The following is a 57,367-nucleotide window of genomic DNA, read 5'->3' as shown; positions in this document are numbered from 1 at the left end:
CTAGAATTATCATACATCGACTACAATCATTTGGGAGACGACTCAAGTTACCCTATACTACTTAGTTAGGGAATTCAGTATAAATTAAGTTGGTGTGCTCATTTTACAATGACAAACTGAGCATACATCAATTTTTGGCGCCGTTGCTGGGGAGTTGATAGAGGTGTTAGGGTATTTCTATATTTTCATTATTTTCTTTTCATTTTTAATAACTTTTATTGCCTTAATTCCTTATTATACTTGAACTTGTCAGTATTGTTTCTACACCTAGTTATCTTGGTTGCTTAATTTCAAGTGAGATAGAAGTGCATGACAAGAACATCTGAGGAACCATTATTTGAATCTGATCCAGAGATTGAGAGGACATTAAGAGTTTTGAGGAATCAAGGGAAAGTTTCAGAAGTTGTTGAAAGTAATTCTAAGTATTCAAGCAGTCCTATGGCAGAAAACAGCAAGACTATGAAGGACCTTGCAATTCTTGATGATGCCTATCAGTATTCCTGCATTGCTTATCCAAAGTTGACTAGAGATGTCGAGCTCCGATCAGGTTTAATTCATCTTCTACCCAAGTTTCAAGGGTTGTCTGGAGAAGATCTAAACCGGCACTTGCATGAGTTTCATATAGTGTGCTCCACCATAAAGCCACAAGGGATTTCTGAAGAGGATATTAAATTGAGAGCATTCCCATTTTCCTTGACCGGAGCAGCTAAGGATTGGTTGTACTATTTACCAACTGGACATGTCACAAGTTGGATTAACATGAAGAAAGCATTTTTAGAGAAATTTTTTTCAGCATCAAGAACAACTATCATTAGGAAAAATATTTGTGGCATTCAACAAGTGGTGGGAGAGGCCCTGTATGATTACTGGGAGCGGTTTAAGAAGCTATGCTCTAGCTGTTCTCAACATCAAATTAGTGAGCAACTTCTTGTTCAATATTTTTATGAGGGATTGTTACCTATGGATAGAAGCATGATAGATGCAGCAGCAGGAGGAGCTTTAGTGAGCAAAACTCCAGAGCAAGCTAGAGAACTCATCTCTAATATAGTCGAAAATTCACAACAATTTGGGAATAGAGCACTTATTACAAGAGGGGTTAGTGAAACTTAGTTAGTGTCTAATGAACAAAAAGAGATTAAGAGCTCCTTGTTGGAATTGACCTCTCTAGTCAAGCAAATAGTTTTGAACAGTGTTAATCAAGGTTCTACCAATGTTCCTACAACAACTTAGCATATGTTTAAATCAAGAACACAATTCAGATCTTTGTCCTAATCTTCAACAAGATGAATCAGTTGCGGCTTTGGCTAGAGCTCAATTTCAACAACGAAATGACCCCTATTCATCCACCTACAACCCAAGTTGGAAAGACCATCCTAACTTGAAGTATGGGAACTCGTTTTACCAACAGCAGCCTTTCCATCAGTCCCAACAGAAAAATAGTCATCATTTCAGAATTCATAATAGTAATATCATGGTTTTCAACCATAAATTCAATATTCTCAGCAACCACAGCAACCATTTCAGAACTTTCAGTAGAGTTTTCAGTCATTACCGAATCAAATTCAGCAACCTACTCAGCAGTTCCAGCAAGGTTCTCAGCAATTTCAGCAAGGATGTCAGCCCTTCCATCATCAAAATCTATCTTCACAGCATTTTCAGAACTAATTTCAGAACCCACAGCAACTCCAAATCCTAAAGGGAATGTTAGCGCAATAACTCTTCGAAGTGGGAAGTCCATTTCAGCTAAATGACAAAATAATTCAGATTTGGAACAAACATTTCCAGCAGCTAAATTTGGTCTAGATTCAAGCTCAGCTACCACTCTAGTTGATCCCATCATTGTAGTTGAAGAATTGGAAGAAAACCACACTTTTGAGGAAATTCCAGCAAATTTCAACAACTCAAATTCAATTTCAATTTCAACTTCAACCCCGAAAATTTCAGAACAGCAAGAGAAAGAGCCAATGATTCCTTTACCTTTCCCCCAACGCAAAGTTCAAGCTAGAAAGTGTTGGGATGTATACCAGAATCCTAACTATCTATGTAAATAAACATTCTGAAATAAGAATCACATTTGGTCAATGTTTGCATTTAGTTTTTATGCAAGTGTACATTTAATCTATATTATAAATAAACATGGTGTGCGGAGTCACACACAGAAGACCATGTTATCAGTTCCTTATAGATTACAAACAGTGTTCACAACCAAGATGAATTGGACAAACTATTGGATTGGTTGTAGTGTAATTTGGTCTTAGTCTGTCTTGACTATAGAATTACACTAGTACACTCAGTGTGTATTGAGCAGGACCATCTGAGGATTGTTCGATTTATACTGACTATATAATCGAACTAAACCTCTGTTGCTATGAATGTACATGCTCTTAATCCCTATATAATAACAAGCACATGTACTTAGTATATACTTCCTTGATTCATCAAAGGGTGAGATTTAGAGCGATAGATCAAAAGGCCCGATGAGTTGGGAAATAGTATTATGTACATGGTGTGTTGTTGATTATAGAAGGAAACTGTGTCCTATAATCTAGGCTGATGATGTCCCCTTGAGGAGCTCATAAAGGATTATCATGTAAACCCTACAGGTGGACTCAGATCCGCATGATAACAAAGGATGAGTGGTACTACTCTTGGAAATAGAAGTTAATTAAATTCGAGTTGTCAGTAACTCATTTAATTAACGGACATACGATATCTTAAACACATGGAGATTAATGTACTTATAGTAAGAAGGAGCCCATACTATAATATGTGATTGGTGCAGTAGTGCAATAATAACTCTTTAGTGAAATGAGTTATTATTGATGGACTTGAAGTTGGGTGTTCAGGGAGAACACAGGAAGTCCAAGTCCATCAGGAGGCCAAAATCAATTTCTCCTCTAGGTCCCTGTTGTAGCCTCTAGATAAAATCTCGTATCCACCTAAGAAAATTATATAAAATTTAGGATAGGAAATTTTAAGAATTTCTGAAATTATTTTTCCAGAGAAAAATTTTGTTAAGAAATTTCGATTAAAATTTTCGTTACGAAATTATTAATTTTCTTCCGCAGAGAAAATTAATTATGATTTTTCTAATCAAATCTGGATGAGATTTGATTTGATCAGAATCAAATCTGGATGAGATTTGATTTGATTAGAATCATAATTTTATCTCTTCCACAGACAAAATTTGGTTATGATTTTTCTAATCAAATCTGAATAAGAAGATTTAATTTGATTATAATCATACCAAATTTTGTGAGATGACATAACTATATAAAGGGAGGTTTAGGGGAGGCAAAAGAAGACAACAACAAAAAGTTTCTCCTCCCCTCTAGGGCCGACCAAGGAGAATCAAAGCAAATTTTTTTTTGCCTTCCGCCGCCCACTCTCCTTCTTCTCTTCTCTTCTTTTGTGGCCAGCAATCCAAGCCCTCCCTTCCTTTAGGGCCGGCGACCAACAACAAGAAGGAGGAGAAGAGAAAACTAGAAGGAAGAAGAGCTTGCTTCATTGCTTGCATTCTTGCCATCGGAGAGAAGAGACTTGGTGGAATCATCTCGAAGGATCATTGTCCACACAACGTTCGAGAAGAGGAGAGGATATACAGCAGAAGATCGAGAGGTCTTCAACTCCTTTTAGACATCCCGTAAAGAAGAGGTATAATTTAATGTTTCCACTATAATTAAATTATTCCTTTTATCTCGGATCCTGTAAACCAAACACAAGAGCCCAATGATCTAAATGCGTTGATCAAACCTTGGTTTGATTAACTATGAGGGCAACTTGAAATCGTTTTCGAAAAATTTTTGTTCTGCAAGAATTTACCGGAACGGTTTTTCAAGACTTTTTCATCAGAAAGAGTGTAGACGAAGAGAAAGCCAAAGAATATCAAGAGCTAGTGAACTTGTTCAATAAAGTAGAGGTAAATGTGTCATTGTTCACCATGATCAAGCAAATTCTAAAATATGCTAAGTTTCTCAAAGACTTATGCATGCACAAAAAGAAGTTGAAGGGTAATGAGTTGGTTAACACGGAGAAGAATATTTCAGCACTTTTTCAGCCCATTCCTCAAAAATGTAAAGACCCAAGAGTATTTACTATGTCTTGTGAAATTGGGAGCAATTTATTTTAAGATACTATGTTAGATTTGGGAGCTTCCATAAATGTGATGCCAATATCAGTTTTTCAAATGTTGGGTATAGGCCCTTTACAACCTACAGAGGTAGTAATTCAACTAGCTGATCGAAGCTAAACTCATCTAGCCGGTATGATTAAAGATGTACTAGTAAAGATGAAGGAGTTGATTTTCCCTACAGATTTTTACATATTGGACATGGAGGGGGATTTCCTAGCAGATAGATCTCCACTCATCCTTGGGAGATCATTTTTGAAGACTGCAAGAATAAAGATTGATGTATATGTAGGGACACTTTCCATAGAGATAGGAGATATAGTAGTCTAGTTCAATATTTTTGATGCTATGAAGCACCCAAGGGAGGATCACTCTATACTGAGTATTGATGTTATTGATGAGTTGATTGGTGTCGAAACAATTGCTGATGGGGACTTTTCTGACATTCGAGTGTGATTTTAGCTCTACAAATGTAGGGGATGTTATGACTGCGGGAGTAGCTGAGTTGGGATCGATTTCAGGACCTTTGTCAGTTGAGGGAGATTATATGGGTGTAGGGGATTGCACTGAGCCACAGGGATCACCCACATCTACAGAGCAGTCACAACCTGATTTGAAGCCTTCACTAGAGCACCTGAAATATGCTTATTTAGGAGAAGATCAGCATCTACCTATCATCATTGCACAGAATCTATAGCCAGAGCAAGAGAAAAAATTGTTATAAGTTCTGAGGCAGCACAAAAAAGCTATAGGGTGGACATTTGCTGATATTCCTTGGATTAATCCTGCTATATACATGCATCAGATTCATTTGGAGGAGAATGTGAAGCCCGTGAGACAACCACAAAGAAAGCTCAACCCATTGATCCTTGATGTAGTTAAGAAAGAGGTGACTAGACTACTACAGGCAGGTATTATTTATCCTATTTCTAACAGCAAATGGGTGAGTCATATTTGTTGGGATGTATACTATAAGCCTTGCATTTTGTATAAACATCTATTTTACAATAATATTGAAATGAGAATCACCTTGGTCAAAATGTTTGCATTTCTTATGTAATGCAATTGTCCACTTAATTTATATTGTAGATAACATGGTGTGGGTGCCACACAGAAGATCATGTTATCGGTTCTTTATAAATTATAAATAGTAGCTCACAACCAAGATGGATAGGGACAAACCATTGAAGTGGTTGTAGTGTAATTGGTATTAGTTTATCTTGACTATTAAATTACACTAGTACACTTTGTGTGTATTGAGCAGGACCGTTTGAGGTCGTTTGATTTATACTAACTATATAATCGAACTAGACCTAAGTTATTATGGATGTGCATGCTCTTAATCCCGCTATAATCACTACAAGAAAATAAGGCTTCAGAAACAGATTTTTAAGACGGAATTAAAATTTGTTTCAGATTTAGATAAATTAGAGACGAATTTGTTACAAAATTATTAATCCATTTCACTTTAATAAAATATAGCATTTGAAAAAAAAAATTGAGACGAAATTTAAAACAAATTTGATACGAAATTATATATAAATTTTTATAAACAAAAATAAATACGAATTATAAATGGAATTTGAGACCGTATGAGTTTTGTCAAAATATCCGTTTAAAATTTAATAAAAATTTAAGACAGAATTAAAATCTATTTCAGATTTAGATAAATTAGAAACGGATTTGCTACAAAATTACTAATCCATTTCACTTTAATAAAATATAACATTTGAAAAAAAAAATTAAGACAGAATTTAAAACAAATTTGATATGAAATTATATATAAATTTTTATAAATAAAAATAAATACAAATTATAAATAGAATTTGAGACCGTATGATTTCTATCCAAACATCCATTTAAAATTTAATAAAAAATTAAGATGAAATTAAAATCTGTTTCAGATTTAGATAAATTAGAGACAGATTTGCTACAAAATCACTAATCCGTTTCACTTTAATAAAATATAACATTTGGAAAAAAATTGAGATGGAATTTAAAATAAATTTAATATGAAATTATATATAATTTTTTATAAATATAAATAAATATGAATTATAAATGAAATTTAAGACCAATTTCTGTCCAGACATCCATTTAAATCCATTTGCATGTGTAATATATCTGTTATTTTTTTAACTTTAACCTGAGTTATCAATACATCAAAAAGAGAGAGATTGTTGGTGTAGTTTGCACTAACGATCAAACTCAGGTATTGATGTATGACTTAGAACCAGACATTAGGCTGAAGTCCAGGGTGGTTGAGCCCTGGCAGGAAGTCCAATTGGGTCTACGGAGCCTGACAACTGACTGAAGACCAAGATGGTTAAGACTTGGCAGAAAAACTAGGGTGGTTGAGCCTTGGTAGGAAGTTCTGATGGGTTAAGAAGTTAAGTAGAGCTGCATGAGGTAAGTGAGGTAAGTCACTGGATGAGCAAACCAGTGAGGATGAGTCTAATTTTGGACTTTAGGCATGGTCCAATTTAGACCCATTTGGGTGATCTAAACTGAGGTCTGGTTAAATCCTGGTCTGGGAGACAGGATCTAATTAACTTTGGATTTTATCTTAGTCCAAATAAATTGTGCTATCTTTGGGTTGTATGATTTACTTTTGGACTAACATAATTTTGCAGGGGTCTTTTTGCAAAATTACTCCTCATTATTCTTTATTTTGCTAAATCTGAAAATTTATTAAATGATAAAATTATTCCTATAATAATATTTAAGAAGGATAAAATTTTCTATAAAAATAATATATATATATATATTATTTGAATTATAATTTAATCTGGATAATATAAAGTACAAGGCGTAGATCAAGTTTTACGTTTTTTTAAACATTTACAGATCTAGATAAACTCAACAATGCCTATATAAAGCTTCGGTCAGTGCATGAAAATATACAACTTTGACCAACGTCCTCCTTCTGCGGCAGCCCGAGCTTCGACACGATCACGTCCAACTTCTGCCGGAAGTTCATTCCCAACATTCGAGTTTGTTCAGATTTTTCTACTGTTGGGTAACGAAGAAATTTACTTTTTTGCACTTATTTTTTTTGGAAGTGTGGGATTGTCACACTTCCTATTCTTTATTTTCGAATCTCTCAATCGGGGGGTTATCGCCGGTCGAGGATTATAGTGGATTGCCCAACGCCAAGGTTCAAGGAACCTGAACCTTCGAGTAGGAGTCGCCGAAGGCTTCGAACGAAGTAAAATCGTTTTGTGTTCTGCATTTCCTGTTTCGTATTTCTTTTATTTTCCGTTGCACACTTTTCAAAGCTCAAATTGTCTAACTCTGATTTTAAACAAACGATTTTTTAAAAAAGCACGTGATTTACCGCCTTCTTATGTGCACTCGATCCTACAGGGCGGCAAGGTTAAGTTAGGGCTTTTTGCGATGAAATAAGTTTCGTCGCAAAATTCGTCGCCAATTTGGCGATGAATCATCTGTTCGCCACCAAATTGACGACGAACACTGGATTTTTCGTCAATTTGACAACGAATTTTGTGACGATTTGTAATAATCCTAGATTCGTCGCCAAATTGATGGCAAATCCAAAGTTCATCGCCAAATTGGCGATGAACAGTGGAATCATCGCCAATTTGGCGATGAATTTACGACGACTTTTAATTTTGTGATGATTTTTGCAACAAAAATTATTACATCACAACTTCCGTAACTAAAATATTTTCATCGCAAATATCATTGTAAATTGGCGACGAATCATTTATTCATCACAAATTTCGTCCCTAATTGGCGACGAAAATATTTCATCATAAAGTTTCATTGCTAATAACTTGTATTTTTGTAGTGGATGATGAGCCAACGAGGTAGTTTTGAGATTTTTTTATTTCAGTAAAGGTATAATCCGTTACTCCAGTGGTTTCATACGATCGGCTCCACGACCATCTATGAGGAAGTAAATCGGGAAGCTGTAATTGATCACGACGAGGAAGACATTGCCTCGGCTTCGTCGAGATTCAACTCTTGTCCATTTGAACAAGTTTGTTCCGTGACAACTAATTCAGTGATGCCTTGGGGGTATGATAAGATACCTCTAGTTGCTGTTTAAATCATCCATATTTCGGATGATCACGCAAACACGTAGATAATTTTTAAAAAGGATAAAATGAAAAATGCATCAACGCGAGATTACACGATTTGAATAATTCTAAAATCAACTATGCCATTTGAAAAAAGTCACATAACTAACTAGATACACAGTTCGAGAACATCCTCATAATTTTGAGCGCCGATAATCCATTTCAGCATTTGCCTCTTTTATAGGTTTTATGCCTCAGCAGAATTTTTTTCCTTCAAATTGTTCAAGTTAATTGATTCATTAATTTATGTTCAACTTTATCTCTGTTAAGATTAAACTCTGTGACTGTAGCTTCCGTAATGATCACTAGCAGTAATCGTACTGGTAGTCAATCAAATTGCTTCACGGTTTCTCCACAAGAGCCAAATGCGAAGCAACGGTAGCACCTCCGCAGTACTCTTCTTTCCATCAATGACACCACAGAGTAATTCGTCCAGTAAAACCTCATAGATTTCACCTGTAATTTCCGTCGGGAAGTTCGGAATAGGCGACTGCAGAATTGCGTACAAAGGCTAATTTCCCGATACAGTTCGCATCAAAGTCCTCCACATGACACCAAGCGAGCGCGGAAGCAGGTGAAGGACATCGATTTTGGACTGGCGTGCGTCTGGGGCCAGGTGAAGGAGCACGCGACGGTGGGGAACTGGGAAGGGGACGCTCGGCTACGCGGCGTGAGGAAGAGGAAGCTGATCCGTTCACGAGGAAAGTCGAGTAAGGCTTCCAGAATTTATGAAGAATAAAATTAAAATTTCAGTGAGCTCTTTGCCGCAATGATCATGTGAGGCCACCAGCCAAAACAAAACAAGAAAAGTTACTTTTTTTTTTTGGTTTTACAGTGGTTAATGTGATTTCCGAGGCTTGGACAGCATTTCGTATGTAGTACATCTTTCTATCTCCACTGTGTTCGACTACTGTCCGTTTCGTTGAAAAGAGCGCAGAGCCGCTGCTGCTCTTCTTTAAAGCCTGTCACTTCGCCACCACCTACCCAATCCTCCCTCACCACTCTCTCTCCTCCCCTCGCCTGGAGCCTTGATCCCCTAGCGGCGGCCTTTCTCCTCTTTTCCCTGTTGTTTGGTTCTAGTAATTTCAATAAATGACGATGCTTTGCGCTTCATCGGCCACCGATGGCAAGGTGGCGCCTTGACATCGGAGGTTCTCGCCTTCCGTCGTGTCGGTGACGAAAGCGAGGACCTTGGTGGGCGCAGTGAGCAAGAAGGAAGTGTTTGCTGAAACTTTGATTTGTTTTGGGTTGGGGTTGGGGGGTTAGATCTGTATGGGAGTTTGTCTTGTGCATCGGGTCTTTCGCATGATGCTTTTTCCGTGACGTTTGTCATACCTCTGTGGTTCTTTGATGTCGTTCCTTGTTCAAAGTTTGACGCTCTCGATCCTTGGTTAGAATCGGCCCTCTTCGTGGATCTTTGGAGGCGATTCGGCGGTTTCTCGAGCTTCGCTGTCGTTTGCCTTTGGGATTCTGTTCTTTTGCTGGAGAACAGACACTTCTGTTAGGAAAAAGCTGTCTCCTTTTGTCTTTGGAATTACTTAGGCGAGCTTGCTTAAGCACCAAAACCATCATAGACGCCAACATCTGAAGCAGTTCGTTCTTTATCAATCTTCATTCGTAAGCCTCGCCCGCACAGTCGTCGCTCTTTTTTCTTTCTGGGAATCTTAGAATCAAAGCAGCGTTGAAAAGAAAAAGGTCGGAAAGAGAAAGAAAAAAAAGAAGGTGACAAGTGGGTTCAATCCCTCTTCGATTTGGCCGTTTTGGATCAGTCTAAGAAGTGATGGCGGCAGCGGTGGCGTTGCGCAGTGGAGGTATGGAGAAACAGTCCATAGATACAGGGAAGTATGTAAGGTACACAACAGAGCAGGTGGAGGCGCTTGAGCGGCTTTACGGAGAGTGCCCAAAGCCGAGCTCTATGCGCCGTCAACAGCTGATTCGCGAGTGCCCTATTCTGGCCAACATTGAGCCGAAGCAGATAAAAGTCTGGTTTCAGAACCGAAGGTAAAAGCTACTGGTGTTTTTTTTTTACAATACCCATATATTTATTTCTCTTCAGATGAATATGCTTTAACACAGCTATGTTTTCACTTTTTTTTTTGTGTTATTGCTTTTCTCAAGAACGAACAGTGTGATATAATTGATGCAGCCAACAAGATGGCGAATGTTCCTGTATTTTAGTTTTATTATATGCTTGTCCTTTGTTTGCTTATCATTGACCCTAAGACAAAATTAAGTTAAGCAATCCAGCTCAAGATAAAAGTTTGCAGTTGATCCATCTACTTACACATCAAAATCAGGTACACCTACCTTTAAAAAAAAGTGTCTTGTTGTTCTAGTTAGGCAAAATTTCACATTAGTGGACTAGATTGCTTCTTCTCTACCACCTCCATTATGAAAATGAGTGTTTGTACTAAAAAATTGGAAAACTCAACCCATTAACAAATTTAAATATTTTCTTTGTTAGAATCTCTCTGCATCTATTCTTACTGTTAATAACTTAGTGTGTTGAGAAGATTCATGAGCCAGATCTTGATGCTTTGGCATAATGTTGTCCTGTGGTTCTCCAATCATGCAGAAGTGAAAATTGCATTCAGATTGTAATTTTTTGAGTTTTTTTGGTGTACTTTTATTCACCTTTTACATAACTGCTTGCAGTCTTCTCCACCATGTCTCACTGTAAGAATAATGAGCCTGAAATTAGGTGTTGTGGGCCTTGTGGCTTGCTCATTGTCTAGCTTTCATACGGTTCCTATATTCATCTCTTCTGGATTGAACTGCAACATTGTGTTAGCCTTTTCTCAGCTATTGAGTATCTTTTACTTGAACCTTGCATCTGTAAGTATGCTACCCTTTCTGCACTACTGATTAATAGAAGTATTGCCCACAAGATCTTGGATATGCATAGTTCTGTTCTTATCTACATTCCTAACCAAAATGCAAAGTGAGAAGATGATCAAGATCTTAGGTTTCCTTTCAGGTGCCGTGAGAAGCAGAGGAAGGAGTCTTGCCGCCTTCAAGCTCTAAATAGAAAATTGTCTGCAATGAATAAGCTATTGATGGAAGAAAATGAAAGGCTGCAGAAGCAAGTCAACCAATTGGTCCATGAAAATGCAATAATGCGACAACAGCTACAAAATGTAGTTCTCTATAATCTCCCTTTTTGTTCTTTATCTTGATTTGCCAGTTCCAATCATCAGTTTTACAATGTATTGTAACACATGACCATATTCTAGATTCTCTAGACATGCTTCAAGTCTGCCTGACATATTGTGCAGATCCAGTTTGATTGGCCATTTATTTTATAGTGTATTCTTTGATGCTAACAGGAGAAGACAGGGTGCTGCATCATTCTTCTTCTTGGAACATGCTACAAGCCATGCATTTTTCTTGTGCTATATATATTTTTTCTTAATTTGTGTATCACTTTTTTGTAGGTTTCCTTGGCTAATGACACAAGCTGTGAATCAGCTATGACCAACCCACAAAATCCTCTGAGAGATGACAATAATCCTGCTGGGTACTAATGTTTCCACTTTCCATTTTATTACTAGTTCAGTGAATAGTTATGATTTATCTTAATAATTTTGTTAAATTTAGACTTTTAAAGTTAACTAGTCCTAACTCTTTATTAGACTCCTATCTATTGCTGAGGAAGCATTGGCAGAGTTCCTCGCGAAAGCTACAGGGACTGCTGTTGATTGGGTCCAGATGCCTGGGATGAAGGTAACAAACAAGACATACCTGCTTCTCTATGGAGGCTAATTAAAGACAGAATATTAATTTGTTTTCAAAACATTTATTTTCTGGAGGGAGGGGACATCAATAACATGTGCACTTGCTTCTTTTGATCAGCCTGGTCCAGATTCAGTTGGGATTGTTGCTATTTCTCATAGCTCATGTGGGGTGGCAGCAAGGGCCTGTGGTTTGGTCAACTTGGAAGCTGGGAAGGCAAGCTTTTCGTTAGTGAACTGGCACATCCTATTCCTATTGGGCAAAGATAGTTGTTAGAGTGACTTGTATTTCATACGGTACTCTTGTTAGACACTGGGTTAAAGCCAACAACCAACAAGGCTTTTGCCATTATGAATTTCAATGCTTTGTTTGTATATTTATCAACTCTTCTATGACCTGTTTTCTATTCATTCATTGATTGAGTTTCTATATGAAATAAGTAATAATTTATGGAGTTGCACCAGCTCATCTAACATGAACTTTAATTCTTAATTGTCTCACAGCTGACATTCTGGTATTGACAGATTGCAGAAATCTTCAAAGACAAGCCATCTTGGTTTCATGATTGCCGTAATCATGAAGTCTTCACCATGTTTCCCACTGGAAATGGAGGCACGATTGAACTTGTATATATGCAGGTTGAAGTCACGAAATGATCCTTTTTTGTTTGAAAAATTCAAAATTATATTTTGGCTTCTTTTTAATAATGTTTTCACACTTGATTTTTCACCCATTTTCCGTGGTACAGATGTATGCTCCAACTACATTGGCTCCTGCACGTGATCTGTGGACCTTAAGGTACACTACAACACTGGAAGATGGAAGTCTTGTGGTATGTTCTACAACCAATTGTGAACTTTCGATTTGATTCTAGCGCATTAGCATTATAGTTATTTTTCTGTGTCGTATTCTTGTTCCAAGATCTGTGAGAAATCATTAAGTGGAGGTGGCCCTATTTCTACCACATCTCACCAATTTGTCAGAGCTGTGATGCTTCCTAGTGGCTGTTTAATTCGACCATGCGAAGGAGGGGGATCGATTGTCCACATTGTTGACCACTTGGATCTGGAGGTTTGTTTCTGAGTTATTGGATGTTTTCAAAAATCATATAGACTTTCAGTATGCTCCTTAATGACTACTATGTTCTAGCAGGCATCTAGTGTTCCTGAAGTACTGCGACCACTTTATGAGTCATCTAATGTTGTAGCTCAGAAAATGACTGTCACGGTAGGTAACCTTAACATATATATATAAACTTAGCTGCTACTTTCTCATCAAGTTGAATTCTTGTTTAGAAATATACATCAGTCTTGTTCTCTCTGGCTTTTAAGTTAATTATTTTCTTATATTTCTCATTTGTCAGTGATGCTTAGAAGGTTAGTGGGTATTAATTAAATGATCCATGTATGGTTTTTCCTTCAAGATTAACTAGTGATGTTCGGGAATTATGTGGATTTGTGCAGTCAGCATGCTGCATTCTTTCAGTTATTACTCTTTCTATGCTGTCAAATGCTGGCTAATCTTGATGTCCTCAATCAAAACATGTCTCTCATTTAAGTTGAAGAAAAATAATTATCTTGATGCCCTCAATCAAAACATGCCACTCATTTAAGTTTAAGAAAAATAATTAATCTTATTCTTTCAAGGCACTTCGTCATGTCAAGCAAATAGCACAGGAAGTGACTGGTGATGTAGCATATGCCCTTGGCAGGGAGCCTGCTATTTTACGGAGTTTTAGCCAACGATTACACAGGTTAGCTTATAATGAATAACATTGCAACAAGGAAATCTAACTATATTTTATTATTATTACTTATTTTATATTGTGAGGTAATCTTATTAGCTTTTTTCCCTCTTGCAGAGGTTTTAATGATGCTATTAATGGTTTCAATGACGATGGTTGGTCACTCATAGAGACCGATGGCATGGATGTAGTAGTTGCTACCAATACTGCAAAGAAATTTGATAACCATGCCATTCCTGCTAATGCTTTTGTGTTGACTGGAGGTGTCCTATGTGCTAAGGCTTCAATGCTTCTTCAAGTAAGTTCCAGATTTTTATTTTTGGTACTCAAACCCTTCTTATCTTTTGATGGTGTTATAGGATCCATCAATTGCAAATTGGGTGTTCACCCTTCTTATATTTTGATGGTGTTATAGGATCCATCAATTACAAATTGGGTGTTCTAAAGTTGTTAAATTATGGTACATATCATGAATCATTTTATTGGGTTTTCTAATTGTAAAGTTCAATTACAAATTGTAAATTAAGTTAAAGAAAGATATCTACCTTACTTGGCACAATTCTTTTATCATAAAATACATTATCATATCTTAATAACAATATAATCAATGTAGCATGTTGATCATTATTCTTAACAAAAAAAATTTGATTCATATTTTGCCTTATTCAATAAATTGCAAAATTCTATCTATATTTCATTCCATTTGTAATTAAAGTGAAATTACTGTTATATTTTACCTTTAACTTCTTCCAACAATAATAAATCATCCTCAACTCCATCTTCATTGTCAATACCAAACCTTTAACTTCTTCCAACAATAATAATTCATCCTCAACTCCATCTTCATTGTCGATACCAAATCTCAGTGGTATTGATACATTTGAAGAGGGAAAGAGGTATTGATACACTTAGAAGAGAGAAAGAGGAAGACAATGATAATGTTACATATGAATTGAGGAAAAGGAAGAAGAAGGTAATCTTTAAGTGGCAAGACCTCAAACATATTGGCTACAACCCTGTTATCTCTTGGATTGAATGGCTAGCTTGACGGGAAAATAGATGACACACCTTTCATTTGATTTCTCATGCAACCGCAACTCAAATATAATGTTAAATTTATATGCAGCCACAATAATAGATGAAATGAAATATATGCTAATGCAAGATGTAATGTAATGCAAAATGTTATTTCTAGTCTATTACGTATGACAACTTTGGTGCATCACCTTTTAATATCTTCTAAATTACCCTTTTAAATGAGGCAATAAGGTAAGCTTTTATTGGTGAGGATGAGAGGTCAATGGGTAGGCGGGGACATGCTTAGCTTGAAATTGATAAATTGGGTGGACCAAACCGAACCAAATTAGAAATTTATCTTTTTATTTTTTTAGTTTAGTTTCTGATTGGAAAGTAGTAAATTTTTTGGGTTCAGTTTAATTTTGGTTTACATATGATGAAACTTATAAAAGCGTACTAAACTAATTAATAATCATATAAGTATGGATATATATTTTTGCCAAATATTAATATTAGTAATAGTTAGTAAATAGTAAAAGGCTTAGTATGCATTTGGTTATTGTGTATGTTCTTTCTATTATTTAGGATGACTAGTAGACACTATAATGATTAGTGGTTACTAATTTAACAATATTGTTTACTAGCTTAGTAGTTAGTCTATATTTGGTATGTATACTTTTTAATTAAAATATTGGTTTAAATTGAACCAAATCAAAATCAATTTTTGGGTTCAAATTTTAACCTAAACCATTTTGATTTAGGTTTGATTTCTTTATATTTTAACCTAACCAATATTTCTTTTGATGACTAGTAGACACTATAATGTGAACCTTTCCAACGAATCCTTAAGTTCCTCAATTTGCCCTTTTAAGAGAGAATTATCTTCCTCAAAATTTTCAACTTGAGTTGATATTCCTTTTTGAACTTAGTTAGTCGAGGGACTAAGGTTGGTCTTTTTCTTAAAGTCTTTAACCTCCTTAAGAAGTGACCTAACCTGGTCCTTGGACTTTGTTAGTTTCTTAGTTAGACATATTATGATAGTGTATAATTTGTCTACTAATGGAGATGTTACCTCATCATCTTGGTCGTCTGACTCGGATACGGATCCGTGGCTTGACTCGGACTTGGCTATGTCTTCTTTCGCCATTAGAGCCATGAAGCTCGTTCGGTTGGTCTTTTTCATGAATCCATGAATCTAACCTGCTCTGATACCACTAAATTAGTATCAGACAGGTTAAAAATGCAACACAACCACAATCCCACCATAAATACATGTCCTCGGAAAACCAAACATAACCGTAAGAAAACCACTATCAACAACCTCCTGATGTGAGACAGCAGCAGTCGACCGAAACTCTAAGTTCTAAATATCCTATCTGCTACCTGGGGAGAAAACAGAACAACCCCAGGGTCTGGGTAGTGAGCATTAGATGCTTAGTGGGTACAAGGAAGAAGTGCATGAAAAAGTATCAACAGGAATGATTAAGTGTGCAGACCAAGTAAATATATATAGAAGAAGTAAACACTAGACAACAAGTAATAAGTGTCAACAGATAGCGAAAGTCATGGTAATCGAACATGACATATCAACTGATAAATAAAGGAGAGGAATACAATGCAACAGGTATAGGTAACAGGTACATATGATCATGTATGTAATGTCATCCAAATGCTACAATCATAGCAAATATGTGCAACACATGTAAACATATGAGTAAATTAAACTATATAATAATCCTACCAACGAATGCATGTAAAAACACACGGCAACCATCGCAAACAAATGCAAGTCTCTGTCCGCACTCTGCTTTCCCCAGTTACTCTCTCAGAGCTCAGTGAACTGAGGGGCCAGATAAGACATACTGCACAAACTCCAACAACTGACCACTAAAAATAAGTGGGGAGCGGCAGTGTAGCAGGAGGGCAATGTAGCCAGTCCTGGTTGCACCCAACTATAGTGCAACCTCTTATCCATGTGCCACCACAACACGGTGTCAGGTAAGAGCCAACAACAACACCTATAACTAGTTTATAGATGTATGAGGATCATCCCAATATGTAATAGCTAAAGATAATTAGCATGTTCAACAGGAGTTAAGAGGAGTCAACATGGTCAACAGTTAAGAGTTCCCTACAGTAGATAGATCAATCGAAGGTCATACTACGAGTATCAAGCACCGAATCCTACGCATATCGGCATAATGAGTTTTTACAGATAACTAAAGTATCAACATAGCAAAGGTAGATCCTCATAAGGTCAAACAACAAGTTTCAAGTAAGGATATCAAAGGTATCAACTAAACGACTATCTCAAACAGCAGAAGTATCAACAGGATAGATGAAATAACAATAAGGCATGCACTAGAAAAATTGACCTGTATTGACCAGATACAGGGTACCCACAAAATCAATAAAACAATGGTTAAGGCTGTTCTATAGTAGGTAGGTCAATCAGAGGTTATTCAACAGGTATCAAGCGACGAATCACGTGAGCATCAACGAGGTAAATGCTATAGATGACAAGAGTATCCGCATAGTGAATATAGATCATCATAAGGTCAACCAGCAAGTATCAAGCAGTGATTAACAAAAGTATCAACTAGATAAGTATACAACAAGACATGCACGAGAAAATAGACCTGTGTTGACCAAGTACAGGAGTACCAACATGAATTAGACAGTGGCCAACATAGATCAATAATATCCTGGTTAATAGATTAATCGGAGGTCATAAGACATGTATCGAGCAGTGTATCATACGAGTATTGTCAGGGTAAAGGATATAGATCACTAGAGTATCAGTAAGGCAATAACAGATCATCATAAGGTCAACCAACGATATCAAGCAAGGATCATCAAGAATATCCACTAGTCAACTACATCAAGCAGCATGGATAGCAACATAATAGGTAAGTAAACAACAAGACATGCACGAGAAAATAGACCTGTATTGACCAGATACAGGGTACCCACCTGATTAGATGTTTGTCAATGATGGAACCCCAGAAAATAACCAACTCCGTATATTGGGATCAATAGAAATCAAGGTCCTGCAATAAACGACAATACAATATTTATTACAACAATACTGTACTAAATTACAGTAACTAACTTCCATAGTTTAACCCAACTAATCTATTCCAACTAAATTCATTCACTAATCAAGGTCAAACCTAACTAACCAACCCTCCAACCAAGGTATCACCCCCTGTGCTCAACCTAACATGAGCCAAAACAACACCCGATCCTTACTAACCTCATCCAATGTAACTAATCGACCAACAAGATCAAATTATCATATAAATCTCTCCAACAGGTATAATCCTTTGTTAATTAGGTCATTTCTAACCGGATCAACAACCAACATAATCAACCGAAACTCCAAAATAGCAAATTAAATTCTAGGACACAAGCTTACCTTCAATAAACCTAAAGCCTTGCTGTGAACAAATCAAAGCAAGCTTCAAACAAAACTCCTACTGTTCCAAGGTTATCCAAATCCAACTTAACAACCTACCTCCAACCAATCGGGCAACTCCCTAAGAACAGATCACAACCCATTCTAAAATCAATCCACTAATTCATTACTAACAACAGTCATTAATAATCAATTAGAATCAACAAGATTATTACCTCAAGATCAAATTGTTCCAAGCTCTAATCCAAAAATCCAACTCAATTATAACCTATCGGCGGTTCTCCTCTTCGGTGTGCCCTGATGTGGAGGCGGCGGCTGCTCGGCGACGGGGAAAGCAGCGTCGGACTGCAGTGATTGCAGGCGGGGCGGGGCACGACGGTGGTGGGCGCGGCAACGTCTAGCGGCGAAGGGCAGATGAGGGCGACGGCTGATTGCACTCGAGGTGGAGGAAGGCGAGGGCTCGGCGGCGTCGAGGACAGTGGCGTGCGGCTGGCCTCTTCTCTGTGCGTCGGGCGGCGGGGAGGAAGGCGCGGCGGGTTTGTGGCAGCAGTGACGACGTTGTTCTTCCCGCGGCGGTGTCGGCCTGTGCAGCGGCGAAGAGGAGGCGACAGCGGCGTCGAGCTACGGCGTGCGGTTAGGGGAGAAGATCTCGGCGGCAACGAGGAGGAAGAGAGGGCTTCTTCTCCGTGCTATGGGTGACGAAGGCGGCGGTGTTGTGCAGCAGGGTGGCAGAAGGGGGTGGGAGGAGAGGAGGCGCGACACAGGGAAAGATCGCGAGGAGTTCCCATTTTAACGAGGAGCTACAGTGTTTATAAAGTTTTAGGCAAATCATGCGGCGCAATTAATCTAGGTTTATAGGGCTAAACCAACTTAAAACCTTAGGGTTTATTATACGACTGGGTTACTGTAGCAAATCGGTTTAAATCTTGGTTCGCTTGGTTTACTAACCAAACGATCTCCGATTTGATTCAAGCCAGTTTTGTTGGATTCGTCTTCGCGAGATGAATATTCTCATCCCATTTATTTTATCATAATCTTAACCTAATTCTAGATCCGACCTATTTACCCTAAATGGGCTTTCCTAATTAGGTTTCAGCCCACTTAATTCGAATTAATTAGGACTTGGTCTTTAATTGGTTAGTCTAAACCCTACAACTTCTAGGATATTACAGAAATAATGTGGAAGGTTATAGTTGGTTGAAGATGATGACCATTTGTGACAATTGAGAATGTTGGTAGTGGCAAATGCTGGTGACTGCATCCAACATTGTTGCTACAACGATGGTGGTGAACAGGGGAGTTGGAGGGTGAAGGGGCAGCTGCATGTGACGGTGGAGGAAGAGGGGTTTGAAAAGATTGAGGTTTTATCACAGGGGAGAAAGGAAGAGTGTTAGCTCGTTAATATTCGTGAACAAAGATTGTGGACTCTCGTGAACAATGCCTATGAACAAAGCTTGTAAACTATATCTATCAATGAAGCTCTCGTCAAACTTATAAATAAAAAAAAGAACCTCTTAAAATGAATGAACAAGCTTATAATATCAAGCTTATTAACCAAGTAAACAAGGTTAAAAGTTTCAAACAATCAAATAAGTTCGAATTAGGAGTTCAATAACAGCTAAACAAACCAAACTTGAACCAAGCTTGAGTTTAAAAACAAACTCCACCAAACCAAGCTTGAACAACCACTTCAGTAACTTGTTAATTTTAAGCTAAAGCTTGAACAACACAAAGCTACTTTTGTTTGACTTAGCTTGGTTACAACTCTAAGTGCTCCTAGGTCGAGCATGGAGGTTTAGCCAACCTAAGGCCTTGGTTGACCTAAACATAAGGCTTGGTTGACCTAAGTTTAAACTGAAAGTTCCAACAGTATGTTGCCTTGGTCGATCTTAGGTCAATCTTAAAGACATTTTAGTTGCTTTAAACACAAAAACTCACACTCACATTACTCTCGATCACTTCTAATCATACTCAAGTATTGAAAATAGCTAAGAAGCTTGTATGTATCAAGAAATGGTTAACATCATTCATCTTTGAAGCTCTCTTTGTAACATGTTTCTTGTGTAGAATTAAATTTCTAGAGACAATAGGATGAGATAAGTTATTTTTCTTTTGTATACGTACCCTTGTATCTTTAAGAGAAAATGTTTTTATGAAATACATTGTTGCATCAAGCTATGTTCTAGCTTGTGGAAATTTTATCAGTTGGGTTGAGGTCTCATCCTCATTGAGGGCTAGAAGCAGGGTGTCCATGACATGTTACCTTGTGTATTTCATTTCTTTTATTATTTTCATTGTGTATTAACACTTTGATATTGATCACAAGTACACTTAGAATTGAACTTTGTATTTGAATTTGGTTTAAGCAATAACTTCTTTGTGTTCTGAAGAAATTGAAAGAAATCTGTACTGTTTAACTGGTCATTTGAACGTTCTTCAACTTTCTCAACCTCATTGTTGCTGATTTTGAGTCTTGAATGAGCATGATTTCTCAATCATCATTTTTAGGTTGGTTAAGCTTTACACAAGTTTGAATTATGTTGGCTCACTGAAAACTTTTTTCTACTTTTTTTGTGTGTAAAATTCCAATACAGATAATATATTATATATTATCTTGTTCCATTTAATAAGAACACATCCTTTCATTTCCAAAACTGATGAGGAGATGGATAACACAGGAGGATGCAATTTTCTCTATCACACTTACAATCTAACTGTTTGTTTTATGTGCTTCTAGATGAAATTTTTTAGGGCTTATTGTTTCTAGGTAATATAACAGTTTCTGAGTATCTAGTATAATAATCACTTTTTTGTTTATTATCTTATCAAAACAAATGATATGCTAACGTATTCTGTCACTTCTATAGAGTGTTCCACCAGCATTACTAGTTCGATTTCTGAGGGAGCACCGTTCTGAATGGGCTGATTATAATTTAGATGCATATTCTGCTGCCTCCTTGAAAACTGGTATATGTTCCTTTCCTGGATGGAGACCTACGAAATTTTCTGGGAGTCAGACAATCATGCCACTTGCTCACACAATTGAGAATGAGGAGGTATGTTTAACATTTTCTTTAAATATGTTTTGTTTTCTTTTAACAATTGCAAATTTAAAGAGGTATTATTGCCGTGTTGCACATTTCTAAGATGAATATTAATCTCACCTATAAGATTCTTTTTGGAAATTAGTTTGTTTATAGTAGTCACGTTACCTTCTCAGCTAGAAGATAGGTGTTGTTGGATTTCTAACTTCTTTGGACTTGTTTCTTGGTTGCAACAATTTTCAGTCTCTTGAAGTTGTTCGTCTGGAAGGTGAGGCCCTTACTCATGGAGCCATCTTATCCGGAAATATACATCTCCTACAGGTATAAGCTGTATGTTTTCCTTGAAGAATTCTTACAGAGTTTGCAAATCATGTGTACTCGTGTAGGTAAAAAGTTGTAGGATTGAATGTGGCTTGACTAGTTGAGGGTGGGGAGTGGATGAATACACGATGTACCTTCCTTTTTAATTTATTGCATAGACATAAAAGCTCAAACAGAATGATAGACCCAACTGTCTACGATCAATTAGTGTGGTAAAATTTACAGTGAAAATAAATATGAAATAAACTAAATGCTAATAATGCATGTATCGTGGTTTGGAGAATCCACTTATATGTCACGGCCTATGAAACATCTGGTGAAATCTAGAAGAATATTCCTTTAAATGAGCCAATGAAGTAATCCTTTACAAATCAAACATAACTCTTCACAAAGCTTGATCTAAATCTATGAGACTCTCTCTCAAAGATAAAACCTCACGTGGTAGAGACATTAAGAGATAAATAGCTCTCTACAATGCATTATAATAGCAAAACCTTAGAAACCAATTCTCACTTAAAGAATCAAAGAATAAATACTAGAGGATAAACAATACTTACAGGCTCTCCCTAAGAGATGCAATAAAAGACACAAAGGAGATAAGGAGTTACCAAAGAGCCTGAAGATAAGAATCGAAGCCTTAAAATTTATCCAAGATCTTGGATATGATTTAAGCACTTGATAACAATGAATCTACAATAATGTGGATAAATGGCCAAATGATCTCTAGGATTCCTTATAAATCTTGATCAAATGTTAACTTGCAAATGTTAAAAAACAGTTCCAGTCAACCGCCCACCTTGTCTTGCCAAATGGTCATTCAAAAATATGATTGTTGAATCCAAAGATAATATTTTTAGTTTACATAAAAATTCTTAGTCAACTAATCATCCGTCAGTTGACTGCTAAAGTTATCAAGTCAACTGAAGCTCAAATAGAAGCTTTTTGTTCCCTCAAAAGCAGACTTCAGTCGGCTGACACAACTGGGCAGCCCCATAAGTTATCTAATTAGCTCATGCAGCTTATGAGCCCTGTTAACTATCACATGGTATGGGACCTAAAATGCCAACAAACATATAACTTGAGGGCACATCTAAGTCAAAAGGCTATCACAATATCAATACAACAAATCTATATCTGAAAACAAACACAAGATTACACACCATAATTCAATACAAGGGTCACAGTTTTTGGGTCCTTCAAGCTGGATGACAATCAATGAGTTCAAAGCTGCTCACATCATTTAAATTTGGTCACTACAATGTTCAAGTTGCATGAATAAACTTGTACACTTCGTGTATATGTTCAAATATTAACACCTAACTGAAATTGTAGTGCTAAAACAACAAAAGTTAGACCTAATCACTAATTGATATTGTGACAAATACTAGTGGATTGTAGCATACACTTAATGTAGCTACGCTGTAATATACTAATATTTGCTTTCTCACATAAATGTTGATCATATAAAAGAAAATGATAGAACCTATTTATCATATTATCATTTTTTCTTCAGCAATGGCCCAATTGTATGAAAGTTATGAATAAAAGCTCATTGGTGGTCAATATATATAACAGAAGTTGGGAAAAGTAACAATAGCCATCCTTTGTAGCTTATAATAGTTTTTTGCTATGAATTTATTTCGTTGATGTTTTAATCTAAGGTTTGCACTGATAGATTTGAGAAATGTAAGTCTTCTTCTGAACTGTCAAATAAAAACCCATTAGTATGTTTCCAATTAATCAGTGTAGTTGCATATTTATCATATCCATTTAAAATAAAAAACTACCAAAAATATAGGTATGCACAATCATAATTATGCATAAATCAATGTAAAACAATTAATGTATTGGTACATAAGAAATAAATATTAGTATAGAAACTTGAATAACCAACTTGCAATCACTTTTTAAATGGAGGATTTTAGGTTTTTCTTTGGATGAATTTATCATTAGGTGAAAATATAAAAAAGAATCATTTTCTTTCTGAAATTTAATTACACAAAATTGTGAATGGGCGTTTTTCACATTTCAAGCCAAATGGCAAAATTGACTTAGTTTTCTAAAGATAGCGAAGCTAGATAAGCCAAGTTAGTGGTTAAATTATCGTTTAAAATTTCAATTTGTTTCGGAGTTTCAGTCTTGGACAGGAACAATATGGTTTCGATTTTGTATTGTGCCATTTTGATATAGTTTCGATATTTTTTTAAAAATTTTAAATATAAGTATACATTAATTAAAAATTAATTTGATTATTAAATATGTTCACTATTAATATTATATTTTGAGGTGTTGAGTTCATATTTTAATATTTTCTCATAAGACAATATTTATTAAATTTTTATAAATATTATTTTAAAAATAAACAATTCTTAAAATTCAAAATTAATTTGAAGTTAAAAATATTGAAAGGTTCGAAGATAATTATAAAATTATTTAAAAGTTTAAATTAGTTTTAAATGTATTTGTAATTTTTTAATTTTTTAAAAAATTTATTTGAAATGTAAGAATTATATTTTAAAAAATTATTAAACAATTTTAAATTCATATCAATTTTTAATATTTATTAAAAATTTTAAATTATTTTATAAATATTTTAAATTTTAAAATAATTTTTAATATTTTATAATAATTATTAATTGTTGAACAAAATATCCGGAAATAATTTTTATTCCTCTTAATACGTCACCCTTTACATAAGAAGTCTATTTATATACAAACTAGGAATCTTTCTAAAGAAAAATCCAACTAAGGAAATTATAATTAAGCTAATTGACAACTATCTAATTAAGAATATATATTAACTAATATAACCAGATAATAAGGCTAATTGACAACTACCTAATTAAGAATATATATTAACTAATATAATCAGATGATACTCCCCCTCAAGTTGGAGCATAAATATTAATCAAGCCCAACATGTTACAAAGATGATCAACCCTAGCCTCATTTAATGTTTTTGTGAAGATGTCTCCTAGTTGCTCTTCAGTCTTCACGTATCCTGTAGTGATCAAGCCTTGTTGAATTTTTTCACGAACGAAATGACAATCAATTTCAATGTGCTTAGTTCGCTCTTAAAACACGGGATTTAATGCAATGTGCATAGTGGCTTGATTATCACACCACAGTTTTGCTGGCGTTGAAATTTTAAGTCCTACTTCAGTCAACAACTGATATATCCACATTATCTCATATACAAACTGTGCCATAGCTCTATATTTTGATTCTGCACTGGATCGTGACATAACATTCTGCTTTTTACTTTTTCATGAAATTAAATTTCCTTCAACAAAAATACAATAACTTGAAGTAGATCTTTTATCCATTTTAGAACCTACCCAATCTGTATTTGAAAAGTCTTCAATGAGTGTGCCCATGATTTTTATATACGATATTCCGTCCGGGTGCTCTCTTCAAATAACACAAAATCTGCTCTAATGTTGCCCAATGATTAACGATTGGAGATGTCATAAACTGACTAACAATGCAAACCGAATATGCAATATCTGGATGAGTTATAGTAAGATAATTTAACTTTCCAATCAACCTTCGATATCTCTTAGGATATTTAAATAGTTCTCCATCTTCTGTGAGGTGGATGTTTTGAGTTATTGGAATACTACAAGGCTTTTCCCCTAATTTGTCCGTCTCATTCAATAGGTCAAGAACATATTTTCTCTAAGATAGAAGTATACCTTTCTTGCTTCTTATAACTTCAACGCCTAAGAAATACTTTAGCACCCTTAAGTCTTTTGTATGAAATTGAGTAAGAATGAAAGATTTAAGAGATGAAATTCTCGTAGTATCACTTCCAGTGATAACAGTATCATCCACATACACAACCAACAGAATGACATCAGCTTCTGACCGCTTGTAGAATACAGAATGATCAGATTTGCTTTTCACCATACCAAATTTTTCAATAACTTGACTAAACTTTCCAAACCAAGCACGAGGGCTCTATTTCAAACTATATAAAGATTTTCTAAGACGACACACTTACTCTATCTTCCCCTGAGCAACAACACCAAGAGGTTGCTCCATATACACCTTCTCCTGAAGATCACCATGAAGAAAAATATTTTTGATATCAAGTTAATGTAAAGGCTAATGATGAGTAGCAGCCAATGAAATAAATAATCGAACTGATGTCAACTTTGTAACAGGAGAAAAAGTATCAGAATAATTCACACCATATGTCTGAGCATAACCTTTTGCAACAAGACGGACTTTTAGTCTAGCAACTGATCCATCCGGATTGACTTTAACTGTGAATATCCATTTGCATCCAGTAACCCGTTTTGCCTAAGGGTAGATCAACCAAGTCCCAAGTGTCATTATCATCCAAAGCTTTCATTTCTTCTATCGTTGTCTCTTTCCAACCAGGATGAGATATGGCCTCACGAACAGTTTTAGGAATAGAAATAGAATCAAGTGAAGCAATAAAAGAGCAGGAAGAAGACATCAAGCCGTTATAGGAAACAAAAGAAGAAATAAGATAAGTGTACAGGCGTTTACCTTTACATAACGCAATAGGAAGATCATCATTCGGAGGTGGATCTGATGATGAAGTAGTAGGTGCAGGATATAAATCAAGAGGTTGACGTCTGGAGTATACTTGAATAATAGGAGGTTTGTCAAGAGCCGGTTTCGAAACAGGTGCGGATGGTGTGATAGAATATACCAACAAATCATCTTCCTTTTGAGAAGTCGGGTTAAGTGAGGATGGAAAATAATGTGTCTTCCATGAAGTGACATCAATTGAGACAAGATATTTATTAATATTAGGATAATAACACCTATAACCTTTTTGAAGACGAGAATAACCAAGGAAGATACATTTCGAAGACTTGAGATCTAATTTAGTGACATATGGACGAACATTCCGAACAAAACAAGTGCTACCAAATATCCTAGGATTAACAGGAAACGACTTATTTGAAAATAGAACTTTGTAAGGGATCTCAACAGATGATGACATGCGGTTAATAAAAAAACATACTGTAGAAACTGCATCCGTCCAAAAAGATTTAGGAACATTCATCTGAAATAAAAGGGCCCGTGCAGTCTCAAGGAGATGTCTGTTCTTCCGCTCAGCCACACCATTTTGGGAAGGAGTATCAACACAAGAGGTTTCATGAAGCATACCATTTTGACTCATGTAAGATTGAAATAGGCTGAATGTATATTCCTTGGCATTATCACTTCGTAAAGTACGGATGGATGTATTGAACTGTGTTTTAATCTCAGCACAAAATGTACAAAATAGAAAAAATAATTCAGAACGATTTTTCATTAAATATAACTAGGTAACATGAGAATGATCGTCCAAAAAGTGACAAAATACCTAAAATCAGGTTTAGACAAAATAGGACAAGAATCTTAAATATCAGAAAGAACTAACTCAAAAGGAATAATAGCACGTTTATTTATTCTTGGACTCGAACTAAGACTATGATGTTTTGCAAACAGACATGACTCACAATCTAATGAAGACACCTTATTGTATTGTGGACAAAGCTTCTTGAGCAATGGAAGAGATGGATGACCTAATCTACAGCGAGTCTCGAAAGGAGAAGTTACACTCGAGCAAGGGATCTTGGAACAGATGTGTCAAGAATGTAGAGGCTTCCAGGCTCATGTCCTTTACCAATAATTTTTTTCGTCAAAAGATCCTGAAATAAACAATGATCGGGAAAAAATGAGATGCAACAATTAAGATCACGAGTTAATTGACTAACAGAGAGCAGATTAAAAGATAAATTAGATAAATGTAAGACAGAGTATAAAGAAAGCAAAGGAGTAGGATTGATAGTGTCAGATCCGCGAACGCAAGAGGAAGACCCATCAGCTAAAGTAATAATAAAGTGTTAGATTTGAGTGAAAAACTAGAAAATAGACTAGAATTACCTGTCATATGATCTGTGACCCCAGAATCAATGACCCATTTAGAGGATGAGGAAATAAGACATGTGCTGTGGTTACCTGAATCAGCAATACCAGTGATAGAAGGAGATGCAAATTTGAGTGATTCTTGATATTGAGAGAACTTGGTAAATTCATCTGTAGAGATAAGAATTGATTATCAGGGATATCATTAGTGGATGCAATATGAGCCAAGTGTTTTTGCTGATTTTTATACTGAAACTTTTTGCACTCAAACTTTGTATGACCCGATTTATGACAATAGTTACAAATAATACCATTAGAATTTGGCGTTCGATTTTCAATATCTTTTGAGCCTCTTCCTTTGTTTACACTATGAATAGTTGACTTTTTAGGCATATAATTAGTATTGCGACTTACCAAAGCACCACTAAGTGGAACAGGAGTTTTTCTGTACAGAGAATGCGGCTAAATACATCTTGTAAGGAGGAGATCTCAAAGTCAGATAGAATTTGTGATTTAGCGGATTCAAAGTCTGGAGATAAGCCAACGAGAAAGCTCATGATAGCCATCTGCTCTCGTTGGCGTTGTTGAACCTTCACATCAGGGCTAAAGGGCAACAACATATTAAACTCCTCATATGTCTTGTTGAATGCCATAAAATAATTAATCAGTGGTTGATCTTGTTTTTTCACACGGTAAAAAGCTTTGCAAACCTTATACATACGGGAGATATTTCCTTTTCCAGAATATAGGAATTCTAGATAATCCATCAATTCTTTAACAAATTCACAATGATTAATCAAACTAATTACCTCACTATCAATACAATTTCAAATCTGAAGAAACAAGCGAGCATCCTCTTTTAGCCACGTCTGTCTTGAACCATCTTAAGGAGGGTCATCAGTCAAATGCCCATCTTTGTTAATACTTCGTAGGTAAAGACAAACAGTTTACTCCAATCTAAATAATTTGAACCATTTAACTTGTAATCCGTGATTTTAGACACCACAGACACAATATCCGTTATAACAGAAGACTTATTTTCTGCCATAAGGTGTTATTCCAAAATATGTGAAATAAGAGATAAAGGAAGGAGCACAGCTGAAAGAGACCAACTTGCAGGAAGAAAAGATCGCGGTAACTTATTTGCAAGAAGGAAAAAATCATGGTCTGAGGATGGTTTACTATCCCTGTAGAAACTGCGCTAGCTAGTGTCGGGAAGAACGTGCGTGATCGCGTCCGAGGAACGAAGTGTCGAGAAGGACGCGCGTGATCGCGTTCGAGGAACGAAGTGTCGACGAACGATTCCTCTAGCGCCAAGGTTGAGGGCGCAAGGACGAAGCGCTTTCGGGAGTTAGCGAGGACGCGTGTGATCGCGTCGCGGACGTTGAGGACGAAGCGCCTGCCGGCAAAGCCTTGATCCGCTGATCTACTCCCAAATCGCGATCGAGGAAAACCCGAAGGACGCGATGCGAAGCCAACCTCGATCTGCCGATCTCCTCCCAAATCGTGATCGAGGAAAAGCCGAAGGACGCCGGAGAGAAGAAAAGGAAGAAAGAAACAGAAAGAGGAAAGCCTAACGCTCTGATACCATGTTGAACAAAATATCCGGAAATAATTCTTATTCCTCTTAATACACCATTCTTTACATAAGATGTCTATTTATATACAAACTAGGATCTAAGGAAAGAATCCAACTAAGAAAATTATAATTAGGCTAATTGATAACTACCTAATTAAAAATATATATTAACTAATATAACCAGATAATAAGGCTAATTGACAACTACCTAATTAAGAATATATATTAGCTAATAAAACCAGATAATAAGGCTAATTGACAACTACCTAATTAAGAATATATATTAACTAATATAACCAGATAATATTAATAATATGTTATATTTATAATTATTATATATAATTAATTATTTATAATAAAAAACTTACAAAAGAAAATTGTGAACTCGTGGATGCTATCGCCTGGTCACGCACCCTCTGCACCTCGCAAAGGGCCTCCGCAAGGCCACGACACCTTCCACAAGGGCACAAAGGGTGGCCGTGAGTTCATGGTGTCGGTAGGATACCGATGCCAATCTTGTTCTTGTGTTGGAATGGTAAATATCGCCCATTTCGAGCAGCACAGCTCGGTATTTCAATCCATGGTTTAAGTTAGTCTTAACAAGTTTTTTGCACATTTGATCCATCAACTAGCTCCAACCATAGAAGTATTGGTTTGAGTGTTTTTCTGGTCCACTGGTGGTCTGGTCTGTGTTTGGCGCTATGGTATAGGTGATTTGAAATCCTTGTTTGGCAGCTCATTATTGTCTGATTTTAGCATTTAAGACGAAATCAAAAGAAAAAGAGCTTGACACTTTGACATGGTGATCATCTTTATGCAATTGACTTGAGCCAACTAATTTTGAACTGTAATTCTTAAACCTTCCTAGTTATTTCAAGTTAATTTTAACTAGTAGTCTAAAGTATTTTTGTTTATTTCAATTTTGTGCTGCAAATTTGATCTTTTTTGTTTTTTTTTTACATCTCAATAGCTCCTAACTTGCATTATTTGCAAGACCGCCTGAACTTTTTGATGCTCACATTGTAATGCATAGGTGATGATTACTCTTCAATTGCAGCATTGTGTTGTTTTCACATTCTTATGTTGCTGTAAGAACCAACATTATAAAGGCAACAAAACACATATGGTGTAGGTAGAAAGAGCTCCAATAGACAAAAAATACATGTTTTTTATTAAAAGTTTTTAGCATTTTCTAATAGCGTTTGTAGTTTCGAAAAATTACAATTGAAAACTGATGAAATTAGTAATACAAACAAGGAAAGCAATAAAAATGGGTTGAGGCCCAACCATATTTGGTGGCTAGCTATATATATGTATATTTTATACTTAATTATTTTTTATGAAGTTCTTAGTAAAATTGTGCAATATGTTGCTTGTAGTGTGGGTTGGTGCAAATATGATGAAAAGGTATGAAGATTGTTGTCTTGTTACTATGCATTTTCCATGTTGATGATTGTTAGAGTTAATAATTTTGAGTATTATAGTATATAGGTTTAATCCCTCATGGATAATTATATAATTAGTGATATTATTGTGTAGTCTTTTACACATAGGTATAATCTCTTATTTAAAAATAGAATTATGCATAGATTAGACTATTTTTTAAAAAACAAAATCCCCTCAAAAAGAGATCTCAAGTTTGACGTGATTCACTATCTCCTCTCCACTTTGATAACTATTTTTGTTTCATATTTTTGATGATAACAACTCCTTTCTTTCAAGTAGAGCCATCCTCTGCTCTCCTTTACTTAGACCTGATCATGGTTTGGAACCGACGGTTCGATGGTTCGGAACCACTAATTCGATTGTTCCTGGTAGGTCGACCTTTAACTTTAACCATCCAAGACGGTTATAATTCATGGTTTGAAATCGCCAATTCATGGTTCGTCAGGTTTTGCACGGTTCATCACGGTTCAAGATTATTATTATTTTAAAATTATAAATTTATAAAAAATATATATAAAAAATTACACTCAAATTGCCTACGTATCTCCTATGATTTTAAAGGAGTATTCCAAACCTTAGATTATCGCCATCAGTACTTCCTTGTATCTCGGGTAGTGGAATTTACTCGGACTTATCATCAATAAATTGAATATCGTGATCTTCATTCGGATTGACTATTTTCTTTTCCCTCCGAGATCGAGATGATGAACCTTCTTCCATTATAATTGAAAAATTGATGAGAAATGAGAGTAGAGAAGATAATGTGAAAATGATGAAATGAAATTTTTATTTATAGAGTTTGGAGAATAACGACACTAAATTATAATTATTGATAAAAAAAATCAAATAATCTCAATTGTTAAAAAAAATAAAAAATCTTCTATCTCCCAACCATCAAAATTTATTTTACTCCTTCCCTCCACCATAAATAAACTATTACAGAGTTGAAAGAAATTATTTACTCTCTTACTTTTCTTCCAACTATTAAGAATAACAATATAGTAAAAGAAAACTATTGAATAGTTATTAAATAATCCACTAACAAATAAGACATCAATAGTTGTAGTCTAGTTGGTTAGGATATTTGCTCTCATTTGAGAGACCTAAGTTCAAGTCTTGGCAACAGAACAATTTGCTCTTTGGAAGATGTGTATGGTGTTAATCTTCTTGGGCATGACTACATCGCTAATGAAGTGAGTCTATCTTAATGTATTTTGTGCGTGGATAGTTGTTTGGTTGTCACAATGCATATTCATTGGTTTTGTAATGTGAAACCAACATCTTCAAGAGACTTTGTTTGTGTAATCTTACAAACTATATCTGCAACCATATTTTGCTTTCTGCCTTTTTAGGTCATAAGGTTGTCCCTAACTAGGTATAAAATCTTCTATCAATACTTATCCAATCTAATTGACAAGACCTTAGATAATACATTAATATATATTTAGATGTCTATGCTTCTTGTACAATAAAGGAATTCGTAGTATTGCCTCTCAATGACACTTCTTGGGTTGAAGTGACTCACTATATCAACTGTAAAGTATATATTTGGCTTGGTAATTGTAAGATAAATGAATTTATTTATTAGTCTTTGATAATAAGAGAAGTTAAAGTTATCATCTGACCATAACTATAGATTATAGATTATGATTTTGAATAATTGGAGTATCTGTTTGTATACATTCAAGTTTACTAACTTCTTATAAGAGATCCCTCGTATATTTCCTTTGACATAAGAATGCTCATTAAGAGCTATAAGAACTACTCTAAGAAAGTAAGCATCCTTTCGAAATCTTTTGAGCACATTGTTTCCTGTTTTAAAAAATGTCATCAACATAAATTGCCAATATTAGGATACCAATGTCTTGCATTGGAAACAAAAATTGAATGATTTGTTTTTTGCATTTGAGGACATTTGAGTAATTAGTTAAGTGAACTTCTCAAATTGCATTTAAGGATTTTTTTTAGATTATAAATTTCTTTTTTGAATTTGCATGTTTGTGTTCCTTGAGCAACATAGCGTGGACATTGTCGTATATAAACTTCTTTAAAGGTCGTCATATAGAAAGATAAATTTTGATGTTCATCTTGCAAGTTGTGATTTACTGCTAGGAAAAATAATGCATGGTTTAAGTTGAGACGAGTGATTGGTGGGAATATCTCAAAGTAACTATATAAGTCTTTGTTTGTCTTTGGTAACTACATTTGCTTTCTATCGATTGATTTTACCATTAGGAAGATATTGGCTGTGAATGTACATCAACAAGAAACAGGGCATACATCAACAGTAAGATTAATAAGTTCCATGTCCCTTATATAAGAAGATCAGACTCCTTAACTATGATGTTTTCTAGGTGGATCTCTAAGAGTTTCATGGTGTCACCTAGGAATCATCATACATGACTAGGGCAAGGCAAACTTGTTAAAAGAAGAGTTTTAGAATTTTTTCGAGGAAACAAAATTTACAATAGGGTGCATAGCAATATTATGTTCATCTTTTCCCAAGAGCAATAGGTACAATGGGTAAATTAATGTTTGATGAAGGAAAATTTGATGCTTGTGGATTTGAGTGAGGGATGAGAATTTGAAAATGCCCTTGTAAGTTGATGATACTCATATACTGGAATATTGATTGATGGTTTTGATGGAAAGCTAAAGTTGATAGGTGACAAGAGTGGTATGGTTTCAGGTGTGGTAGAGTTCAAAAAATATAGCATAGTTTAAAAAAAATTACATTAACAGAAATAAGAGTGATTAGACACTTCATCATAACACCTATAGCTACTTTTAGCGTGAGAAAATCTAATATTGATTTAAATAGTTCTGGAGTGATTTTGCCATGTCCAGGTTCCAAAAGAAAAATAAAGCATAAACAATAAATACTTTACATATTAAATTAAAAGATGCTCAATCATGTTACAAACATGGGCTTACCAATGAATATGGAGGTAGGAACATGATTTGTGAGAGAATATAAGATAAGGATTGGATCTCGTTAATATTACTTGGTCACTTGCCTATGAAACATTACATTCAACATTTACATTTTGTCAAAAGGTGTATGCATATATAGTTAGGCGAATTCTTATGTTTGGCAATAACTTTTACTAAGAGGTGCATGCATATATAGTTTGGTGAACATTTCCTTGTGAAACACAAAATATTAAAAGCCATTGTAGATTGTATATATTAGTCTCCAAAATTTTGATAGAGATGGAAAATTGTATCAATTTCATAATGATTTTTTTGAATAAATTTTAAGAGTTTTTTTAAACAAGTTCTAGGTAAACCCACATTGTGCGTGTGTGTGTAATCATCAACAAAGAGTGAGAAATAATAAAATCCACCATCGGATTATGACCCTATATGTTCGAGTGAAGGACTAGACATACAATTATGAGTACTAGATGGCAAAGATGTACTGGTGATGCTTGCCAGTTTACATCCTTTACATTGGAACTTAGTTAAAGATGATGACATATTTATAAAATCTTTAACTTTTGACACAAAAGTGTGGTCTTTAATATTTGACACAAATGGGTGATCAGTCTTTAATTTTGACATAAAAGGGTGTTCAAAGTGACTAACCTAACAATGACATTGGTGTAGGGTCATACTTGTGGTATCTATTTAGGATCATTATCAGTGCCTAAAATTTTAATAGAAGTGCAAAATTGTATCTGTTTCATAATAAATTAAGATTTATTCAAACAAGTTATAGCTAAACTCACATCATATACGTGTGATGTTGAGAAATTATAAAAATCATCATTGGATTACGACACTATATTCTTGAATGAAGGTGTAGACGAACATTTATGAGTACTAGAAGCCAAAGATAGACGTACGGTGATGCTTCCCTAATTTACATCCTTCACATTGGAACTTTGTTAAAGAGGGTGAAATACTAATAAAATATTTAATTTTTGAGTCGTGCAATAGGGAGATGGAGTTCTCATCACAAATAGAGATGAGAGACAATCTCTATGTATGCATGCATGTAGAACAAAGTTTGCTACAATATGGAGGGTGACCAGTGGAGACGGTTTTGATGGCAAGAGAATTGGAGACAGCTGCAATGTTGGGATGAAGTTTAATGTTGAGAGAATAGGTTGGCGAGGCCACCTAATCTTGGAGAGAATAAGGCTTGGGGAACGAGGCAACGGTCAGTAGGAAACAAAGTGGAATAAAGTTAGCAATAGGGGTGGCGAATGAAGTATATTAGTATGGTATTTCGATGAAGCATGCAGGGTGGATGAACTTTGCTAGTTCAGTATCGCTACTTGATGAAGTTCATTTGGATGATAGAGGAGGTAATGTAGGGTTGAAGATGTGTATGGTGGCGGAGAATTGGTTGTTGTGAGGATAGCAAAGAGGAGAGGTAGGGTGGAGAAGTGAGGTAGTGTGGTGGTGTAGAAGTGGTAATCAGAGAGAGGAATTTTGGTGGAGCAAGAGATAATTTTGTTAGGGAAGGATGAGCTGATAATTTGATGTCTTATTCATCAAATGAAGTTACAATTCATATATTTGTAGATACCAAAGTAACTATCCTAAAGATAAGGATAGAGTGGGTAAATGTAAGACTAATTTATTTTTGTTAATCCAGATATCCAACCCTTCAGTCCTGTTAATCCTGGAGGTGGGCGACCTTCCTCTTGGTTCTCCCACTAGGTAAATCCGAAAACGTCTGACGTGGTGGCCCAACATCACCAATAGTTCGAGCACTGTGGGCATATGATATGCCCTGCAAGAGAATCAAACACTCATTGCATGGGTTAACTGCTACGCTGTGCTGGGGGGGGGGGGGGGGGGATAAGACTAGCTCATTTAGCTTGCATGTAGAGTTGTAAATGAATCAAATGTTTGTGGGCAAGTTTGGTGTTTGGCTTGGTATGAGTTTGTTTATATTGATTTAAAAGACACAAGATCAATTAAATAAACAAGCTTGCATAACTCATTAAACTAAATGAACAAGTTTGAACATGAATGAACTCAACTCGTTAACATTCATGAACACAAAGATTATGAACTATTTGTGAACAATATTTATGAATAATGTTCACGAATAAAGTTTGTGATCTATGTTCATCAACAAAGTTCTTATCAAACTTATAAATAAATAAAAAAACTCTCAAAAAGAACAAACAAACTTGTAATCAAGCTCACTAACTAACCAAAGTGGTATAAGAATATAAAAATTTCAAAATCAAACAAGCTCTAATTGAGAGCTTGATAACATCCAAATGATTCAAGCTTAAACCAAGTTCAAGTTTGTAAAAAAGAAATCAAGCGAAGCTTGAACCAAATTCATTTTAGGTTTGGCTTGGCTAGATTACCTTATCAAACATGCTTGAACAACACAAAGCTCGGCTTGACTTTGCTCATTTATAGCCCTAGCTGCATGATTTAAGATTATAATCTTTATTTTGCTATCTTTCAACATTTCTCTCTCAGTGGGGTCCAGTCTTTATTTTGTCTCTCTTGATATTTCCTCCCACTTAAAAATGTTCAAAGTAGTCTCCCCTGAATATTCCTTCTTTTTTAGGGGCCTAATATCATTTTTTTGTTTGCAACATTTTTTGTTGGTCTTCATTGGTTGCAATCTCAAAAGTTAATAAACTTTTTAGTATTATATTCATCTTTTGTTGCATATATGTTGGAATTTTATTCAGTTTCTTTGTTAACATTTCATCATCTCTCGAATTTATATATGACTTTATTTTCTCTCTCTAGATATTTACATATTTATGTCACAACATGAGATATTGTAATCCTGATTTATCTTTTTTTTCCCTCTAAATCCTTTTGCATATTGTCTCTGTACGTTTGCAAACTATAGAACCATGCAATATCTTCAGTTGAGGGAAATTAAGAAAGAAGATTATACTTTTTCTAAAATCGATCAGTCACATTTCATCTTCAAAATCTCTGATCGACATAATCTGTTGCAGTTTCGTCTTCTTTGTCTAGTGTCTTGGCAATTTTTATATGTTACGATTCTCAATTTTGTGTAACAAGCTGAAAATGCATTATGAATTTGCTCTAGCTTGAGGGAGACTACTAGAATTTTTTGTGTTATAATATACAGATTTAATCCCACATGATATATTATGTAAGTCACAATATGAGTGCAATGGTTTCTTTTTAAAAGATGCAACTAAGATACTATTTTTAAAAATATAAATATATAATCGATTCCTTTTATAATAACTTGAGCTTTTGGGAAAGTAGTTAGCCAAATAACTTCTAAAATGATATCTGTGCCAATTTTTTTTTTTTTTTGCATTGATTCCTGTGTTGGATTAAGGCCAATCTAAGTGAAACATACCCACCCACACATGGAGTAATATAAATAAATACATAATTAGTCTACATAATTAGTCTCTTTCTTCTTGAACTTTGGGGACAAGTGGTTAGCGAATTAACTTTTATAGTTATCATAAAGCAAACAACTTACTCTTTGAGGATGGTCAAGACTGGATAAAATAGATAATGAATCACATGGTCTGGTCAAGAACCTTTTTAAGCTTGGATGTGCCAATTGATTTGTCTTCTTTACTGACTGTTGTAATGAACTTTGTTATATTGCTTGCCCCAATTCTTAGGGTCTGATAAATATGGAATAATTTGAATTAAATGTTGACACTATGTGATTTTGTTGTTTCAATTGCAGATTTGCTATGGAATAGATGATAATTCTCTGGGAACTTGCTTTCAGCTTGTGTTTGCACCGATAGACAAACATTTTCCTGATGATGTGCCCTTGTTAGCCTCTGGTTTCAGTGTTATGCCATTGGATACAAAAACAGTTAAGCATATCAATGATATCTTTTATATTTCTATGTAATATGAGTTGATTCCTTCTAGGTATATGTAACACCTAAATGCAACTTAGTTCAATGTGCTGAATTGCTGACTGTATCCTTTAAAATATGTATGAGAATCAGCGAATGAATTATACTTGGTAATCTATAAAACCATGCATATTTTTTATTTGTGTTGTTAAATTTGCTAAAGTAAATAGATATATGTTGGTATTAGAGTTAACAGTTTAGTCCTACATTGGGTATTTGTTCATTAGGTATTATTTTAGTCATATATATAAATAGGTATGATTGCCCTTTAAAGAATATAATGTGTATAAGAGCATGCCAAGTCATAGGGTTAGAGTTTTTGTTCATTTTGATCCCTCATCCTCTGCTTAGTCCATAACTGGTGAACTAAATAGAAAGTGCAGTCCGGTGCACAAAACTTCTGCCAATGTGGGTCTCAAGAGAGGGTCAGACCACGTTGGATCTTTTGTATGTAACTTTATCTTGCATTGCAAGAGGTAGATGGTATTTCTGTGACTCGAATCCATGACCATAAGGCCACACAGAAATAATTTTCCCGTTGTGCCAAGGCTCCTATTCAAAGGATAAAATAGAAGAATCCCCAAGAAACAGTTACAATTCAATCCTCTAATCGATCATATTTTTTGGCACTCCCTCTCAAACTGGCTAATGGATATTGTCCATTCCTAACTTGTCAATTAATGTCTGAAAGTGAGAGTTACTGATTTTCTCTGTGACCACATCTACTAGTCAGAATTCTGGAGGTACATGAGGAGTATAAATGAGACTAGTGCCTTGACTTTCCTTGATGAAATGTTTGTCAACTTCAACTTCAATATGTTTTATTCTGTCATCCTGTATTGGGATTATGTGCTACTGATGGCTAACTCGTCACAGTAGAGGTTCATTGGACTGCTCCATTTGATCGTCAAATCTTCTATGATGATTTTGACCATAGTGTCTCACATACCCTCTGTGATGGCTTGGAATTGAGATGCAACACTTTTGTGCCATAACATTTTGCTTTTAGCTCCTCTAGATAACTATAATTCCCTTCAAAAAAGGTGCAATACACAAGGTAGATCCTCTGTTTGTCATTGAACACACATAATTAGCATCTGTATAACTCTCGAATGTAATTGCTATGCTTCTGGAACAATATTCCTTTCTCCTAACTTCTTTTTAGGTAATGCAATATCCTGTATGCTGCCTGCAAATCTACTTTTTTTTGGATTATGTTTGAATTAGCTCATAAGACTTACTACATAGGCAATGTTTGGACATGTGTGAGATAGGTAGTAATGTAGCCTTGTGATATATTTCTCAAAGCTACATGTACAGCGAATATACAACTTTTAAGAATAAGGGAAAAAAAGGAAAGAGGAAACAATCCTCTAATTGATCATATTTTTTTACATGATTTTATGTTGTCTTATGTGCTATTGTATTTCTCTGTTTAGGATCATAATTTGTTGAATCTGCTCATCACTATACTTTTGTTTAAATTTGTTCCTTGGTTGGGATCACAATATCTTCCATATACATGAATTTGCAGAATGGCATACCATCCACTCACACTTTGGATCTAGCATCTAGCCTTGGAGCATCTAGTGGAAACCAATCTGCTGGAGATCATAAATCTACTGATTATCACAATTCACGGTCAATTTTGACAATTGCCTTCCAATTTCCTTATGAAGCACATCTCCAGGATAGTATTGCTGCCACAGCTAGACAATATGTCCGAAGCATTGTCTTGTCAGTGCAGAGAGTCTCAATGGCCTTAACTCAAGTACGACCTGGCCATAACATAGGGAACAAACAACTTCCTGGCTCCCCTGATGCTGTGACTCTCGCTCATTGGATCTGTCGAAGTTACAAGTATGCTAGTGCTGCTTCTACCTTGCTTCAGATCTTACTGATGCATATCTAGTAGTACTTGTTAATCATAATGACTGATCTGTCTGTCTTTCCATCTTATATTTGCAAATCACATTTCTCTCAACAAAGTGAGCTAATAACCTACCTGTATAGCTGCTTCTGCATCGTTTAATAAAATTCTATTATGTCATGTCTACCTAACTTTCTTTTGATATTGTAGTCATCATCTGGGAATGGATTTGCTGAGAAATGATGGCGGAAATGAAGAATCATTGTTGAAAACACTGTGGCATCATCAAGATGCTATTCTGTGTTGCTCATTTGAGGTATGCAAGGGATCGAAGCAAGTAAAAGTCATTCAAAAACTAGAAATTCAAGACATGCATAGCTGCCTTGGCAATCATCTGATTGTTTTTGGTTTGTTGGATTTGTTTCTTGCTCAAGTAAATTATTAGTAAGAAAACTGAAGGCAAACTTACATTTTTTTTGTGTTTGCTATGTTTACTACTGGATAAGTGATTCTGAGTAATCGAGACAGATTTAGTAGCCATATTTTGATAGAGGAGACAATCTTCAGACTTAAAAATTAATTATGCACCTGTAATTCCCAGATGCAACCGGTGTTTACTTTCGCGAACCAGGCAGGGCTTGATATGCTGGAGACCTCCCTGGTAGCACTGCAGGATATCACCCTCGATAAGATCTTTGATGAAGCTGGTCAGAAACAACTTCACTCTGGGCTTGTTAAGTTAATGGAACAGGTATTGTGCTTACTTTCCATTTCTTAGCTTCATCATCTTAATTCCACTATTCCCACTGCTTTATTCTTCAAGCTATTAGGTGTATTCTTTATCCTGAGTTCCAGCTTCATTTTTGTCATCCCTTCAGGGTTATATGTATCTCCCTGCTGGTGTGTGCCGCTCGGGGATGGGTCGTCATGTTTCGTTCGAGCAGGCGATCGCATGGAAAGTTGTGCGCGAAGATAACATTGCACATTGTGTTGCTCTATGCTTTGTAAATTGGTCCTTCTTGTGATGCAATATGCTTCTTGTCAAGGGTTTCTGAGTTAGCTGGGGGGTTTGTAGGGCCCAATTTTGAATAGCTACCAAATCTGAATATGTATTTGATACAATAGTAAACAAGTGGATAAGTGAGTTATTATATAGATTAATCATTTTGCTAACTCCTGTCTGATCAAATTCATTTTAGTTTTGTAATTTTGAATTTATCAGTGTTACTTTTATAAATCCATGATTTGTATTATAAAAATTCGATTGTATATATGGTTGTTACATAATTTATAACCTTGTTTTCATAAATCAAAACTTATAAAACCATAAAAATTAGCAAGTATGGTATGAGAATTTACATCAAAATGTTCAAAAATTAAAATTGAAAAAATGTGAATGTTTTATTGTTTGAATTTATAAATTAAGGGATATTGTAAGAGAGGTTTTTTATGATTTAAAAAATGAAATTATTCTGTTAATAGTTTTTAAAGGAATGGTCTTTTTGTCCAATTTTATTTATTGTATTATATGGTCTAAATGTGAAAAACTTAACAAACTTTTGGAAAATCTATATATATATAAAAACAGAGTTGTCTATCCAAAAATTTCCCACCTAAATATCATTTCAATAAATAGACATATTTATCTATATGGAAATAAACTTACACAACTATAATTGATTGATAATATAATTTTTCATCCATATTAATACCACAGATCTTTAAATGCATTTTAATCCATATTAAGCATAAACTTTAATGCTCGAATTATTATTATTAAATGGTAAAACACATATTTCTAATATATTGAATAACTTTAATGGTAAAAAATACCACATATTACAAAATGAGGGTGAGGTTGCATACACTCTATAAATTAGGATTGCAATATATTCATTCACTCACTTTAGGCTGAAATAAAAAAATGACTCCTTTGTTTAATCTCCAACCTGAAAGTTCAAATTACACATCTACCCTTGTGAAAAATATATAAGGATTTTTTAATTTTCTTAGTAAGAGTAAATAAGTAAATGGACATCCAAAATACAACTCAACCTTATATTCACCAAACACTCCATTTACATTTACATTTTCTCAACCTTTTCTCAACCCCAACTATACATTTACATATTTTCAACCTCAACTTTCCGAAAAAGGTTAACCCTTCGGAAATGCAATAGGCGTTGAAACTCCGATTAGTTCGTTGTTACGATCTACCTGCATATGGAAACAATGAAGATTTTAGCTTGGAATGTGTCTTTCATGATAAAGAGGTTGTATTTTTTTTTACGTATATATCTGATTACTGTTAGAAAATATAAATATTTACTCTTTCTATATATTTGTAGGGTGAACGCATACATGGAACAATAAAACGTCCGATCATAGAGAGAGTGAACTCATTCTCAAAGAAGGTCATGTATTTGCCATAAAAAATATCATTGTTGTAGAGAATCGAATGAAGTATAAGACAACAACAAATAAATACAAGATTAATTTTATTGCAAAAACTCATGTATGCAAAATTTTTGATGATACATTTCCATCGATGATTTATGAATTCAAGTCTTTTAGTGAATTGAAGAAGACAGATTCTGTTGAAGAGAACATACTTTTTGGTAGGTTAATTTATTTTTTTTCCATGATTAATTGATCAAACATTTTATCTTATAGTTTAAAAAAAAATTTCTCAAGATGTCATTGGCAAAATGGTTGCACAAGACTCTCCTCAAAGTAAAGAATTTGATCATCGTCTTACAAAGCTTCTTGATTTTGTCTTCGAAGATTCGGAGTAAGTATTGTTTTATTTTTATTTTAATTTATGGGGAGACTTTGTCAATGACATTATGACATCTTACATCTATTATTTTAATATTTTTTAATAATCAATTATTTTACTATTTTTATGAACAATAAGCTATCATGTACCTTGTGGGAGACTTTGTCAATCACATCATGACATACTTGGAAAAAGTAGATGAAGAACCTATTGTTATCGTTTTACAAATGTGTCGAGCAAAAAAATTTAGGGGTGAAGTACGCGTTTCAAATACTTTTCATGTTAACAAGATGATAGTAAATGGAAATTTAGATGAAATTATAGAATTTCGTAATAGGTAATTTCGATTATTCAATTTTGTATTAATATATATTCATTTTATATATATAACTAAATATTATTGCAATGTTCATTTTAAGGATTACTGCCGATTGCAATACCCCAAATTCAATCAGCACTATTTCAGCGCCATCTGCACAAATAATCTTGGAAGAACTTTTGATTGCAAAGGATTGTTTTAGGACTATAGAGCAAGTTTCTGAAAATAATGAGGTCTAATTTAAATTTTATTCTATGATTCATAACATAATCTAATATAAAATATATTATTATCTACATTTCCCTATTTCATCTAAAATTAAGTTACATTTTGATAATTTTTGTTGTACTTATAGTCTATTTTGTTTTGTCTACCTATAGGTTGGGAGTTTTTGGATTTATGCAAGGATTGTAGGTGTAGAGTCTAACAGCAATTGGTCATATTTATCGTGTAAAAAGTGTCCTAAGAAGGTCACGCCGGTGGGTGATAAATTTTATTGTGAAAGGTGTGATCATTTTATTATGATAAATTTTAACGTTCAGTCCATAAATAAATACATGATATCTCTAAACCATTCCGAGAGGGAAGGTTGTATTTAAGTTCTGATTCGACATGTCATTCGGATAGAAATGTTGATCTATTGCATGATGTGCATACCCCTAAATTCTTAAATGGAATAAGATATTCTAGAGTACCAAATCATGAGTTAAACTTGAAGGTTGGAACTCCGGTTATGCTGCTGCGGAACATAGATCATTCTATTGGATTATGCAATGGCACTAGATTGATCGTGACAAGGCTCGGAAACCATGTTTTAGAAGGACAAATTCTTACTAGACGTAATGTCGGTCATAAAGTGCTTATTCCAAGAATGTCATTGACTCTTTCTGATCCAAAACTTCCTTTTAAATTCCAACGAAGACAGTATCATTTGATTGTATCATACGCAATGACAATCAACAAAAGTCAAGATCAATCATTGTCTCATATAGGACTTATTTTAAAGAACCCCATTTTTACTTTTTAGTCATGGTTAGCTGTATGTCGCTGTATCCAGAGTTACAAATCCCATGGGTCTAAAAATTTTGATATGTGATAGTGACAGCAAACAGAAAAATTCAACAACAAATGTTGTATTTGAGGAAGTTTTTCAAAATTTATAATTTTTTTCTAATTGTACAATTTAACTTATTTGTATGTTAATTATTTATTCAAACACTCATATTTACTAATTTTAATTGTTAATTATATAAAATAACGACCCGTGCATTGCACGGGTGAAATACTAGTTTTCTAGTACAATCAACTTAGGACATGATTGTACCAATAGATTTTGTTTTGCAGACCATTCTCCCCCTTTAAGGTAGATGTTTACTCGCCAGAACTTTCATCAATAGATATGAAAGATTGAAACAAGAATCCTCTATTTTACTACATCAATCAAAAGTGTTGAAGAAACAACATACCTTATTGTTTGTGTTTTGTCAAAACCATTCAGTCGATTGTTTATTATAGTAATCGATTGATTTTACTGTAGTCAACTATTAATAGTGTTATTTATCAATTGAGTTTAAAAACAAAAATTCTTTTCAACCGTACTAAAAAATTTCAAAATACATAATATAATTTCAAACAAAATAAAAAAAAAAAATTCAATTATAATTAGGTGAACTAAGTGCACATCATGATCTAAGTAGGTTTCTATATGGCTTTATACAAACAGTTCTGTTAGGATCATCCTAGTACAATACACGTATTTACATATGAGCAATGATATGCAACATGAAAAAATACAGTATGAAACCAACATGACACACTGCATACAGTGGGACCCACAGCCATGCAGTTGAATGTGTCATGTTGATTTCATGCTGCATATCATTTCTCTTTACATATTTTGCAAACATATACAACAGAAATATACAAATAATTAAACTAATTATTATCACAACAAATGCATGCAAAATAGAAAATAACATGTACAAGACATGACAGAAAATTAAAATTTTACAGAATAATAAATTATTCAACGCATACCTTATTGATGATGTTGAGCGAAGTTGACATTAATCGAGCGGTCCTTGTCAAAGTCCCGCCTCTACTGGTGATCCACGCCCAAGCTCTTGTCTCGACGACTTCCGAAGTCACAATTCACATCATCATTTTCGGTACTAGTCGATGATTGATAATAATCGATTCGAGAAAAAAGCCAAATTCCGGAAACACGCAATAATGTTTGTCGCGATCATTTTCGGAGCTTTCCAACTATCACCGAAAATCATATTCCCGATGTAATTTTTGGTCGTTAACCTTTGACTGCCAAAACGGGATAAACAGTTGAAACTTTTCTGACAAAGATGGAATAATTTCCTGACCGCTTCATAAGCTCCCGGTAACTAAACCCCGTTGGTTGGAAACGTTTTCAGACGTAGAAAGGTGCTCCGGTGGCCAGTGGCAACCAGACAAAAACCTTCCATTGTGGCTCCAATCGGTGGCACAGAAGTACCAACCGCCGCCATCCAATGCCGGCGGTCCATTACCACAACTCCGGGAGAGTCGTACAAGGGAATGACCGATTATGGAGAAAACTACATCGGAAGAAGCTCGATTATGAAACCGCAACATCGCAATATTCTCCTTTCTTACACGTAGGAGAAATTGGTCTTTGTTCACTGTGAGCCGCCGCACGCCACCACCCTAAGCCACCCCGCCCAGCCATCGCCGCACAGCCATCACCGCATAGCCACCGCCATTAGAGTTTTCGACGTTCTCCTTCTGCCGAGGCAGAGGACGCTACGCAAAGAGGGAGCGGCACCGGCAACTCTTGTCGTGCTTGGCGAAGAAGCAGCGTCGGGCAGCGACGTTGGTCAGAGCTGAGGTGCTTGACGGCCGACAGGGCCGGTGGCGCCATCGCGCCGATGGCCGGCCAAGGATGACGCCAAACCCCTCGGGAAGAAGATGAACAGGCATTACAAAAAAAATTGCATTCTGCGACGAATTTTGCGACGGATTTCTTTAAAAAATTCGTTGCAAAAGAGTTTGCGATGAATTTGGCGACGAATTTAAATTCGTCGCAATTAGGTCATCGCAAAATGCTCCGATGAAAAATCCAATTTCGTCGCACAATTCTGCAACGAATTTTCAAATTCATCGCAAAATTCATCGCCAATTGGCGACGATTTTGGTCGCCAATTGGCGACGAATTTATATTCGTCGCCAATTGGCGACGATTTTGGTTTGTCGCCAATTGGCAACGAATTTTATTCGTCGCCAATTGGCGACGAATATAAATTTGTCGCCAATTGGCGACGAATTTGAAAATTTGTCGCAAAACTTAACTTACGATAGAATTGCGACGAGCCTATTTTCGTCGCAAAATTCGTTGCAAATTTGCGACGAAAATGATTTTCGTTGTAAATTTCGTCGCCGACTAAATTTTTTTTTCTAATGCTCATTTTATTTATTGGTTATCCTGTATATACATTTACATATCGATCCAATCAGATCGATTTATAACATACAAACCTGTCATATACAATCCATAACAACATATATAAACATCCATATATAACAACACATAAATAACAAACAATACATATCAACATCCATACAAAAATACAATTCATACAAAGATCCATATCAAAATCCATAATGCATGCATCCAAATGATACAATCCATACAAAGATCCACAATAGACATGTGTATATGTCTATTAGTCTAGCTAACATGATATACAATCATAACAATCCAGTAAATCCATACAAAGTACTGATATAAATATATCGGAAGACAAAGAAAAGAAAGCATGAAACATCATGGGCATGTGTGCTCTCCGAAGACTCTACATCCTGGAGAAGGGATTGCACCTGAAGGTGAGGGGGCTGCACCTGAAGGTGAGGGGGTTGCACCTGAAGGAGTGGGACCTGCATCACCATGACTACTGCTACTGCGTCGACCACGTCGCGACTGTAAGAAAACATATTAGGAAGTATATTAGAAAATATAAAATTATTTGCATAATGAAAATGCTTAATTAAAAACTTACCATCATGGATGTCTGTAAAGGGTGTATCCAAATAAAATACACAACCAAGTCAGGAGAAATGATCTATAAGAGAAAAAGTACAATTAAAATATTATAAATCTATTTAATAAATTAAAATTTACATATATTAATTCAAACTAAAATTAACAAATTAATTTGCATATCTAGTAAAATATCTCCCTAAATACTTTCGTCAACGTAAATTTGTCAACCTACAAAAACAACATTAACAAATTAATCACCATCAATACCACATTAACCCCATCACAATCGAACATCAATACAACATTAATAATTAATCAACATTAATCAACACCAATATTAACAATACAACATTAACAATTAATCAACATTAATCAATATTAATACAACATTAACAATTAATCAACATTAATGTATCCAGCGCGGCCAGCGCCGGCAACACATTTCACGAGTGGAAAACAGGGGACAATCAAAGGGATGGTTGAACGCCAAAGGCACAGGCTGATTTACACCACAAAATTCTAAATCCTTGAATATTTTTCTTGCAAATGACAAAAGTAGAGTTTGAACTAGCATGAGTTTACTTAAAACTTTGAGATTAGAGAAGACTCCCCCTGCTCCTGTGGAATCCAACTAGCATGAGTTTACTTGTAATTTTGAAACTAGAGAAGACTCCCCCTGTTCCCGTGGAATCCTATGATACTAAAAACTAATAAGCAATTACCTCAAAAATGCCTTTTCTGTTGAGGATAATTAGGATTCTGCATTCCCATTCCTGGATCTTTTCGTCTCAACTGCTTTTAGTAGACAAATATGAACAACCAAATCATAGGGGGAAAAAAAAGGAAGGCTGCTAAAGATTACCTGTTGCTGATGGCCATGAGCACCAGCTCCACCCCTTTGCAAAGGAAGACCACCAGAATTTGGAGGAGCGATGCCAGCTTGGGATGCAACGTTGAAAGATGTCATGCCTGTGTTTGGCATCCTTTGCATCCCAACCATATCAAAGAATAGTTTATACATGAAGAAGATACCACACGATCCACATATCAAAGAATAACTGAAAGAATAGTTTATACATGAAGAAGATACGATATCTTAAACACAGGGCGACTAATGTACTTATAGTAAGAAGGAGCCCATATTATAATATGGGATTGGTACGGTAGTGTAATAATAACTCTCTAGTGGAATGAGTTATTATTGATAGACTTAAGCTGTGTGTTCGGTGAAGAGCATGGGAAGCTTAAGTCCATCAGGAGACCAAAACCAATTCCTCCTCTAGGTCCCTGCTGTAGCCTCTGAGAATCCTCAAATCCACCTTAGAAGAATTCGTGAAGAAACCAGACATTCGAACTCATACAAGGAAGTGTAATCGATCAGCTGATCGATTACACACCTTGGTAATCGATCAGCTGATCGATTACCAAGCTCCGTGGGAGATCGACTGGTAATCGATCACTTGATCGATTACCATGCTGGTAATCGATCACCTGATCGATTACCAGACTTAATGGGGAAAAGTTACGATGTTTAATCGATTTCCTGATCGATTAAGCGCCTCTGTTCGAATTGGAAACTTCCAAAATCATCCCAAATTCTTCGATTGATTGATTGATAGAAATCATACCAAGTTTGATCCAAATCATATCAAGTTTATGATTCAAATCATACCAAATTTATGTGATGGCTAGGCTATAAAAGAAGGGGCTTGCCAAGGGTTGAAAACATACGACTTAAGCTTTTGGTGGCCGAGAGTCTCGGCAGCCAACCTCCCCTTTCCTCTTCTCTTCTCACAAAGAGAAGGAAGGAAAAGCTTGCTAGCCATCGGAGAGGAGAATTTTGGTGGAGAAATTCTCGAAGGATCGTTGCCCACACAACGTTCGAGAAAGAGGAGAGGAATACAGCAGAAGATCAAGAGGTCTTCGGGTACAAACTTCATCCACATCCTTCGCAACAGTCCGAAGAAAGGTATAATTTAATGTTTCCGCATAAGTTAAATTATCCCTTTTATATTGAATCCTGTAAACCAAACACAAGAGCCCAATGATCTAAATGCGTCGATCAAACTTCGTTTGATCGACTATGATGGCAACTTGAGATCGTTTCCAGAAAAATTTTTATTCTGCAAGAATCTACCGAAATAGTTTTTCAAGACTTTCCCATCAAGTACGTTAGGGAGACCTAGTTTAGTAGTCAAGTGGGGTAAGGAGTACCTTACTTGGTCTGCTTAGCCAGGTCAAACTAGCCGAAGCTACCTCGCCACATCCTAGACTAGTTAGACCAAAGTTTTTTCCTAGACTAGCTAAGCTTATAATTTCCTGAATTTGTTTTATCTTAGAAAGCGGTTGTTGTTTCGATACTCAAGAAGGCCCCTGTGCCTCGCCACTGCCTAGAAACTATTTCTTGAAATATATGTTTTGAAAGTTGAACGGTTAAACTTGAATCTAACTCAAGATTAATCAAATAATAGATACCTGAAAATTTAATTAATAAGATAAAACTAAAAAATCATCTCACAAAACCTATAAGATTAACTGTGTGATAATCTAGAAATGGGTAAGATGAATTAGGTAAAATCTTTTGAATTAATTAGAAATCAACTTAATTAATTTTACCTAAAATAATTGTAACTTAGTTAATTTAACTAAACTAATTTTTAACTGAACTTTACCTTAAAATTAACTTTAACTTAAATTAATTTTACTTAAATTAATTTTACTTAAATTAATTTTAACTTAATTAATTTTACCTAAACTAATTTTTAACTTAATTTTTCCTAAATTAATTTTAACTTAATTAATTTTACCTAAACTAATTTTAACTTAATCAATTTTACTTAAATTAATTTTAACTTAATTAATTTTATCTTAAATTAAATTTTAACTTAATCAATGTTACTTAAATTAATTTTAACTTAATCAATTCTACTTAAATTAATTTTATCTTAAATTAATTTTTCTCTAACTTAATCAATTTTAACAAAAAAATTTCGTAACTAATCTTAACCAACTTTAACTAAATTACCTCAACTAAGTTAACCAACTTAAAACTTTACCTTAAATCTACATTAACAAAAATCAATCAAAACCTAAGTTAAACTTTACCACCACCACCATCAACAACTGTTGATATAAATGATGTTGATGATGATGACCTAGATTTAGAGGAGCTGATCGAGTTTCCTGCATCTTTACCTCCACTTACTACTGATTAGCGACTGACTCGACTTGAGGAGACTATCCAGGGCTTCCAGCAGACGATGCTAAGTTGATTCGATGATCAGGGTGCGAGGATGCTAGAGATGATGGATATGATTAGGGCTTAAGGCATGGGCCATCCACCACCACCACCCCAGTAGACATACTTTTGGACATAATTCAGGCTTATTAACATCTTGACTAGTAACTTACCTTATGTACATATAATCATGGTTTACTTATAGGCATTCTAGACTTTGCATAGTTTACTTATGTGAATTTTTGAATATCCTAAATGTGCTTGGTAGAATAGAAAAAAAATTAAAGTTTTCAAAAACTTGCATTTTTAAATATACTATTATATAGATTTTCAAAAGTTTTAAAAAGTTTTTCTTTATTTTGAAAAACTTATTTTCAAAATTTTTGAATTCAAAAGTAAGGAAAGGAATTAATGATTTAGCCTTAGACTAGAATCTTCCCCTAGAAAGTATGTTCTTATAGATCTAGGTGGAGCATCTCACAAAGCACACTAGTTATCTTGATTGTAATTGTGATTGTGAAACTTAAAATGGTGTGAGATGCATAGGATTCTAGCCTAAGTATCAGATGCTTATTTCAGTGCATCGAACCTTATTTGGGCTTTAAACAACACATTGAATCAAGTTAAGTGTTCCTAAGCATAAGCTCAATGGAATGATGATACACTTACACTTAACTAACGGGGTAAAACTACTACTTCTTAGTAGATAGCTAAAACCTAAGTTAGACACTTACCTCTTGGATAATATTTTTTTTGTCTAAGCATTTTATATATTATTAACATGCTTGGACTCAAACCCTTTAATTATTTTTGATTATGTCAAAGGGAGAGAGATGTTGGGATCAGTGCGTTCGCTAAAGGGGGGTGAATAGCAATTTTTTTCAAATTTCTCTACGAAAATGTTAGTGAAAGCAAGATAAATATGAAAAATAGAATTCAATCGCTAACCCAGTTATTTACTTGGTATCCACCTCTTACGAGGTGACTAATCCAAGGATCCACACACACACCAATAGCCTTTTCACTATGAAACCCTCCTTTTTGAAGCACGCTTCGCAGGTGGAGAAAACTATCACAATCTGATCTCTTCCTTTCACAAGATTAAGTAGTGAAGCAAGAAGGAAGAGTAGTACTTTTACAAACTCAGAGAATTGCCAGAGAAAATGATCAGAAAGAAGATTCTTTTCTTCAGCGTCGTTTGCTATTTTTATATTTTTCTGTACACCAGTCGACTGCTCCAAGGGCTAGTCGACTGATGATCTTCAACGGCTATTTGATCTACATTTAATTAGCTAGATTTTGCCTCAACGATCACCTAATAGTCGACTGCACCATGAGCAATCGACTGCTCCACTCGACTGATCTTTTTGTGATTTCAGTGTGTGCTTCAGATCAATTAGCAGTCGACTGCTCCCATGGCCAGTCGACTGCTCCAGCTGAAACTCCCCATTCAACTCCTTTTTCATCCCTTAGTCATGATGCAAGCCTTCAAACACCTTCCACAAGCCTCGTGCCCTTCCTTACACTAGCTTGAGACGTTTTCCTCAGCTTCGTCGTACTAAGTCTCCCTTTGCCAAGAGACACCATGCCTCCGGGACTTCATCCTTTACTAAGTCTTCCAACCTAGACTTTCCTATGGACTCAAACCACACAAGTTAGATTACCAACATTGTCTAACTTAAATTCATTTTAGCCAAACATTAAAATCCAAATCACTTGGGGCAAAATTGCACCAACAAGAGAATTATGAGATTTTAAGTATTTTAAATTTTTTAAAATTTTCAAGATTATTTTGACAAAATTCCATTCTTTCAAAAGTTTAAATCTATTTTCAAAAATCAGATATTTTGAACTTAAGTTCTAAAATTTAAATTTTGAACAAGTTCAAAAGTTTTCAAAGTTCTCAAAAAGTTCAAAAATTTTTTTAAGGACTTGAATGGTTTTGCTTCAATTTTAATCAAAACTAGCCATGTCAAGTTCAGGGGGAGAGAACTAAAAAGACTATTTTTCAAAACCCTGCTTGTTTTAAAGTAAGTATAAATTCAGGGGAGCCCTAAGAGCAGGGGAGTTAATGTTAAACATAGTGCATATCATGTTGCATTTGCATGAAATATTCTGTTGAACTTAAACTATTATTTATTATAAAGTTATTTTCTTAATTTGAAACTCGAGTTGCCATAATAAAAAAGGGAGAGATTGTTGGTGCGAGAAGCACCAGATAATTGAACCTTGATTTTGATAATGGCACAAGGTTCAAGTTAAGTGTGTGGTTGGACTAACAAGTTGATCTAGTATGCAGGGAGCACAGGAAAACCCTAATTGAGTCTAGGCAAAACAAAGTCCTAGTTGTGGCTAGGCAAAGGCAAGTTCTGATATGGAGGATCATGTAGAAAACTTAGTAGGTCAAGTGCACCAGGTGGAAGTCCAGGCAGTGTTAGGAGGACCAGGAAGCATGGCAAAATCCAAGCAGGTTAGGAGGAGCAAGGCTTGGTGGAAGTCTAGGCGGTTAGGAGGACCGGGAGCCTAGCAGCAAATTCCTAAGGGCCGAGGACCACAACTAAGCAGGAAGTCCAACAAGTCTGGATGTAACTCAGGTAAATTCTCCCGAGTGGAGTGGGTAAGGACGTGTTCCTGGAGTGGAACTGTAGGCGTCGGTCTAACCCAAGGTTTCATTGGAAACCTGAAGTTAAGACCAATTAACAGTTCAAAGAACTGTTGACCAATATGTTATTTTGTATTTTGGGACTAACTTGTAATGCAGATTGGAGAGGCGAGGATTTTGACTCCGGGCGACTCTATCCGGAAGCCAGTCGATCGAACGGTCCAGGCGCCTGGAAGTGGAATCCAGGCAACTCAGGTTCGGATAATCACAGCAGAAGTCAAAGTCTATCCATATCCTCCACGTCAGCACGGAGTCGACTGGAAAGGGAATCCAAGCGACTGAAAAGCCGAGTCAGCTGCGAAGATGGCGGATCGACGGTCTACGTGGAGTCGCCTGGAATGGGAATCCAGGCGACTAGAAGGCCTTATAAAAGTGCATTGAACAGAGGGTTCGAGACAACAATTCAAGTCATTCAATAGCGAGCCGACGACACCCTGAGCGAGAAGGAACACCCGAGCAGCCGTCGTAACGCCGAAGTCGCGTCGAAAAGAGCCTCGTCTTCAACTCTGGATTAGTAATGGTTTACATTCTTGTATTGTTTTAATTACGATAAAAATTTTTATCGTATTGGCTTTTGTAATCGTTACAACTCTTTTCTGTAAGGAAAAGAGTTTTATAGTGGATTGCTCATACGTAAACGATCAAAGATCGTGGGCCTTGGAATAGCAGCCATTGGTTGTGAACCAAGTAAAAATAAAGTGTGTCTTTGTGTGCTTGTCTTACTTTTTATTTTTACCATTTCTGCTGCAAATTACTTTGATTTACGAACGAACACAATTGATGGGTTTCAAAATCGAAGAAAATCGCTAAAAGATAGCGCTATTCAGCCCCCCTCTTGATGGGAAAGTCTTGAAAAACCGTTCCGGTAAATTCTTGCAGAACAAAAATTTTCCCGAAACGGTCTCAAGTTGCCCGACGCGTTTAGATCGTTGGGCTCTTGTGTTTGGTTTACAGGATCCAATATAAAAGTATAATTTAATTAAAGCGGAAACATTAAATTATACCTTTCTTCCGACGTTTCGGAAGACCGAAGTTTGTACCCGAAGACCTCTTGATCTTCTGCCGTATTCCTCTCCTCTTCTCGAGCGTTGTGTGGGCAACGATCCTTCGAGAATTTTCTCCACCAGAAATCTCCTCCGATGGCTTGCTAAACTTTCCTTCTCTTTGCTTGGAGAAAAGAGAAGAAGAAGAAGGGGAAGAGTTGGCTTGCCGAGAGGTTCTCGGCCACCAAGGAAGAAGAATTATTTGTGTCTCTCAAACCAAGCCAACCCCTTCTTTTATAGCCTTTCCATCCCTTATTTATGGTATAATTAGAGCCATAAACATGGTATAATTAATCCATAAACTTGGTATAATTTGATCAATCAAATCTGAAGATTTCGGCAAGATTTCGGAAGTTTCCAATTCGAACCCGCGAGCCTTAATCGATCAACGAATCGATTAACTCACGTAACTTTTCCTCATTAACACAGGTAATCGATCACTAGATCGATTACCAGTCGATTTTCCGCTTGGTAATCGATCAGGTGATCGATTACCAGCATGGTAATCGATCCCTTGATCGATTACCCCTCGCGGTGAGGAGAAAACTGGTAATCGATCAGCTGATCGATTACCAAGGTGTGTAATCGATCAGCTGATCGATTACACCCTCTTATTTGGTTCGAATACTTGGTTTCTTCACGAATTCTTCCACGGTGGACTTGAGGATTCCCAGAGGCTACAACAGGGACCTAGAGGAGGAATTGGTTTTGGCCTTCCGATGAGCTAAGGCTTCCCGTGTTCGCCCCGAACACACAACCTTAGTTCATCAATAATAACTCATACCACTAAAGAGTTATTATCGAACTACCGCACCAATCCCATATTACAATATGGGCTCCTTCTTACTATCAGTACATTAATCTCCCTGTGTTTAAGATATCGTATGTCCGTCAATTAAAATGAGTTACTGACAACTCGTATTTAATCGACATCTAATCCAAGAGTAGTACCACTCAACCTTATTATCATGCGGACAAGGTCCACCTGCAGGGTTTACATGATAATCCTTATGAGCTCCTCAAGGGGACATCATCAACCTAGATTATAGGACACAGATTCCTTCTATAATCAACAACACACCATGTACATAATACTACTTCCCAACTCATCGGGCCTTTTGATCTATCGATCTAGACCTCACCCTTTGATGAATTAAAGAAGTACATATTAAGCACACGTGTTTGTTATTATATCGGGATTAAGAGCATGTACATCTATAGTAACAGAGGTTTAGTTCGATTATATAGTCAGTATAAATCGAACAATCCTCAGATGGTCCTGCTCAATACACACTTAGTGTACTAGTGTAATTCTATAGTCAAGACAGACTAAGACCGAATTACACTACAACCACTCCGATGGTTTGTCCAATCCATCTTGGTTGTGAACACTGTTTATAATCTATAAGGGACTGATAACATGGTCTTCTGTGTGTGACTCCGCACACCATGTTTATCTAGACCATTGTAGTGTAACTTTGTCAGTTCGATGACACCTTCCTATTTCCTACTATAACATCAGTTGGTTGATTCCCATCACAAGTCAATTAAACCTAGTTCAATTAATTTCTCAGTCGACTTAGCCATGAATAAAAATATTCTTTGACTGATCAACCTAAATCAACTACTTAGTTGACTTAACACTTAAGTCGATTGGACTTAGTTCTAATTGACTATAACTTGACTCCAATTATCTTTAAAGTTGAGTTTCACACCTAAGTTGAGATCTACCCTCATCCCATGCACGCAGGTCTTTCAACTTTCAAAGCTCACTAGAGTTTAACTTTCTACCTTGACTTCACCCATGATAGTCTCCTGTCAAGTTACACGACCCTTGGATGTATCGAGCCTTTGGCTCATTTGACATGTCATCCTCCATGCTTCACCTATGTAATGCACCTCCATCATGTATTATTAATGCTACCTATGATGCTCCTTATCCTACAATCTCTTAGATGTCTCATTTTCATTCTTCTCTAATCTCTATAAACTTGGAGTCATTAAGCTACCAACTTGGACATGTCAATCCATGCTTTAGAGTTGCTCCAACACCAAGTGCTTCCATCCTATAGTCCCTTATGTTGGTGCAGGGAGTACCAGATGATCGAACTTTAATTTTGATAATGATAAGAGGTTAAAGTTAAGTGTGTGATGTTTACTGATGAGCTGATCTAAGTGTGCAGGTAGCACAGAAAAGTTCTAGTTGAGGCTAGGCATAGGCAAGTCCTAGTGGATACTAGGCAGTGAAAGTCTTAGTTGGAGGTTAGGCATAGGTAAGTCCTAGTGGATACTAGGCAGTGGAAATCCTGCATGGCTGGAGGCAGACAAACCTAACTTGGAGAATTATGTGGGCAGTCCTGGTCTGGAGGACTAGGCAGGAAGACTTGGCGGATCAAGTGCACCAGGTGGAAGTCTAGGCAGGTCAAGTGGACCAGAATGTCTAGCAGTGAAAGTCTAGGCAGGCCAGGTGGACCAGATGTCTAGCAAGGAAGTCTAGGCAGATCAGGTGGACCAGATGTCTGGTAGAAAATCTTGGGGCCGAGGATCGAGGCTAAGCAGAAGTCTAATAAGTCTGGAGTACTTGGTTGGCAAACAGGTAAATTCTCCTAAGTGGAGTGGGTGAGGGCGCATTCCTAAAGTGGAACAATAGGCGTCGGTCTAACCATAGAATTTCACTGAAAATTCAAAGTCAAGACCAAAATAGTTGACAAACTATTTAACTTTCCTGTTATACTTTATCTTTTTGCTAACTTGTAATGCAGGAAAGGAGGGGCTGAAACTTTGTGTTCCGGGCGCCCTTATTTGGATCCAGACGATCGAACTCCAAGCACTCGGATAGGGTTCTAGGCGATTGGACGTCAACAGAACGGAGCCAGCGAAGCAGTGAGGTGGTAGAGTCCTAATGGTCAGGACACTTCAGCTTCTTGGTGCCCAGATCGGTTTCTAGTGCCCCAGATCTGGATAGGTGTTATAGAGTCAAAAGTTCATTCGGAACCTCCATGTCAGCATATAGGCTCCTGGAAAGGGATACAGGCGCTTGGAAGTGCCGAGTCAGCAGTGCTGATGGTGGATCGACGGACAACATGGAGGCGCCTGGAAAGGCTTACAGGCGCTCGAAAAGTCTAATAAAAGAGCATCGAGGGAGACCTCTCAGGGCATGATTCTACAGATAAGCGACGACCGTCTGCATGCGAGGCATCAACCAGGAATGTTGTCATAACGCCGAAGAGCTATACAAGAAGTCAACATCTTTATTCCTTCGGTAACTTTAGTTTTGTACTTAATTTTATAAGAACAGTATCGTTGTTACAAATCCTACATTTTGTATTCGCTAACTCCCTTTCAAAGAGGGGAGTTATATAGTTGATTTCCCATCGAAAATGGTTATCTGATCGTGGGCCTTGGAGTAGTAGCCTGTGACTATGAACCAAGTAAATACCGGTGTGCTCTTTTTTGTGTTAATTATTTTTCGCTGCATGTTTACACAACTCTGATCACAAGATTTTATGAGCATCTTTATGAAATTCAAAAATGCTATGAAAGCGCTATTCACCCTCCCCTCTAGCGCTCTCAACAATCCTACAATTGATATCAGAGCGAGAGGCGCTTGAACACAATGCAACCACTAGTCGAGCAAGTTTTCTACTTTTTTATATTTTTTTAATTTGTTCTATTTTCTCCCACACAACTAATCTAAGATCAAGTCTTGGTACATTTCGTTATTTTTTTGTGCGAGATTTAAATGACCCATCAGGAAGGATTTTGAGGAAAACCATTGAGGCTGACACCTCTAGGACTCTAGTACAGATCCTAGGTTTGTAACGACCCGGCCCAGCCCATTTGGCGGTCCATTCGGCGGCCCATTTGGCGACCCTGGTGGTCGTCGACCGTCGACCGTCGGCCCGTCGACCGTGTCGTTACTCATCTGGACTTCCCACCCCTGGAAGTGGGTTTTTGCCTTCCCTAGGATTCGAACTCTAGACCTCCAGGCTAAGTACTAAAGTTTATGAATCCTAGTACCAAGTGTTCTCAACACTTGGTACTAGGATTCATAAACTTTAGTACTTAGCCTGGAGGTCTAGAGTTCGAATCCTAGGGAAGGCAAAAACCCACTTCCAGGGGTGGGAAGTCCAGATGAGTAACGACA

At 35.9% G+C, this 57,367-nt stretch overlaps 2 protein-coding genes and 1 pseudogene across 2 annotated transcripts; all 3 read left to right on the top strand.

Annotated features, from left to right (window-relative positions):
• Positions 1-309: 309 nt before the first annotated feature.
• On the top strand, positions 310-1,110 carry LOC141832775 (uncharacterized). Its single transcript, XM_074720157.1, has one exon. The coding sequence runs from the start codon at positions 310-312 to the stop codon at positions 1,108-1,110; it is 801 nt and encodes a 266-aa protein (XP_074576258.1).
• An 854-nt stretch (positions 1,111-1,964) lies between these two features.
• LOC141834079 (uncharacterized) lies at positions 1,965-8,971 on the top strand (annotated as a pseudogene).
• Positions 8,972-9,241: 270 nt separating this feature from the next.
• LOC141832926 (homeobox-leucine zipper protein HOX9-like) lies at positions 9,242-40,308 on the top strand. Its single transcript, XM_074720290.1, has 18 exons — positions 9,242-10,233; positions 11,210-11,369; positions 11,667-11,749; positions 11,865-11,955; positions 12,085-12,180; positions 12,489-12,602; positions 12,713-12,796; positions 12,886-13,035; positions 13,117-13,191; positions 13,611-13,717; positions 13,826-14,006; positions 21,011-21,199; positions 21,431-21,508; positions 37,099-37,233; positions 38,814-39,139; positions 39,360-39,465; positions 39,751-39,900; positions 40,028-40,308. Exons 1-18 carry the CDS (start codon positions 10,013-10,015, stop codon positions 40,172-40,174), a joined length of 2,493 nt encoding a protein of 830 aa, XP_074576391.1. The 5' UTR covers positions 9,242-10,012; the 3' UTR covers positions 40,175-40,308.
• The last annotated feature ends 17,059 nt before the right edge of the window (positions 40,309-57,367 follow it).

Source organism: Curcuma longa, chromosome 8, assembly GCF_044706935.1.
Source record: "Curcuma longa cultivar G26 ecotype Majalengka, Jawa Barat chromosome 8, ITB_CL_G26_1.1, whole genome shotgun sequence".
NCBI lineage: Eukaryota > Viridiplantae > Streptophyta > Magnoliopsida > Zingiberales > Zingiberaceae > Curcuma > Curcuma longa.
The sequence above is the reverse complement of the archived record's forward strand: the minus strand, read 5'-3'. Positions and strand labels throughout refer to the sequence as shown.

What these genes read in the sequence shown, in the direction of transcription:
- LOC141832775 (XM_074720157.1), top strand. Translation starts at nt 310, where the DNA reads ATGACAAGAACATCTGAGGAACCATTATTTGAATCTGATCCAGAGATT.
- LOC141832926 (XM_074720290.1), top strand. Translation starts at nt 10,013, where the DNA reads ATGGCGGCAGCGGTGGCGTTGCGCAGTGGAGGTATGGAGAAACAGTCC. An exon ending in TTGACCACTTGGATCTGGAG is followed by an intron (nt 13,036 to 13,116) that starts GTTTGTTTCTGA and finishes ATGTTCTAGCAG; the next exon opens with GCATCTAGTGTTCCTGAAGT. An exon ending in TTCTGTGTTGCTCATTTGAG is followed by an intron (nt 39,466 to 39,750) that starts GTATGCAAGGGA and finishes TGTAATTCCCAG; the next exon opens with ATGCAACCGGTGTTTACTTT.